Source organism: Triticum urartu, chromosome 6A (genome assembly GCF_056163025.1).
Source record: "Triticum urartu cultivar PI428250 chromosome 6A, HENAU_Tu73, whole genome shotgun sequence".
Taxonomy (NCBI): domain Eukaryota; kingdom Viridiplantae; phylum Streptophyta; class Magnoliopsida; order Poales; family Poaceae; genus Triticum; species Triticum urartu.
The window spans coordinates 29015134-29084036 of record NC_141878.1 but is presented as its reverse complement, the minus strand read 5'-3'; the positions used below and the strand labels follow the sequence as shown (position 1 = coordinate 29084036).

General features: G+C 45.5%; 5 protein-coding genes, 10 non-coding genes and 8 pseudogenes across 21 annotated transcripts; 5 read left to right on the top strand and 18 right to left on the bottom strand.

Moving 5' to 3' along the window:
• LOC147963495 (uncharacterized) overlaps positions 1-1784 on the top strand; it is a 1908-nt pseudogene extending 124 nt beyond the window's left edge.
• Positions 1785-7479: 5695 nt separating this feature from the next.
• LOC125514213 (transcription termination factor MTERF8, chloroplastic) lies at positions 7480-10873 on the bottom strand. 5 transcript variants are annotated; one of them, XM_048679498.2, is made up of 2 exons: positions 9523-10873; positions 7480-8726 (listed from the first exon to the last, which is right to left on the bottom strand). In XM_048679498.2, exon 1 carries the CDS (start codon positions 10757-10759, stop codon positions 9572-9574), a length of 1188 nt encoding a protein of 395 aa, XP_048535455.1. In that variant the 5' UTR covers positions 10760-10873; the 3' UTR covers positions 7480-8726; positions 9523-9571. The 5 variants fall into 5 exon arrangements, with proteins under 5 accessions (XP_048535455.1, XP_048535458.1, XP_087385021.1 ...); XM_048679501.2 differs by having other exon boundaries at positions 7480-8723; XM_087528895.1 differs by having other exon boundaries at positions 7480-7690.
• A 330-nt stretch (positions 10874-11203) lies between these two features.
• LOC125516072 (uncharacterized) lies at positions 11204-14124 on the top strand (annotated as a pseudogene). Its single transcript, XR_015609214.1, has 2 exons — positions 11204-12737; positions 12855-14124. The product of XR_015609214.1 is annotated as an uncharacterized LOC125516072 (transcript).
• Positions 14125-20043: 5919 nt separating this feature from the next.
• On the top strand, positions 20044-21693 carry LOC147963494 (uncharacterized; annotated as a pseudogene).
• A 61-nt stretch (positions 21694-21754) lies between these two features.
• Positions 21755-22801, top strand: LOC147963493 (uncharacterized). The gene has a single exon (XM_087529598.1). It carries the CDS (start codon positions 21755-21757, stop codon positions 22799-22801), a length of 1047 nt encoding a protein of 348 aa, XP_087385724.1.
• Positions 22802-27099: 4298 nt separating this feature from the next.
• On the bottom strand, positions 27100-28284 carry LOC147963492 (F-box/kelch-repeat protein SKIP4-like; annotated as a pseudogene).
• Positions 28285-30498: 2214 nt separating this feature from the next.
• Positions 30499-31257, bottom strand: LOC125516431 (F-box/kelch-repeat protein SKIP4-like; annotated as a pseudogene).
• Positions 31258-33323: 2066 nt separating this feature from the next.
• Positions 33324-34974, bottom strand: LOC125516430 (F-box/kelch-repeat protein SKIP4-like; annotated as a pseudogene).
• Positions 34975-35527: 553 nt separating this feature from the next.
• On the bottom strand, positions 35528-36890 carry LOC125516429 (F-box/kelch-repeat protein SKIP4-like; annotated as a pseudogene).
• A 3074-nt stretch (positions 36891-39964) lies between these two features.
• On the bottom strand, positions 39965-44474 carry LOC125513506 (F-box/kelch-repeat protein SKIP4). Of its 2 annotated transcripts, XM_048678635.2 has the most exons (3): positions 44324-44474; positions 40876-41370; positions 39965-40769 (listed from the first exon to the last, which is right to left on the bottom strand). In XM_048678635.2, the coding sequence occupies exons 2-3, from the start codon at positions 41367-41369 to the stop codon at positions 40172-40174; spliced, it is 1092 nt and encodes a 363-aa protein (XP_048534592.1). In that variant the 5' UTR covers position 41370; positions 44324-44474; the 3' UTR covers positions 39965-40171. The 2 variants fall into 2 exon arrangements, with proteins under 2 accessions (XP_048534592.1, XP_087385020.1); XM_087528894.1 differs by lacking the exon at positions 44324-44474 and having other exon boundaries at positions 40876-44278.
• On the bottom strand, positions 41647-41754 carry LOC125517722 (small nucleolar RNA Z118/Z121/Z120). The gene has a single exon (XR_007287765.1). It is a non-coding gene; the product is annotated as a small nucleolar RNA Z118/Z121/Z120 (small nucleolar RNA).
• LOC125517719 (small nucleolar RNA Z118/Z121/Z120) lies at positions 41910-42016 on the bottom strand. Its single transcript, XR_007287762.1, has one exon. It is a non-coding gene; the product is annotated as a small nucleolar RNA Z118/Z121/Z120 (small nucleolar RNA).
• Positions 42133-42235, bottom strand: LOC125517723 (small nucleolar RNA Z118/Z121/Z120). Its single transcript, XR_007287767.1, has one exon. It is a non-coding gene; the product is annotated as a small nucleolar RNA Z118/Z121/Z120 (small nucleolar RNA).
• On the bottom strand, positions 42464-42572 carry LOC125517714 (small nucleolar RNA Z118/Z121/Z120). Its single transcript, XR_007287756.1, has one exon. It is a non-coding gene; the product is annotated as a small nucleolar RNA Z118/Z121/Z120 (small nucleolar RNA).
• LOC125517721 (small nucleolar RNA Z118/Z121/Z120) lies at positions 42719-42826 on the bottom strand. The gene has a single exon (XR_007287764.1). It is a non-coding gene; the product is annotated as a small nucleolar RNA Z118/Z121/Z120 (small nucleolar RNA).
• On the bottom strand, positions 42939-43045 carry LOC125517720 (small nucleolar RNA Z118/Z121/Z120). The gene has a single exon (XR_007287763.1). It is a non-coding gene; the product is annotated as a small nucleolar RNA Z118/Z121/Z120 (small nucleolar RNA).
• On the bottom strand, positions 43193-43300 carry LOC125517713 (small nucleolar RNA Z118/Z121/Z120). Its single transcript, XR_007287755.1, has one exon. It is a non-coding gene; the product is annotated as a small nucleolar RNA Z118/Z121/Z120 (small nucleolar RNA).
• Positions 43382-43490, bottom strand: LOC125517718 (small nucleolar RNA Z118/Z121/Z120). Its single transcript, XR_007287761.1, has one exon. It is a non-coding gene; the product is annotated as a small nucleolar RNA Z118/Z121/Z120 (small nucleolar RNA).
• Positions 43589-43696, bottom strand: LOC125517717 (small nucleolar RNA Z118/Z121/Z120). The gene has a single exon (XR_007287759.1). It is a non-coding gene; the product is annotated as a small nucleolar RNA Z118/Z121/Z120 (small nucleolar RNA).
• LOC125517715 (small nucleolar RNA Z118/Z121/Z120) lies at positions 43791-43899 on the bottom strand. Its single transcript, XR_007287757.1, has one exon. It is a non-coding gene; the product is annotated as a small nucleolar RNA Z118/Z121/Z120 (small nucleolar RNA).
• On the bottom strand, positions 43987-44082 carry LOC125517724 (small nucleolar RNA Z118/Z121/Z120; annotated as a pseudogene).
• Positions 44475-44741: 267 nt separating the features above from the next.
• LOC125513505 (RNA-binding NOB1-like protein) lies at positions 44742-48140 on the top strand. Its single transcript, XM_048678634.2, has 5 exons — positions 44742-45149; positions 45748-46690; positions 46811-46979; positions 47479-47595; positions 47787-48140. Exons 1-5 carry the CDS (start codon positions 44765-44767, stop codon positions 47931-47933), a joined length of 1761 nt encoding a protein of 586 aa, XP_048534591.1. The 5' UTR covers positions 44742-44764; the 3' UTR covers positions 47934-48140.
• A 450-nt stretch (positions 48141-48590) lies between these two features.
• LOC125513507 (uncharacterized) lies at positions 48591-50632 on the bottom strand. Its single transcript, XM_048678636.2, has 3 exons — positions 50359-50632; positions 49723-49852; positions 48591-49519 (listed from the first exon to the last, which is right to left on the bottom strand). The coding sequence occupies exons 1-3, from the start codon at positions 50492-50494 to the stop codon at positions 48847-48849; spliced, it is 939 nt and encodes a 312-aa protein (XP_048534593.1). The 5' UTR covers positions 50495-50632; the 3' UTR covers positions 48591-48846.
• Between the last annotated feature and the right edge of the window lie 18271 nt (positions 50633-68903).

The window sequence follows — 68903 nt, the reverse complement described above, 5'->3', positions numbered from 1 at the left end:
CTTGTTAACGATGTGGGCTCCTAGGTCACTTTGTGATTGACTGTACAGAGGTGCTATGTGACATCTGCTTGAAGCCGGGACACTCATCTGACGATTGTCCGCTTCTAGTACCCACACCTGTCGTGAATATTTATGGTGTCTGCAACAATCAGCTTATGTTCTTTAGGACTTCTCGTACGATCTCGGTGACCCCCACATTGGAGAGCTCGAGATTTGGTCTGGTGAGGGTGACTAAAGGGACTTTGATAGTGGAATAGGTGTGTCAGCAGCTCAGACGGCTGGTGTATGAGTCCTTTCACTGGTCTCCTGTCAGGGTGGAGGATAAAGTCTACAGGGTTGAGTTTCCTAGGAGATAGGATCTCAATCATTTGCTTAAGTGTGGACTCAGTAGGGTGCCTGGGAGCACGTGTATCCTCGAGTTTGACGAGTGTGCAAAACCTGAGCCGACAGGAACACTGCTGGAGAAGGTTTGGGTCAGACTCACTGGTGTTCCGGAGACTTTGCTTAATGAATTTCTTATTGTTTCCAGGCTCGGGTCTTTGTTCGGTAAAACAGAGAAGGTTGATATGCCATATACCCGTATGCATGGAGTTGCTAGGATACTAGTTGGTGTGGTGAAGGCGGAATATGTTCCGGATTTTGTGCCATGGTCATATGATGGCGTGAGCTATGATTTGGATGTTGAGGTTGAGGAGACTCCTCTTGCAGATAGTAACATTGGGGACATGGATGTTGATACAACCAAGGATGGTGACGGAGACGGGAATGGTTACCAGGGAATGGACGGAAATCCCAAGGACCTATATAGGGAGAAGGCATCGACTAGTAAATCCTCGCAGTCGACTGAGTCGGGGACACACAAGGGGTCGGCCTCCTTGTCCACTCCAGCGGCCTCTCTAAGGTTTGGTTCTTTCCAGGCGGCATCCGCGCCTACTCGCTTGTGGAGCGATCGCGTGGAGATGGAGGATTCTGATGCTGGATTTCCTTTGGAGGTGGTTCAGGATCATCACAGACAGATGGTGGTTGAGGATGTACCGCAGCTGTCATCGTAGGAGAGGCGAGTCACTCCTGAGATGATAGACACCCCTCCTTCTCAGCTGGAGGGCGCCCGGTTCCCTGCGACTCCCCAGTCGCCTCTTGCGACTGGCTCGACACAGGTGGTGTCCACGCTGGTCAGTGATGCGGATCAGATTGGTACTGGTTCTGACGCCCTGGCTGATGCTTCACCGACGGTCCAGCCCAGGGTGTCGCCCATCGCTTGTGACTCATTCGGGCATACGGCAGGCGGCCATAGCCCGGCAGGAGTCACTTTGGAGGACGTGATCGCTTTTGGAGGTATTCCAGACCCTTTGTCTGGTGGCAAGCGCTTTAGCCACCGGATACAGGACCAGCCAGACGCGGATGACATACAGATGGGGCGGGCCATGAGGGCCGCCAAGCTTCGAGACACCGAAGTTCATACAGGTATGTCAGTTAATACCAGTTATTCAATTCTTCACTTTTCGAAAGACGATAATATTGATAAAGCCAACAACTTAGGGATTTCTCTTGGTAGTAATGAGAAAGAAACCACAAAATCAATTAATGACTTACTAGACCTAGAGACTGATAGAGGTGTGGATTTAATACGACATCTAGCAGCGGTAAAACCTATGAATGAGGCAGATATCAATGATCTGGGAGTAAATGGGCTTCAAAGTCTCTGTGAGGATTTAGTCCCCACGGAGGGCTTGGACGCCGAGGAGGAGGATATGGTTACAGAGGGGTATGTGGCCTCTTTGTAGCCAAAGGCCACTTTTGTCACCGATGTTCAACATGTTGAGGACATGAAGGATAAACCAAAAAAAACCTGGACAAGGAAGGCTTATCCTACATCGGCGATACGTCTGAGTGTGAGAGTCAAACAAAAGAAAAAATTCCATGATGAAATATGAAAGGGATATTCTGGAATAGCAGAGGTCTAGCAGACTTGGCTAAAAGGAGATTCCTTAGCGATACATCAGTAGAACAAAAATTAGATTTTATGGCTTTGATGGAGACGGGTAGAGATAATTTCACTCCTTAGTTTCTCAACACCTTTTCGGGGGGCGGGGGGGGGGGGGTGAATTTGACTGGCACTGTCTACCTCCAAGGGGGAAATCCGGAGGGATACTACTTGGGGTGAAGTGCGGAACTTTAGAAGTGCTAAATGTGCTCCATGGTGATTTTGCTCTCAAATTTCGTGTAAGGTCGAAAATTGACAGTTTTCGATGGGCTTTGGTGTCCGTATACAGTGCGGCACAACCAGAGCTTAAACCTGAATTCCTCGCGGATCTACTTCGAATCTGTGGGGATGAAAGGTTGCCCATTTTGGTTGGGGGAGAATTTAATATCATTAGAAGACAAGAGGAAAAATAATGACAACTTTGATGAGAGATGGTCATTCATGTTTAATATGGTAATTGAAAGCCTTGATTGGAGGGATATTGACCTCACTGGTAGGCAATTCACATGGGCCAATTCTTTGCATGTTCCTACTTACGAGAAATTGGACAAAGTTCTCTCTAGTGTCGAGTGGGAACAAAAATATCCACTGGTTACGGTTCAGGCCTTACAGAGGGCCATCTCTGACCACACCCCACTATTGGTTGATTCCGGGGAAGCGACCCATGTGGGAAACAAAAATACTTTCTTTTTCGAACTGGGATGGTTTGAGAGGGGAGGATTCATGGAGCTCATTGCGACTGAATGGTCCAGAGACATGGGAGGGTCTTCTAGTGTGGAGAGATGGCAAAACAAAATTAGACATGTCCGCCAGTTTTTGAGAGGCTGGGCCAAACATCAAAGTGGTTTATATAAAGTGGAAAAGGAAAGATTGATAAGAATTATTAATGAACTTGATGTGAAAGCAGAATCGATCTTTCTTAATACTTCTGAGAGAGATATTAAGAATGAGGGCGAGAAGAAGGTGCAAACCCTCATGAGAGAAGAGGAGATGAAATGGGCGCTTAGAGCAAAAGTGTCTAAAATCGTCCAAGGGGGTGATAATACACAATTCTTTCACATGATTGCTAATGGGAAGCATAGGAAGAAAAAGATAATGCAACTAGAACAAGACGAGGGTACAATTGTAGGACAAGAGAATCTAAAACTATACATTTCTGAATATTACAAGAAACTTTTCGGAGCACCCAAAGAAAGTTGTGTCTCTCTTGATGAGAATGTGACCGGGGACATACCACAACTCAATTTAGAAGAGAATGAGGTGTTGTCTGCCCCGTTCACTGAGAAAGAGGTGTTCGATGCCATAACACAAATGAAACATAATAAAGCGCCCGGGCCAGACAGGTTCCCAGCCGAATTCTATCAAAGATGTTGGCATATCATAAAGAGTGATCTCATGCCTATGTTCCATGATTTATTTGAAGGCCACCTAAATTTGTTCCACCTCAATTTTGGAACAATAACGTTGTTGCCAAAGAAGGTGGAAGCCATTCGCATTGAGCAGTTTAGACCAATTTGTCTTCTCAATGTAAGCTTTAAGATCTTTACAAAGGTTGGCACGAATAGGTTGACGCAGGTTGCACATTCGGTTATGCAACCCACTCAAACTGCTTTCATGCCAGGACGACAAATCCTAGAAGGGGTGATAGTCCTACATGAAACGTTACACGAAATCCACTCGAAGAAACTCGATGGGGTTGTATTCAAAGTGGATTTTGGAAAAGCGTATGATAAGGTCAAATGGCCCTCCCTACAGCAAGCCTTACGTATGAAGGGATTCAATGAAACCTAGAGGTCTCAAGTTGATTCATTCATACAGAAAGGCAGTGTCGGATAAAGGTCAATGATGGCACCGGTCATTATTTCCAGACTCGTAAGGGACTAAGACAGGGAGACTCCATGTCTCCTGTGCTGTTTAATATCGTAGCAGATATGTTGGCAATACTTATTAGTCGGGCCAAAGAGAGTGGCCAAGTAGGAGGTCTCGTTCCCCATCTTGTAGAGGGGGGGGGCGTCTCCGTCTTACAATATGCAGATGATACTATTATTTTCATGGAACACAATCTTGCAAAAGCTAGGAATATGAAGCTTATTTTATGCCTTTTCGAGCAATTGTCTGGGCTCAAAATCAATTTCAATAAAAGCGAACTGTTCTTCTTTGGGAGAGCTAAAGAAGAATAGGGTAATTACAGAAGCTTATTCAGTTGTGAAATGGGATCCCTGCCCTTTAGTTATCTAGGGATCCCAATTCACCATAGACGGTTAACGAACAAAGAATGGAAATGTATAAAAGATAGATTTGAAAAAAATGAGCTGCTGGAAGGGCAAGCTCATGTCTTACGGAGGAAGGCTGGTGTTGATTAACTCGGTTTTGACGAGTTTGCCAATGTTCCTCCTATCTTTCTTTGAAGTACCGGTAGGGGTACGGAAAAGATTGGACTTTTACAGATCCCGTTTCTTCTGGCAAAGCGACGAGGCCAAGAAGAAATATAGACTGGCTAGATGGGATATTATGTGTAGACCCAAAGACCAGGGCAGGTTAGGGATCGAGAATTTAGCGGTAAAGAATAGATGTTTGCTTAGCAAACGGTTATACAGATTATCGATGGAGACCGAAGGCATGTGGGTACAAATCTTGCAGAATAAATACCTGCATACTAAGACTTTGGCCCAGGTGAATGCAAGACCAACAGACTCACCCTTTTGAAAAGGGTTAATGAAGACAAAAGTAACTTTCTTCCAGCGGGTGAAGTTCTTAATTGGTAGTGGTACTTCTACTAGGTTCCGGGAGGACACTTGGTTAGGGGAGACGCCCCTGGCCTTACAATACCCCTCTATATATAATATTGTGCAATGTAAGGAAGATTATGTCGCCACAGTATTAAATTCAGTACCACTTAATATCCAATTTAGGAGATCTCTTGTAGGGGAACATTGGAATGCTTGGCTACACCTAGTACGTAGGTTGATGGATGTTCAACTTTCAGATCAGGCGGATACAATTAGTTGGAAATTAACCACGAATGGAGTATTCTCTGTCAAATCCATGTATTTGGACATAACTGATTCTGGGCCATTGTCGAGATCTTTGCACATATGGAAAATTAAAGTTCCACTCCGCATCAAGATCTTTATGTGGTTTGTCCACAAAGGAGTCATCTTGACCAAAGATAATCTGATGAAAAGGAATTGGGTCGGTCAATCTAGATGTTGTGTGATCAAAATGAGACAATTAAACACCTCTTTCTCGAATGTCCACTTGCAAAACTGTTATGGCGATCCATCCATATAGCTTTTAACGTTAATCCTCCAATGAGTATAAACACATTATTTGGGACGTGACTTAATGGAGTAGACATGCACACAGCTAAACATATTCGGATAGGGATATGTACATTATTATGGGCTATATGGAACACTCGAAATGATATGATTTTTAATGGGACAAAATTCACTAATTTTTTGCAGGTTATCTACAGAGCTACAGCCTGGATCCGTATGTGGTCGTTACTCACTCATGCGGACTACAGGGAGCTTATGGTTATTGGGTGTAGCCGATGGGAGACGGTTGCACGGGCTATCTTCAGCCGATTTGGATGGCGAGCTAATAATAGGCTAGGTGTGTAGGCATCGTAGCCTGTTTTTTATAGTCGGATGTGGCGCTTTCTCGCCGGGTGTGGCGTTTTACAGTTATGTTTATCTTTCTTGCTCAGATTTTGAGATTCCGTGGAACTTAAGACCTTGTTTTGATCTTAATAATATGACTGCATGCATCAATTGATGCAGAGGCCGGAGGTAAGCCTCATTTTCAAAAAAAAAAACCTAGTCACTGAACAAAGCACTAAGTATAAGGTTGGGACAAGTGTAAACTTTGAACATCCAGTAAGTCAAGTGTGTCCCTAAAAAAAGTAAGTCGAGTGTGGCAGCTTTGTTGTAGTAATTATGATCCTACAAATCAGAGGAGTTGTCACTTGCAACAACAAAAAACAGAGTAGTTACATTCTCAAAAAGAAGAGGAAAACAGAGGAGCTACAAATCAGTAACCGAAACACAATGGTGTCAACTGAACGAAAAGTTGCAAATTCATCTTGCGCTTCATGGTTCCTGTATCCATCAACTAAAACTCCTTCAGTTGTAATTTGACAGTGAACAAGACCAGTAGGAGGCTTAAACAAGATAAACCAAAGTGCAAATATGATTAGGACCTGTAACTATTTGCTCAACAGTTAAACTAATCCTTGAGTAAATTTTGTTTTACTAGCATGCTCTGTGTTTTTAGATCAAATTGTTCGTCTGCAAGAAAATTGAACATTGTCATCCCTGATATGCACACTGAATAACTCCTTCAAGCCAAATTTATTTTCCATGAACACTTTGTGAGATGACTAAAGCCATGCCAAGCGCTGAACATTATCCTCTGTAAAAGGCAGAAATACCATGTAACGGAACAAAGCTTCTGTCTGGGACCTGAGAGTTCTCTAGCTTATTTTATCATAATTATTTTTCTCTGAGAATTTCGATTTGCCTCTTTTGTACAGGTCCCAATTACTTCTCATGTCACTTTGGTGAGTTTTCCACTGTCATGCTCGCTTATATCTAATTCAAAAGATGGACAAATTCGAGATTTTACACAACATATGTCCAAATTCAAGTGAAGTGGTCAAACCTGATGTTCTCTGAACCCCGCCGGTGAGAAGAGCATTCTTGAATTAGTTAAGTGTATTCATAATTTTCCCTTACAAGAGCATTTGCAGTGCATACTTTCCAAAAATCAACAAAATATTATTTGTGGTTATAGTTATACCAAGAAATGCACTGCCATCACGCGACATTATCCCAGCAGATTCGGAACGAACGTTGGGACATGTGTAAACAATAGCCATGTTTGTTATTGTTCCACTTTGCAAACGTTGCTTTGTCCTTGTTTGTTGTTGCTTAAACCGTGGAAAGGCACCACAAAGAGTCAACAGTTCTTCAACAATTACATCACCTTTTGTTGGAATAAATGGCCACAACAACCGTCATGTGAAGTTTGGTGAAGGAATGATGTCTGGCACAGATACCATCTTCATTTGGCAACCTTCTATAGAGAACTACCTCACCTGTGTAGCAGAAACAGAGTTGGCTGCTAGAGGGAGAATGCATGACCAAGTGTGCGAGGAGAGCAAAAATGGTGAGAATGATGAGTGTATAGTGCAATTTCCCGGGGAATGAGAAGCATTGGGAATTTGATTGAAACGGCTGTGAAGCAAGTATCTCTGGAGTCCTCCTCTAGTCCTCGAGAGTTGCAGTCTGCATGTAGCCGACTCTACACTTCTGAGTTGGTGCAATTTAGTCCAGATAATGTCGTTTTAGTTGACTCACCAGAGTGATATGGTTGAATTGAGAAAGCTATCAGGGGCGTGTACAAGTCTGAAATATAGCCATGCTAGCTAGCCCATGCTAGCTAGGCACTGAACAAAGCACTGAGTATAATGTATAACGTTGGGACGAGTGTAAACTTTGAACATCTTGTAGGTCAAGTGTGTCAGCTTTATTATCGTAATAATGATCCTACTAACCAGAGGAGTTACATTCTCACAAAGAAGGGGAAAACAGAGGAGCTAGAAATCAGTAACAAAAACACAAAGATGTCAACTAAACGAAAAGTTGCAAATCCATCTCACGCTTGACGCTTCCTGGTTCCTGTATCCATCAACTCAAACTCCTTCAATTGTAATTTGACAGTGAACAAGGTCAGTAGGAGCTAAAACAAGACAAACCAAAGTGCAAATAGTCCTTGAGTAAAATTTGTTTTCTTAGCATGCTTTCTGTTTTTAGATCAAATTTTTCGTTTGCAAGAAAATTGAACTGTTGGTCTGCAAGAAATTTAAAACTGATGATTCGTAAGAAACTGAGCCAAGGAGTCACCTTCGGCCGGCGGACATTCACAGATAGTCTTAGAGCTCAAGCAAGAAAAGATGAGCAAGTATGTACTCCCTCTGTAAACTAATATAAGAGCGTTTAGATCACTAAAATAGTGATCTAAACACTCTTATATTAGTTTACGGAGGGAGTAGCACCTAGTGTACAGATGCCCTTATATGACACTGATATAATTCCATTGTTTTTTTTTAATTTGCCTTCTCATGTATCTGTGGGTTATATAGATTTGTAGAACATTGCAAGCTGGTTGGTTGGCTCCAGATCGGGCAGGTAGTGGTGTTTGGGGTACAGGAGAAATCCCTGCCGGTTCATCCGGCACCGACGCGGTGTCGCCTGCAGGTGCCGCCATCCTGCCAGGTCCTATAGCCTAAGTTTTGTTCTGGTGCAGAGGATGGCACTGTTCCATTTTCCAGTGACAAAACTGACTTCTCTCATTCCCAGGTGCGAAACAGAAGCCACGCGTATAATGATAAATCTGAACCTTTCAGGTCAGCTTTATAAAAGTAGACAGTTAGAACACGATTGCACCACCTGAAAAAATAAAAACGAGATTTGGTGTGTGTATATAGTAGCTAGGGCAGCAAGGCAGATTCATTTAAGACACTGATCTGCACTGTGCTGATCACACACTTCTGCCTCTTAAAATTCAAAATAGAACAGATATTGCAGGTTTTCAGAAAGGTGCATCCGCCAGAGAGCATCGCGGTGCACACTTTCAGAAATCAAAAGATATCATTTGCAGTTACAGTTATATCAAGAAACACAATGCCATCTTGCTCATAAATGCACGATGTGGCTCCTTTCTTTTTCCCGATCTTCTGTCCATTGAGGGCCTCAAAAGGTTAGATATTGTTGAATTAAAGCCTAATGCATCATTCCCAGACCAAAAAAAAATCTATATAAGCACGATACAGACACCGACCAACAATACTTACCAAAAACGTGAGTGCAAACGTTTTTTTAGCAAAAGATCCTAATTCTGCTCAACATAGGAAGCCATATTGCATTCACATTCCTAAATTTAATTTAAGTAAACCAACTTATCAGAAGCACTAATCTCATGAAATCAACATCGCATTCTGCTTAATATCGTCAGTGTAGGCAAATATGAAGTTTCACATAAATTCATAAGATAAAAGCAACAACTATTAAGTCAACCTTTTTTCATTCCGAGTTAACATAAATCTTTGCAGCCTATAGAGTTGCCGAATTAACATAATATTATTGGAGATAAGGACATAGTACAGAGCTATGGATATATTGAGTTGAATTTCTTGCACCCTACAGAGTTGCGGAATTGCTTTCCATTTATCATTGCAATCTTCATTCATCTCATAAAGGAGTATATCATCTAGCTTCAGGAATGCTAAGAAAAGAAGATGCAAGCAGAAGGCTTGCAGTCGTCTAAGGATTTACATATATATCACGCCCTTTTATATGTATGTTATCTCAGATTTGGATCAACCTCAGAGACACATGATGGCATTAACATATCAGGATTCAGAAATCAAATAATCAGTTTCATCACGAATTAGCAATGACCAAACAAGTATCTAACAGACATATAACGGCCAACAGCGGACAAACAACATCCACTAAGGCAGGAATTAGCACCTTACCACACGAAGAAGAATTTTGGTTGTGCCATACGCAGTCCCAATTTTCATAGCCCATTCTTTGTTCCTGTCAATGTGAATCCAGTGGGCACCTCCCCTCGGCAAGCTGTGGCATAGTACTCAGCGAGGTGCGGTGCAGCTTCCTTATGAGGGTATATATACGCCTCAAAGAATGCCTTATCGGTTGCCCTGAAGATTGGATAGTACTTGGGGACGCGCTTGAGCAATCCATTTGCCATTAGAAACATTATAACATCGTACCTGGGCCTGAGCCGGCCCTCCAGGCTAAGACAGAGCATTACCGGCAGACGAGCAATGTAGGCCGGTTCCAACCCCACCTCAGAGATAAGGAACTCGGACTTACGCAGGAGCATGTCCTTTGATCTCCTCAGCAACGATGGATACCCAGACAGAGCAATCCGCACCTCGGCATCGGACCACCTGAACGTGTTCTTCAGGTAGTCCAGTTTGGCGGCGATCTCCTCCTCGCTGAGGAACGCGACGGCCTGCAGCGCTTCCCTAAACATCCCAGAGCCGCGGGGCACGCCTACACCTTCGGCGCAGGCTGCCATCGCCCGGACGCGCTCGGGGTTGGTGGTCAGAAGCCTCGGCACATTGACGCACAGAGAGGCAATATGTCGAACATCTACCCCGCACTCCCGCAGGAACGCGACATTGGGCTGGACCACCGTCCCGATGCTGCAGGAGAGAAGGAGGGGGCTGACCTTGAGCACCCGGAGGAGCTTGTCGGAGGAGCCGAAGAGGTGGTGGTAGTAGCGCAGCTTGGCGACCACGGATTTGGTGCGGAAGCAGTAGTCGGTGAGCGAGGCGAGGCGCGCGATCTCGGAGTGTGACAGGCCGAGGCCGGTGAGCCCGGCGACGATGGGGGAGAGGGTACCCTCCACTTTGGCGCAGAGTAAACTGGGGTTCCTTGCCACGGCGGCGGCGACGTCGGCCCTGGAGAAGCCGAGCCCGGCGAGGAAGGCGAGGACGGCGTCGGGTTTGGTGGGGGAGTTGAGGTGGGAGAGTCTCGTGGACGCCTTGAGCGCTCGCGCTCGAGTGAGGCCGCAGGTGGCGACGAGGTAGTCTTGGACGGCGAAGCCGCCGGCGCCGGGGTTTGCAAGAATGGGGGGCGCCGCGGTTGAGAGGAGGCGGAGGGAGAAGAAAGGGGGTGTGGTGGAGGCGGAGGGAGAAGAGAGCTGCTGGGTGAGGATGCACTTCAGGAGGCGGAGCATGGTGCAGACGGCGGCGCCGGCGCCGGCGCCGGCGAGCGGCTTCCGGTGGGAACTGACAGAGGGGATCGCGGTATGTGGTGATTTCTACTCTATTTCGCTTCAGTTTAACAGAAGAAAGAAGTCCATTTTATCCGAAGAAGAAAATGGGTGGTTCGCATAACCCCATGACATTTCTTTTCGATTCGCTTAATTCCCTAATCTAATCAATCCCGTTCAAAAATCATCATTTTCATATTTAAAAATCTAAGAAAAACAATTGACATACCACGAAAATCCATGACATAACACGTTTGTATACTAAAAGGGTTAATTGGATAAATGCCACTCCAATTTGCAAACTTCGAAAAATGCCACTCCAATTCTTGGATACATCTGTCGATGCCACTCCGGCCTTTTGAGCTGGTTTTTTTAAGAAAAAACGCTGACGTATACGCCCTGTATTTTCCGTCGGACGGAAATGCCCCTGCATCCATCTGGTTAACACGCACCGGTCCAGCCCCGTGCCTATCGTCTTCCTCGCGTTCCTTTCTTCATTCCCCTCCTCTCTCCCAAGAACCCTAGCCGCCGCCGCCCTGCTCCCCCGCATCCCGAGCCTCCGCCCTGCTGCTCCACATCCGTCAACCGCGCCCTACTGCTCCACATCCCGGTGCCGCCGTCCTGCTGCTTCTCCCCCCGCCGGGCAGGAGCCCCAGCCGACGCCTTGCTGTTGAGCGCCCCACCACCAGCAAGCGAGCATGGCGGTGGCCATGCTGGAGGCCACTTGAATCGCGCATCCTCGAGTGCCACTGCCGAAGATTTGAAGTAACCCCGCAACAATGTCATCCCCGGCCCCGAATTCTCAGTAAGTTTGTAGAAAAAATGCTCAAGTTCCACCGATTTGTTGCATGTGTGTTTAGTTCTTCCCCAATTGTTGATGTTTGATTACCCATATGATTTTCATAGGTACAGTGGCAGCAATGCTTTTAATTTACAAATTGTTGTGGAGGCCTTTTTCTGTACAAGTCCTGATGGTAGGAAGATTTATGTGAAGGGAAGGAATTTGCTATGGACTGTAGTCGTAGAAAAGTTCAGCGTTGATGCATTAACACGCCAGCTAGCTTTAGAGTTGAACATTGGCACTAATCAATTGGTGTTAGTTTCATATTTTGACAAAGTGTTGGGTGAAAATGTCAGGCTGTTGCATGATGAGCAGCACTACTTGATGTTTGATATGTATGCAGCTGAGCTGAAAGTGCCACTTAGTGTGGTAGTGGTGGATGTAATTGGATCTAGTGTATTCAATGGTGGATCAAAAATTGCAGATTTTGTTCCTATTAGTGTTGTGCCTAATGATGATCCATTGGTCATGGGCACTCAAAATTATGCAAATATAATCCAGTCGAATGATGCACAAGCATACCTCCAGACCGACACTACTAATTGTCCAACAATGCCAACTCAGCCTGCACCGCCTCCTATAGTTGAGAGTGTCACATCAGAGGTTGGAAGTACAAGCCAGCCTAATGTGCCACATGCTGACCAACAACAAGAACTTCAAAATCCTTCCACTGATCCATTTGATAACGAGGAGGAGTATGTTGGAGTTGATGATGAACATCTAGTAGGTGTTAGCATTCCTGAACCTGCCGTAGTGCAAGCACTGGCTACAACACCTGATGAGAAAGCTGAAGATGAGGAGGCCGAAGATGATATGGATATCTCTGATGTTAAGCATCTTATCCAGCAGGAGGAAGAGGTTACTGACATGCCTATTCAGTACAATGTGGCCACTGATCCTTATAATGCTGACATTAAAGTGGGGGCTCTTTTTCCTGACATTGTAACCTTTAGAAAAGCAATAAGACATCATGCTGTGGTAAAAGACTTTGAGCTAGCTAAAGTAAGGACTGATTCTACTAGATTCATGGCTAATTGCTCATATCCTAGTTGCCCTTGGCGCATTCACGCATCGAGGTTGCGTGATCAACAAGTTGTCATGGTATGCTTACTCATGTTGTAATTATTTGTGCATTTTCTCACCTTTCTCTTATGACTATTATATCCTACATGTATCCTGTTTTTGTGTGTGCGAACTAATCATGGCATCTTTGTGCAGATAAAGAAGATTCCCTCTGAGCACAATTGCCCTACTACAAAGCTTGTAGACAGCAGAATGGCAACACAAGGTTGGGTTGCAGAGAAGCTTGTTGATTGGGTGAAGAAAAACCCAGGAGAGGGAGCAAAGGCAGCGAAAACTAAGTTGGAGGGCGACTTCAACTTCAAGCTGAAGTATTCCAAAGCTTGGGCAGGTATGAAGATAGCTCTGGAACAAATGCATGGTAAATATGAGGATAGTTTTCAATTGTTGTTCAATTGGAAAGCAGAGATAGAGAAGAGATGCCCTGGTAGTATTGTTGAGATTGATTTGGTCAAGGAAAAAGATAAGTACTATTTCAATAGTCTTTGTAGCTTTCAAACCCTGCATAGATGGTTTCTTAGCTGGATGTCGACCATACATAGGAGTAGATGCAACTGCACTGAATGGCAAATATGTTGGTCAATTAGCATCAGCGACCGGAGTTGATGGACACAACTGGTTGTATTATGTAGCATATGCCGTATTTGATTCAGAAACTACAGAAAACTGGGTATGGTTTATGCAGCAGCTGCGCAGGGCTGTAGGATGTCCACCAGGGCTAGTAATTTCCAGTGATGCTTGCAAGGGACTAGAAAATGCAGTTGACAAAGTATTCCCCGAGTGCGAATATAGGGAGTGTATGCGCCATTTATACCAAAATTTTATGAAAAAATTCCATGGTAAAGTGTACACAGACCATTTGTACCCAGCTGCTAGGGGATTCACAGAGCACAAGTTCAGATGGCATATGCAAAAGATATTTGAGGCTGATCCAAGTGCTATCGAGTACCTTGAGAAACACCACAATAGGATTTGGTATAGGTGTGCCTTTGGTGTGGATAGCAAGGTTGATTATCTCACTAACAACATTTCTGAAAGTTTTAACAAGCAGATCAAAGACTTGAAAGGGCTAAATTTGTGTGAGCTACTAGATAGGATTAGAGAGCTAATAATGGTGAAGTTCAATGTGAGGAGGCATGTTGGTAGGTATTTGGCCGGCATAATCTTGCCCGAGGTTCTCAAGAGGCTCAATGCACTTAGTAAAACAATTGGGCCCCATAAAGTGGCGTGGAATACCGAACATGAGGCAGAGATTACACTATATGATGTGAAAGCATATGACCAGAGGCACACTGTTGATCTAAAACAGAGAACATGCTCATGTCGGAAATTTCAAGTTTCTGGGCAGCCTTGCATTCATGCATTGACTTTCATTTGTTCAATGAGGGGCGCAAAGATTATGAATTAATGTGAGTAGGATAGAGCAAAAACCCGTTGCGATCAGAATTTATTCGCATTCAACCCCAGGAACAAACAACCTTTTCTTTCCACATGTTAAGAGTTAAAAGTCGATGTAAAACCATTTCACCAAAATACACAAGTCGATATACAACCAGAGGAAAAGAAAAATATCCACTGTTATTTCAGTTCACAGTACAAAGCAAACCCAGCTAGTAAGGATCTTCAGATGGTGATGACTCCACACTTCTCCGGCGGGAAGTCATGCTCCATCAGCGGGCCCATCGACGAGCACACCAGGAACCCCTCCACTCTAGTCGTCGTGTCCATGTCGACGATCACTGTGTTCAGCCCCCCGGTCGATCGCATAGATCTTCCTAGCGACGACGGTGTTGGCAAGATCTTCAACGGCGGCATCTTCATGGGAATGTGTGTGAGAAGGCACATCGAAAGACATTGCACCCATGGCGGCCGGAGGTGCACCCATGCCTCCCATGAGAGAAGCAAAACTCATGCCTCCCATGGCGGCCATAGTGTCGGAGGGTGCTCCAAAGCCACCCATGCCTCCCATGGCGGCCGGAGGTGCACCCATGCCTCCCATGGTGGCCGGATGTGCACCCATGCCTCCCATGGCTCCGAAGCCACCCATGCCTCCCATGGCGCCGAGGCCACCGCCACCCATTGCACGAACCAAGGCTCTTTTTTGGATCAAGACTTCTTGTTGGGCAAGATTGACATACTCTTTTTGCGCCGCATTGAGGTTAGATGTGTCCAAGAAGAATAAGTGCTTCTCCCATTCCAACAACTTAGCTCGCTCCTCGTTGCTCACTTTCCTCTCCTCCAAAGCCACCTTTCTCTCCTCGGCCGCCACCCTTCTCTCCTCGGCCGCCAACCTCCTCTCCTCGGCCACGGCATCTTGGTTCCTTACCATTTTCCTCACCTCATTGGCTTCGACCCTTGCCTTCACAATAGCTTCCATAGCATTTTTGAGCTCATCATCTCCTTTCCTCTTCTTCTTTTCGGGTTTGTCTTTCTTGCACCCATCCGGTCGTTTTGGCTTCGAGTATGAAACCGAGTTGGGAGTGGGGCTTCTCTTGCCGTCATCACTTGATGCATCATCCTCCTCCTCCTCATCATTCATCTCAATTGCTCGCTTCCGTTTGTTGCTCAAATGCAAATCCTCCAAACCATCACGCTTCTTCCATTTCTCATCATCCTTTAACACTTCATAGCAATGAGGCAAGGTAAAGACCCTGCCTTTCTTGATCTTCCCCTTCTTGGTTGTCCTTGTCTCTTCTTTGAATAAGTTTTGTGCAATGTTGTACTATAAGAAAAACAAAACAAGTTAGCACTTCGGTCACCAAAAACAAGTATGATGAACATATATGAGATGCCACTTACTCGATCATCCTCATTTGTGCCACTTGGGTTAATCTTGTCAACTACCTTTTGTACGGCCGCCCACTTTTGACAATCCGAGTTGATTGTCGACCATCGGGACCGAAGTGATCTCTCGGAGCGGTCAATTCCACTCAAGCTGTGAGCATCAAAGTGTTCTTTCATTCGCCCCCAATACGCGTCTCTACTTTGATCACCTCCAATGGATGGATCCCTCGACACTTGCAAATAAGTATGGCATAGTAACTTGTCATCGTTGGTTGAGTAATTGCTCGCTCTTCCTTTCGGCGCCTCGACAATTCCCTCACCCTCCTCGTCCACCTCAAACTCATGGTCTTCGAAATGGATGTCATTGGTTTGAGACCAATGCGAATTGTTGGACCCAATACCCATAGTGGACATGTTTTGCCCTTTCGTGGTGCCGGAGCCGTCCGTCGCCTTGTTTTTCTTCGCGGATGTTTTGCCCTTCTTCGTCCGCGCCGCATTGGGGACCTTCTTCGACGGTGCGGCGGCGGCACGGGACGGCGCCGGCGCGACGCCACCCGGCGTCGTGGTCATCCGCGGCGGCAAGAAGAGGCTGCGCGCGAGGCCGACGCTCGGCGAAGCTCCGGCGGTGGCGACGCCAGCGCTTCCCGCGCTAGGATTTCCGGCGGCGGCGGCAGCTGCGGCGGCGGCGGGGGGGTCGCGGCTGTACAGCGGGGTGAGCGGGGCGCCGGTGTGCGCGTCCATGGGTGGGTGGCAGGGCGCCGGCGCCGGCGCGCGCGGGGCGTAGGACGAGGAGAGGAGAGAGTGCGGCGCGAGCGCTCGAGTGTGCCGCGCGCTGTAGTTGGCGCTCGAAATACGCCGCGCGGGTAAATGTTTTCAACCGTGCGCCCAACCCGTTATAGCGCGCGCGCCGTTTTTGTGCGCCCGCTGGAGCGACCCGCCACGTTGCGCTAGCGCTAAAACGGCCTAATTTACAGCGCGGCGCTAGTTTAGCGCGGCTGTTGGAGATGCTCTAAGGCTCTAAATCGAGGAAGGCCAACCAGATCGGCAGCCGTAGGTCGAGCCTACTTGCTGCGCCGCCGCACGCAGTGTCGCCTTGCTGGTTGAGGTCAGGGTGAGCGCCAACGTTGGTAACCGTCGCGTCGTCCGAGAGCTTCCACGACATACATTGGTAGCCAAGTAGCGCCGCCTTGCTGGCTATAGTCAGGGTCACCGCCAACGTCGGCAACCGTCGTGTTGTTCGAGAGCTTCCGCGGCATACAGTTGTAGCCAAGCAGTGCCGCCTCACCAACCGTGGTCACCACAGCACACCGAGCTGCTGAGGTAGGCTAGCAGCGCGAGCACCCCGCGAAGGAGACAGTCGCGACGTCCGGGAGCTTCCACAGCAGGCGGAGGTCGGGGCTTCGGCTCGTGCAGGTCATCGCCGTGGTTTGGTCGAGGCTGGGAGAGGTGAGATGGTACTCGGCCTAGGCTGTGCTGTGGTCATCTGGAGACATTTTAGACATTTCACGGCGGGCCCATCTTGTCAGGGGCAAATCATCAAAGTTTTGGCAAAGGTGTGGCAAAAAATCAGTGTCAATGAAAACAAGGGCAAATCATCAAAGTGCAAAGAAAGCCGTGGCAAATCATCAAATTCCCCTGCAAGAACGGGGGGCGCCGCGGATGAGAGGAGGCGGAGGGAGAAAAAAGGGGGTATGGTGGAGGCGGAGGGAGAAGAGAGCTGTTGGGTGAGGATGCACTTCAGGAGGCGGAGCATGGTGCAGACGGCGGCGGCGGCGCCGGCGCCGGGCGAGCGGAGAAACTTCCGGTGAGAACTGACAGAGGGGATCGCGGTCTGTGGTGATTTCTACTCTATTTCACATAACCCCATGACATTTCTTTTCGATTCGCTTAATTCCCTAATCTAATCAATCCCGTTCAAAAATCATCATTTTCATATTTAAAAATCTAAGAAAAACAATTGACATACCACGAGAATCCATGACATAACACGTTTGTATACTAAAATCACCTTTAGTTTGTCTCACCTTCTATAAATAACTACCTTACTTTTAGCAATATCATGTTTAGTTTCTGGAGGGAGAATGCACAATCAAGTGTGTGGGGGAGGGCAACAACGATAAGCACGCTGAGTGTCACCAACGAATAGTGCATTTTCCCATAGAATCATGTTTAGAGCATCTCCTGCCGTTGGCCCCCAGGGGCGCCTAAAATCGCCCCTTGGGGGTGAGCCGGTGCAAAACATCGGCCTGGGGACGAATTGGTCCCCAGCCGCCGTCCCCAGGACCGTCCCCAGGCACGTTAAAAAAATTAAAAAATATAGCAAAGTTCAAAGTTCGGCGAAGTTCGGCATATATTACATTTAAAAAGCGGGTTTTTATTACATAATATATATAATTAAAAAAAGAACTAGCTAAAAGCGGAGTAGTCGCCGTCGTCGCCGCCGTCGTCGTCATCGTCTGGCTTCTCCTCCTTGACGCGGCCGTCCCTAGTGGACCCCTGACCGGTGTCGCCTATGCGGGCTGGTGGCGGTGGCGCGGTGGCGTCGTCGCTGTCCTCGATGATGACGATTCCTCCTTCGTCGCGGCCCCGGCGGCGCTGCGCGAATCGCCGCAGGACGGCGCACTGGCGCTCCCTCGCCATCTTCAGGGAGTCCACACGCGCCCATTCTAGGGCCGCGTCGTCGTCGAGCTCGACGTCGCCGCCGTGCTCCGTCTTCACCGCGGGGAGGCCCGGCTCCGTCTTCACCGGCGCCAGGCCCGGCTGCGTCTTGGGCTTGATGAAGCGCGGAGGAGCCGACGAGGGGGCGCGCCGGCCGCCCTCATTGATGACGATGTCGGCGCTGCGAGTGCGCCGGCCAAGCGGCGTCCCCGCCGCGGGCTCGGCCTTGACGCCGAGCAGCGCCGGAGTGCCGGACGAGTGTGAGGAAGAGCAGGAGGAGGACGAAGAAGAGGAGGCGCCGAACCTCCTGGGCAACCATTGCCCGTCGCGTTGGCGGTGAGCCGTGGCCGTGGCGGCCACCCTCGCTGGGGGGTATGCCAACGGCGGGTCGTTGCCGCCCTCGAGGTAAGTCAGAACGCCCTCGAGGGTGCGGTCGGGGACACCCCACCACAGGCGGCGTCCGTCGCTGTTCTTCGGTCCGGCCACCACCGGCGCGCCGTTGGTGGAAGCCAGCATCTGGTGATGCCGGCGCTGAAAGTACGCTGTCCACACCGCTATGTTGTCGGCGGCGTACTCGGGGAGGGCGAGCTGGGTGTCGGTGAGGGAGGCGCGCACGACGTCGACCTCGTCGGCGAAGTAGCCTGGTTTCGCCACGGCATCGGGCAACGGGGGAATGGGCACTCCCCCGTTGCTGAGTCTCCACCCCGTTGGCCCAGCGCGCATGTCCGGCGGCGCCGGGATGTTCGCCTGGAACAGGAGCCAAAACTCCTGTTCGCGGAGCGAGCGGCGGCCGAAGCCGTTGGCCGCGGCCTCATCTCCGGGGAATCGCTTGGCCATCGGGAGAGGGAGGGAGGGGGGAGGGCTCGGCAGCGGCGCTCGGGAGAGGGAGGGCTCGGCGGCGACGCTCGGGAGAGATAGACGGCGGGGTTGGGCTGGTGTGGCTGGTGTGGCCAGAGGCGAGGGAGGCCACCGGCTTATATAGCGGCGCCGCCCCGTGTGTACGCGTGCGAGGCAGGGGAGGCGTCGGCGCGCCACCCCGTGACGCGCCGCCAGTGAGGAATCAATGATAAGGCTGACCGGCGGCAGCCTTGCCATCGATTCCCCGCAGGAAACCAAGGCGTTTGGGGATAAAGACGTGCGGTGTCGCTGACGCGTCGGGCCCGCGGCTCTTCCGCGCCAAAACCGTTCGCCCCGGCGCCCCCCAGCGCGCCGGGTTCGGCCTGGGTCCGCCGGCGCTAAATTCGGCCTAGGCCGGCGAAAATCGGACTCCTGAGGGCGCGACTGGACCAATTTTTATACGCCGGCGCGAAAAAAACGCTTGGGGAGGCCTTTCTAGGGGCGCGGCTGGAGATACTCTTAGTTTCTGGAGGGAGAATGCATGATCAAGTGTGTGGGGAGGGCAACAATGATGAGCACGCTGAGTGTCACCAGCGAAGAGTGCAATTTCCCATAGAATGAGTTGCGTTGGGAATTTGATTGACAATCCGAGTATCCTTGGAGTCCTCTTTTAGCGCTATCCTGATTACTCCAGACTGGCGGGATGAAAGTGAGCAAGCCACATAAGCGTCTTGGGCATTACTTCATCAAAGATGCTTACCGTGAGTGTTACCTCGCCTCGAACAGCGGTTCGGCTCTTCCAGTGTGCTTAGTCGTGGTGATAATATGTTTGTCAACTGTTGCAACATTCACCTTTACTATCATGTGGGGGGGGGGGGGGAATCCATTATATCCACCGATTGATGACATTGTTTCTGTTTTCAATATTGGAGAACCAGGCGAAAAGTGTATGAATTAATGTGAGTAGGATAGAGCAAAAACCTGTTACGATCAGAATTTATTCACATTCAACCCTAGGAACAAACAACCTTTTATGTGAGACGCCAGGAAAAAAAAGCTCCCGCGATCGCCTGGCGATCTGGCGGCGACGGAGATAGATAAAGGGGAGTGATGGAGACGGGGAATCCGGCGGAGGCCCCGGCGGCTCGTGACCCCAACGGGAGGGGGCGGGCAACAACGGCGTCCCAGGCGGAGTCAACGGAGCCTCGCGTCCCCAAGAGGGCGGAGATTTCCGTCGGGGGCCCGGTGGGCAATCTGGATTGGGAAGAAATCAAGGCCACGTCAAGGCGGATCCTCCGGCAATCTCTAAACCGGAAAAGGTGCTGGAAGCGGATGAAGAGGAGGGCGGAGGAGATGATGGGCATGAACCCAGAGAGGAGCCCCACTGATCTGGTGGGGAGTGTGAAAGCCGGCGGCTACAACGGCGACAAATCGGAGGTACTTCCATATAATAGGGACCTTGTTTCTCAGGATTTGATCCTGTTTGGGGCAGGGGGTCCGATTTTGGATGCTACTAGTATGGAAACTAGTGTGATTGCGTTTGGATTACAGAGAGATTCTTTCTCTGAGAGATATAAAAGAGAAAGAGAGAAATCAGGGGATGAATGTTATCTGTACATTAAAGGAAAAAAGAGAAATTAGTGCCTCTTTATTTTGGAAACTGCCCATTTATGATCTTTTAATTTTTGATAAATGCACAATTCTCATCATGCTGGTGGCGAATTTGGGTGAGGGGAGGAACTATATCTACAGCAGAGAGGGGGGTCTCGAGTCATCAGCTCTCCATACACAACAAGTTCTTCTGTTTTCCTGTGTGAATTTCTTCCCTATACGAGTTGTTTTAGTGAGTAAGGGAGAGATAGCTATGGAGAGAAAGGGGAGGCAGAGAGGGAGGTGGGTCAGGGATCGGGGAGTGTGCCGGCGACCATGGGGAGCGGTTCTCTGACTACTTCACCTGGGGGCGAAAAGATGCAGGTGTCCAGGCAGCCTTGTGGGGATGGCTCACCGCTGGTCATCGATATGGAGGCCGCCAGGAGGGCTGTGAGGGGTTTCTTGGTGGTGGGGCGATTTCTGTCGCCTTTCCAAGTTCACCCGCAGGTCCTTGTTGATGACCTTCGTGCTTCGTCGGCTTGGAGGCTGCAAGGCGAGGTCACCGTCCAGGAGGTGGACAGCGACGACGGGAGGTTCATCCTGAACTTCTCTGCCGACGTGGATAGACGCTTTGTGTTGAAAGCCCAGCCGTGGCACCATAAGCGTGATGGGATCGTCTTCGCCGAGTTCGACGGCAAGGGTAACCCGGTGGAGGTGGATCTTGGAACCATGGCTATTTGGGCCCAGGTTCGTGACCTACCATTTGAGCTTAAAATTGAAGATGTGGGTTCATCTCTAGGGGACCAAATCGGGGAGGTGATAACCGTCTCACACCAGAATCACATGATAGTAGAGAAGTATTTGCATGTTCGTGTGAAAGTCCCGCTACACGAGCCAATTAAGAGTAGAGTAGAATTCACTCCTCTAGGCAGCAAAGAAAAACTTTACTATGATGTTCGTTATGAAAAGTTGCCGTCATATTGTGAATGTTGTGGGCTTGTAGGCCATATGTCGGAAAGGTTCTGTAGGATTCCTAAAGAGAGTAGAGTAGCTGTTTTTGCAAAAAAAACCTCAGTGTAGAGGCCTACTGGAAGGGAAATACAGCTAGTAGAAGAGCTCTTGTGTACTCGGGCTATAGTAGAAAAAACATCTCAAAGGCTACTGAAGGTATGGTGGTCAAAGTCACCAAAGCTGTGAGTGATCTCACTGTGAAAGAGAAAGATGCTGCATCGTCTATCCTGGCGACTGGAGGTCCAGTCCAGGGAGACCACTTGCTCGGCCAGGAGGGCCGAGGGCAAGTACCTTCTCTGCCAGTGCCCGTAGGAGCTGCCTCGGGTCAGGTGGACCTGGAGCGCGGGCCACTCGAGCGCGCTAGCCTTGGCCAGGAGGGCCAAGAAATGGCGGCTAGAAGGGCGCCCACCAAGGGGGCACTGCAGGTCGGCCAGGAGGGTCGTCTCTCTGTAGCGTCCCAGAATGCATCACCATACACCCCTGCACCCCCTACTAGCGAAGGCCAGGAGGGCCAAGCGCTAGTGGGGGGAGCGGCTCCCACCACGGTTGTTGTACCTGACCAGGCAGGCCAGGACATGTTGCATCAGGGGAATAGTACTTCCCCCATCAGGTCTGTTGCGGCTATGGCTGCATACCAGCCTAACCCGGCCGGCCAGGAGAGTAGGGAGGCTCTGCAATGGGGTGATCAACTCCTTTTTCGCCCGGGGGTGCTGGAGGCGCTGTCGGGGGCTGTCGCTGCAAGACTTGCTACAAAAGAACTCCATGCAGAAAAGGGCAAAAATACCACTGACACCCCTATTTACACTTTCAATGCTACAAAGAACTCCATGCAGGGAAAGACAAAAGAAAAGGGCAGAAAAGGAAAGAAGGGAGGAGGAGTTGGGAGTTCAGAGGGAGCACGCAAGAACATTATAGGTAAAAAAAGAAGCCTCTATGAAGCTCCAGCAACTGGTAGTGAGCTAGATTTCTCTTTTGAGAAAACCATGGATAGCTATGAGCGTATTCTGTATGGGGACATAAATGTTTCTTCTAAGCGTGTATGTATGGGTAGAGTGGAAGCTGTGAGAGATGGGAATGGGGTGGTTACACACGTATCAAAAGAAGTTGAGGAGAAAGAAGAGGCTCCGGGGCAGCAGAGAAGGGAGTCGGTTGGAGATAATGGCGCATCGGCGGCCTCCGAAGAGGAGGTACGCCGGGCCAAATGAGAATCATCGGATGGAACTGCCGTGGGATGCTCTCTCCCACGGCGGTTCGCGAGCTCTTGGATCTACAGGAGCGTACCAAAGCAGAGCTAATTTTCCTTTCAGAATCTCACTTAAATAAATGTAAAGCCGATGAGCTTCGTCGAGTTTTAAATTTCGATTCAATGTTTGTAGTTGGGAGCGATGGCCGGGCGGGTGGTCTTGTCTTGTTTTATCAGAATATGAATAAAGTTGAGTTGAACTATGTGTCAAATAATTTTATTGATGTTGTTTTCATGAATGGGAATTCTGTACAGTGGCGTTTAACAGGCTTTTATGGGCACCCCAACTGGAGTGACCGTGCTTTGTCATGGGATGATATTCGAAATTTGTATAAGAAGGGCGATCACCCATGGGTAGTTTTAGGAGATTTTAATGAAATTTTGTTATCATCTGAGAAAGAGGGAGGGAATGTGAGACCAAATGTGATGATGAGAGATTTTCGAAATTGTTTGGGAGATTGTGGACTAGCAGATATGGGACGTATGGGTGACTTATTTACATGGAGGAGGGGCGAAATCAGGGAAAGACTAGATCGAGCGGTCTGTAATGTGGATTGGGCAAATAAATTCCCTCGAGCGGCGGTTATAAACGAAGAACATGTACACTCAGACCATCGCCCTATTATTTTAGGCACGGAATATTTTGACGATAATATTTTTGACCGCTCAAAAAGTCGAAGAAAACATTTTGAAGCTCGATGGCTGAAAGAAGAGACGGTTGCGGAAGTTGTACGTACAGCTTGGGAAAAAGCGAAGATGTTAGGCATAGGGCCGTCTCTCGCTGATCGTACAAGAGCGGTACATGCAGATTTGCACACTTGGGATCGTGATATCCTTAAGGGTCCGAAAAAAAGAATCAACAAACTAAAAAAAGATTTAGAAAAATTACGGAGAGGGCCTGTGAATGCTAACTCTCTTGCACGTCAAAAGGAGACTATTGTATTGATTGAAAATTTATTGGAACAAGAGGAGATACACTGGCTACAACGGGGTCGAGCAAACTGGTTATTGCATGGTGATCGCAATACTTCTTTTTTCCATAACGCTGCAACAGCTAGAAAGAAGAGAAATTAGATAAAAAAATTGCTTGACGATAATGGGGTTTGGGTAAAAGACACAGAGATGAAGAATCATATTCTAGGGTATTTTTCTAACCTGTTTACTTCAGAAGTTAATCAACCAAACCATGAGGTCCTCTCCCTTGTAAAAAGAAAAGTAACGAATGAGATGAATAGGGCTCTCCTTGCCCCCTACACGGCCGAAGAGGTTAGGAAGGCACTTTTTGACATTGGTGATTTAAAGGCGCCGGGGCCAGTTGGCCTTCACGCCATTTTTTATAAGAGATTTTGGGCTATGTTAGGGGATGATTTGACTGAAGAGGTTCTCCAAGGGGTGAATACATGTACTATACCTGATGGTTGGAATGATACTACAATAGTAATGATCCCAAAAGTTAACTCCCCGGAAAAGGTAACTCAATTTAGACCAATCAGCTTGTGCAATGTGGTGTATAAGGTCATTTCAAAGATGATTGCTGCTCGTTTGAAGACAATCCTCCCAGATATTATTAGCCCTACCCAAAGTGCTTTTGTGCCTGGAAGAATGATTACAGATAACATCTTAGTGGCTTATGAATGTTTCCACAAAATAAAAAATAAAAGGACCGGTAAAGAGGGCCTGTGTGCAATCAAACTGGACATGCACAAAGCATATGACCGAGTGGAGTGGCCTTTTTTAAAGGAAATCATGTTGAGACTAGGCTTTCAGCAGGATTGGGTGAATTTAATTATGCAATGTGTGTCATCGGTGGAATATCGGGTTCGTTTTAACACGGAAGAAACAGAGAGCTTCAAACCATCTAGAGGACTGAGGCAGGGGGACCCTCTCTCCCCATATTTATTTTTGTTATGTACGGAAGGCCTAACTGCACTCTTAGCTAATGCAGAGGAGAATAGAAGTATTTCCGGAATTAAAGTTAGCAGAGATGCCCCATCTATTTCAAATCTCCTATTCGCAGATGATTCATTAATCCTGATGCAAGCTAATTCCATGAACGCGGAGGCGCTGAAAGCAGTTTTGGATGCTTATTGTGCTGCATCGGGGCAAATGGTGAGTGTTGAAAAATCTAGTATATTTTTTAGTCCCAACACGAAAGTGGAAGATAAGGCGCATATATGTACTATTCTGAACATTATGACTGAAGCTCTCAATGACAAATATTTGGGTCTGCCTTCAAATGTGGGTATGGACAAAAGTGATTGTTTCCAATTCTTAATAGATCGAATTGTTATGAAAATCAGTGGTTGGAAGGAAAAGTTACTATCAACAGGAGGAAAAGAAATCCTTCTCAAATCGGTTGTGCAAGCTATCCCAACTTATGCAATGTCCGTCTTTAAAATTTCTAAAAAGATTTGTAAAGGAATCATTGACGCGATGTCGCATTTTTGGTGGGGTGACGAAGACAATCAGAAGAGAATGCATTGGATGGCATGGTGGAAGATGTGTGTACCTAAAGACCAAGGAGGAATGGGTTTTCGAGACATACATTGTTTCAATCTGGCCTTGTTAGCCAAACAAGCGTGGCGCCTGCTTGATAACCCTGATTCCCTGTGTGCCACCATTTTGAGAGCTAAATATTTTCCAGATGGAGATTTAATGAATGCGGGTCTGAAAAAAGGATCCTCTTTCACTTGGCAAAGCATTATGGCCGGAGTGGATTCTCTCAAAAAAGGTTATATTTGGAGAGTTGGTAATGGACAGAATATTGATATCTGGAGAGATGCATGGATCCCGAATGGGGCAAATAGGAAAATTATCACTCCTAGAAGAGGGCAGATTCTAACAAAAGTTGCTGATCTTATAGATCCAATCAACAATTGCTGGGATGAAGATTTGGTAAGACAAACATTGTGGCCAATTGATGTCCAGAGGGTGCTTATGATCCCCCTCCCCACGTATGACATGTCGGATTTCATAGCTTGAAGTTTTACAAAGAATGGACTATTCACGGTTCGTTCTGCTTATCTGGAGGAATGGAAAACGCAAAATGGGAGGAAATTGCAACACTCAGATGGCATGGGAGGAATAAATGTCAATACTATTTGGAGCAAGATTTGGAAATTATGTTATCCAGCAAAAGTGAAGATTTTTATTTGGCGTACCTTACATGGAACCCTCCCGTGTCGTGTTACATTTGCTAATAGACATATGAAAATTTCGCCCACCTGCCCATCATGTTCGAACGGGCATGAAGATGCTAAACACTTATTATTTTTATGTCAAAAGGCAAAAGAGGTGTGGGAGAAACTGGGACTGCACGAAGCCATTAAAAAAGCCTGTGCGGTCGATCATGCGGGAGAGGCAGTACTTGAATTTCTACTTTTTATGCCAGAACATGAGCTATCTACAGTGGGCATACAGAATGTTCGCGAACTGATCGCTGTAACAGCCTGGTATTTATGGTGGGAAAGACGTTCGCTAGTCCATCAGAGAAAGACCCAAGATACATACCAAATTTCGATGGGAGCCCGTGCTATAACAATGAACTATGTTATTGCCCAATCCTCCAAGGCAACAAATAAAATAGAGGGATGGACGAGACCCCCTCTAGGTTTTGTGAAATTAAATGTCGATGCTTTGTTCGATTAAGACATGCTTAGAGGCACAGCGGGAGCTGTACTTAGAGATGATAAAGGAAGATTTATTGTTGAAGGGAATTGGAAGATGGATTGGTGTGCAGATGTTTTAACAATAGAAGCCATGGCACTGCGTTTTGGGTTATTACTTGCACAAAAGGCGGGAGGCAACCGACTTGTTGTTAACTCCGACAATATGGAAGTAATTGACACGATGAAGAATGGAGGACATACAGCGGGAGCGGCGGCAGCTGTTTTTGATGATTGTTATTTTATGGCTTGTGATTTTCTGTTAGTTAGATTTGAACATTGTAATAGGAAGGCAAATAAAGTAGCTCATGATATTGCTAGAGTAGCTAAATTTTCTGAAACAAGGGATTGGTTTGAGGAACCTATGAACGATATTGTAAATTTTCTTGTAGATGATGTAACCATTATTACTAATAAATAAAGAGGATGTTTTATTTCAAAAAAAACAACCTTTTATTTCCACATGTTAATAGTTAAAAGTCGATGTAAAATCATTTCACCAAAATACACAAGTCGATATACAACCAGATGAAAAGAAAAATGTCCACTATTATTTCAGTTCACAGTACAAAGCAAACCCAGCCAGTAAGGATCTTTAGATGATGATGCCCCAACACTTCTTCGGCGGGAAGTCATGCTCCATCGGCAGGCCCGTCGACAAGCACACTAGGAACACCTCCACCCTAGTCATCGTGTCCATGTCGATGATCACTGTGTTCAGCCCCCGGCCGATCACATAGATCTTCCTGCCGACGATGACGAGCTTGCAGGACGACAGCCTGTCGACCATCACCCACTCCTTGGTCTCATTCAGTCACATCATCAGCTTGGTGCGGAGGGACTGGTAAGGCATGTAGAGCGGCCTCTCGACAATGATCGTTGGGCCAGACCAGCACAGGACAATCTCATTGTGCTTGCCCCTCCAGGACTGGTCGACAGGGTCGTATAATCCTGCAAAGTACAGCTTGTTCTAGGACGCCTTGTGGATGGTCACCAACTCATCATCCAATGCCACGAATTTGAAGATGTCAGGGGTGAGCATCGGGTTCTTGTGGGAGCACCAGGAGTCTGTGGATTTGTTGCATTGTAAAAATCCTACGAACTACTATGATCAACGTTGAATGTCTCTCCTTCTTGTTCAGGGAATAGGGTTGGGCGATGTCGGCCCGCCGAAAGTCCATGGACACGTCCGTGGACATTTGTAAGAGTCTCTTTGCTGAACGTTCTGGGAGATTCCCTTAGTACTAGCTTAAGGTCCATTTAAAGCACATGTGTTCAGAACTTTACTAGTGTTCACTCTATATGAGCTGTCGACCTTGGATTCTAGATGTAACTATTGGCTATAAAAGGAGTACATCTTTATCTAAAAGAAAGGAACTTTATCGAGCAACTATAAATGTTTGTAATGGAGCACGTAGATTGTTATAGTGGCTTGTGCTTCGATAGAGTAAGAGAAATTGACCACTGAGATGAGGCTCACTTGCACGTAGATTGTTATAGTGGCAGTGTTTTGTTCGTTCTTGAACATCTGCCAAATGTGGCATGCGAGATCTAGACCTTTTTTTACCCTTCCAATCTGAGCATGCGAAGCATCAGGAAGACAAGCGGTGCTGGAAACAATAATAGCCGCTGATGGTTTTCTTCCCGCTCAAGTATGAGCACGAAGACTAAAACTACTGCGAATCTCTCAACTCGTTAACGAAGTGCCCGATTGCCTTCCAGTAGCCACCAAGTTGCCGAGACAAACGCAATGTACCACTGTGATTGCCATCCTGTACATGGTTGTACCAATTGGCAAACTAGTACGCACGGATTGCGTTCAGGGCAAGTTAGACAGCTTTAGCTGAAGCAAACTGACGAGCAACCAAGCAGGTTTCGATGCAGATTAAAAGTGCATATTAGAAGTAATCCCTTCAATCAAGAATGGCAATATAGTCATTTTGAATCAAATTAATCTATTCGATACACTTGATCTTCAGGCTGACGATGGTATTTTTTAAGCAACTTTAAGATTCGCGTAAACTTTTTGGGTTGTGTATCGAAGCAAAACTCAGTTGTTTCAGTAGTTTCAGGGATCTTTCGCATAAAAGTTTTTGGATTGGAACAAAACTTTGCAAGTAATTTTTATACAATAAAACAAAATTTCTGAAGCCAAGAACTACCGGAGGGGGGCACCTGGGTTGGCACAACCCATCAGGGCGTGCCTGCACCCCCCCTCCAGGCACGCCCAGGTGGGTTGAAACCAATGCTATAAAATCATATTTTTTCAGAAAAAATTAGGAAGGAAGAATTATCTTGTTTCGCAATACGGAGCCACTGTCACCTCCTGTTCTTCATCGGGAGGCCAGATCTGGAGTCCGTTTGGGGCTCCGGAGGAGGGATCTTCTGTCTTCGTCATCACCAACCCTCCTCCATCGCCAATTCCATGATGCTCTCCATCGGGAGTGAGTAATTCCTTCGTAGGCTCACTGATCGGTGAGGAGTTGGATGAGATTCATCATGTAATCGAGTTAGTTTTATTAGGGCTTGAACCCCAGTATCCACTATGTTCTAAGATTAATATTGCTATGACTTTGCTACGCTTAATGCTTGACACTTTGGGCCAGGATGCCATGACTTCATATCTGAACCGTTTATGTTATCACCATTATATCCATGTTCTAGATCCGACCTTGCAAGTTATAGTCACCTATTACGTGTTATGATCTGGAAACCCCGGAGTGACAAATAGTCAGGACACTTTCCGGTGATGACCGTAGTTTGAGGAGTTCATGTATTCACCATGTGTTAATGCTTTGTTCCGGTTCTTTATTAACAGGAGGCCTTAATATCCCTTATTTTCCAATAGGACCTTGCTGTCACGGGAGGGTAGGACAAAAGATGTCATGCAAATTCTTTTCATAAGCATGTATGAGTATTTACGAAATACATGCCTACATTATATTTATGAACTGGAGCTAGTGCCGCATCGCCCTAAGTTATATGATGAATATCATCTAACAAATTGGCAATCCAATGCCTACAATTTTCCTACATATTGTTCTTACTAAGTTACTACTACTGTTGTTACTATTATCACTGCTACAAAACTATTTCCATCACCAATCCTGTTGGGTGATTTCTACTCTATTTCGCATAACCCCATGACATTTCTTTTCGATTCGCTTAATTCCCTAATCTAATCAATCCCGTTCAAAAATCATCATTTTCATATTTGAAAATCCAAGAAAAACAATTGACATACCACGAGAATCCATGACATAACACGTCTGTATACTAAAATCGCCTTTAGTTTGTCTCACCTTCTATAGATAACTACCTTACTTTTAGCAGTATCATGTTTAGTTTCTGGAGGGAGAATGCACGATCAAGTGTGTGGGGGAGGGCAACAACGATGAGCACGCTGAGTGTCACCAGCGAAGAGTGCAATTTCCCATAGAATGAGTTGCGTTGGGAATTTGATTGAAACTTGGACAATCCGAGTATCCTTGGAGTCCTCTTTTAGCGCTATCCTGATTACTCTAGACTGGCGGGATGGAACTGAGCAAGCCACATGAGTGTCTTGGGCATTACTTCATCAAAGATGCTTACCCTGAGTGTTACCTCGCCTCCAAGAGTGGTTCGGCTCTTCCAGTGTGCTCGGTTGTGGTGATAATATGTTTGTCAACTGTTGCAACATTCACCTTTACTACCATGTGGGGGAAATCCATTATATCCACTGATTGATGACATTGTTTCAGTTTTCAACAGGAGAACCAGGCGAAAAGTGTATGAATTAATGTGAGTAGGATAGAGCAAAAACCCGTTACGATCAGAATTTATTCGCATTCAACCCCAGGAACAAACAACCTTTTCTTTCCACATGTTAAGAGTTAAAAGTCGATGTAAAACCATTTCACCAAAATACACAAGTCGATATACAACCAGAGGAAAAGAAAAATATCCACTATTATTTCAGTTCACAGTACAAAGCAAACCCAACTAGTAAGGATCTTCAGATGGTGATGACCCCACACTTCTCCGGCGGGAAGTCATGCTCCATCGGCGGGCCCGTCGGCGAGCACACCAGGAGCCCCTCCACCCTAGTCGCCGTGTCCATGTAGACGATCACTGTGTTCAGCCCCCTGGCCAATCGCATAGATCTTCCTGCCGCCGATGACGAGCTCGCAGGGCGGGTGCGTGAGCTTGTTCGACAGCCTATCGACCATCACCCACTCCTTGGTCTCATTCAGTCACATCATCAGCTTGGTGTCGAGGGACTGGTAAGGCTTGTAGAGCGGCCTCTCAACAATGACCGTTGGGCCAGACCAGCACAGGACAATCTAATTGTCCTTGCCCCTCCAGGACTGGTCGACAGGGTCATATAATCCTGCAAAGTACAGCTTGTTCCAAGACGCCTTGTGGATGGTCACCAACTCATCATCCAACACCACGAATTTGAAGATGTTAGGGGTGAGCATCGGGTTCTTGTGGGAGCACCAGGAGTATGTGGCTTTGTTGTGGATGTCCCCAGAACTAGGTGACTTGTCTGTCAGTTCGAGTCCTTCAGTAACATAAATCTTGTCATTCAGAGCTGCCAATACAACCCATGAGGATGTTTCGTTGGTTGAAGCTTGGTTAGCCAAGATTATGGACCCTATATGTGGAATGAAGCTTAAGGGAAACAAGTACTAGGAAAAGATTCACAAGCACTACCATGAACATAAAAAATATGTGGAGTCGAACCCTATCCATGCCACCCACATTGAGGCATCTCTCCAACATAGATGGTCCACCATTCAAGACAACGTAAACAAGTATGTCTGTGGCTATTCCTCTGTGCTTGTCAGGAATCAAAGTGGGGGTTGGAGTCACTAGTCTTCGTTTTGTCATCATTTGCATTGCTAGCTTTGTTTGTTGCATTCTCATGAGTAATTCTTGTTTGATAGATGGGGTTGGCGGCCACTTCGTACAAACAAATCGAGAAGAAGCCATTCACTTTTAAGCTATTGTTGGTTGAAATTGAATGGTAAACTGAACTAGCAACAACTTGTCGATGATCTCAAGAACAACAACAACAACAAGAGGTTGAAGAGAGACGGTGGCTCAAGCTCCCAACAATCAATTGGATTGGATGACGAAGAGTAAGAAGTTGTAGGAGAGGTTGCAACTTTCTCGGGATACATAGGATTCGAGGATAATGTTAGTCGACGCAAACCTCTTGGATCCACAAGGCAAGAAGTGGCCCGAGGTGAGAAGAAGGCGATCAACCTGTGTAGCTAGTACGAGGGGGTGAGATCGGCCACGGCAGTCGTGGATGTGACCCAGATGGCGATTGTCAAGTGACTCATCATGTTGGCTAGACGCGGCCCGGACATTGAGTTTCATTTTGACATGTTTGAATTGTTTGAATTGTGGTTCATTTTACTTTGTTGCATTGTCGAATTGGTGATGAATTTGTGTTATATGATTGGCGTGCGTGGATTTGCATGGATTTTGAGGGTTTGGGTATGAGGAGTATGGTTGTTCGGTAGGACTTTTGAGGGGCCATCTGATGCTGTTCGGAGTCGTGCCCAGGCGCGTCTGCAGATGTTTAGGGGGCGGATTTGCATAGTCCGGTTGTAGATGCTCTTATGAACAGGGTTTGGTAGCACATATATTTTATTTCTGTACCATGATAGAAATCAAGTAATACTATTTTTTTTTCTTTACATACTTCTAACTTTTTTATAATATATACAATAGGATATTCTCCTACCTTCTAATAGAAAAACAAGAGTTTTATTTCCATGTTGTTCCACTTCGCAATCGTTGCTTTGTCCTTGTTTGTTGCAATATTCAGTTTTGGGTTGCTTAAACTGTAGATTGGCACCACAAAGCGTCAATAGTTCTTCAACACTTGCATCACATGTTGTGGGAATAAATTTCACAAGGGGTAGAAATGAATGTCCACAACAACCGCCATGTAAATTTTGGTGAAGGAAATTTGCCTGGGCCACACATCATGTCCATTTGCTGACCTTCTATAAATAACTACTACTTGTATAGCAGAATCACATTTAGTTGCTAGAGGGAGAAAGCATGACCAAGTGTATGAGGAGGGCAACAATGATGATCATGATGAGTGTGTCACCAGTCAGATAGTGCAATTTCCCACGGAATGAGATGCATTGGGAATTTGATTGGAACTTTGACAAACCAAGTATCCTTGGAGTCCTCTTTTAGCGTTACCGTGATTATTCACCGGAGTGGCACGATGGAATTGAGCAAGCCACAGGAGTGTATTTAGCATTACTTCCTCAAAGATTCTTACGTGAGTGTTACCTCGCCTCCACCAGTGATGCTTCTCTTACTATTAGCGCATGTATATGTCACGTTGGGCATGTCCCACATATTGTTGTAACCATCCTAGTTTCTACATTGTAGCCCATGCCTGCGTGCCTAGATTGTAGGGTTGGCGCATATATGTGTAAAGGTCCTGTAACTCAGTCAATACATAGTGAATCTTCCTGTTCAACTCTTCCAGTGTGCCTGGATGGTGAAATATATTTGTGAACTGTTGCAACATTCAGCTTTACTATCATGAGCCGGGGGGGGGGGGGGGGGGGGGGGGATCCATTCCTATACACCGAATGATGACATTGTTTCAGTTACGATCAGAATACATGTTATGGTCAGAATTTATTTACATTCAAATCGAGGAATAAATGATCTTTTTTCAACATGTTAACACTTAAAAGTCGATGTACAACCATCTCACCAAAATACAAGTCAATATACAGCCATAAGAAAAGAAAATATTTCAATTCACGGTACAAGCAACCCAGCTAGTGGCAGTCTTCAGATGGTGATGACCCTGCATTTCTCGAGCAAGAAGTCATGCTCCATCAGTAGGCCCGTCGATGAGGACACAAGGAACCCGTCCACCCTGGCCACCATGTCCATGTCGATGGTCACTATGCTCAGCCCGCGGCCGACCACGTAGATCTTCCTGCTGACAGCCACGAGCTCACAGGGTGGGCGCGGCTTGTCCAATAGCCTGCCAACCATCACCAACTCCTTAGTCTCATTCAGCTATATCATCAGCTGGGTGCCGAGGGACTGATCAAGCATGCAGAGCATCCGGTCCACAACGACCGTCGGGCCAGACCGGCATAGGGCAATCTCATTCTCCTTGCCCCTCCAGGACTGGTCAACAAGGTGGTATATACCCGGGAAGTACATCCTATTCCAGCACGCCTTGTGGGTGGTCACCAGCTCATCACGAATGCCACGAATTTGACGATGTCAGGGGTGAGCATCGGGTTCTTGTGGGACACTAACAGTCTGTGGCTTTGTCATAGATGTCCCAAGAATTGTGTGATTTGTACATTAATCAAATCTCACCCGTAACATAAATCTTGTCATTCAAAGCTACTTGTCATCGAGACCAACCTGCATAGAGAGTATGAGGGCGCGAGAGCGGCCACGGCTATCACAGGCGTGACCCATATGGCGACAATCGAGTGATTCATCATGTTGGCCGGACGCTGAATTTCATTTTGGCATGCTTTAGTAGTTGAATTGTGGTTCGCCTTGCTTTGTTGCATTGTTGAATTGGTGATGAATTTGTGTTATATGATTGACGTGCATGGATCTGCATGAATTTGAGGATTTTGATGTGAGTGTGATTCGTCGGTAAGACTTTTGAGGGGGCGTCCAACGTTGTCCAGAGTCTTGCCCGGGCGGCTCTGCGGATGTTTAGGGGGCGGATTTGTGTAGTCCGGCTGTAGATGCTCCTACAAACATGGTTAGCACATACATTTTATTTCTGTACTGCGATGGAAATCAAGCGATACTTTAAGTTTTTCTTTACATACTTATAACTTTTTAATAATATACAATAGGATATTCTCCTACTTTTTCATAAAAAATAAGAGTTGTATTTCTCTGTTGTTCCACTTCGCAATCGTTGCTTTGTCCCTGTTTGTTGCAATATTCAGTTTTGGGTTGCTTAAACCGTAGATGATCACCACAAAGCGTCCAAAGTTCTTGAACAATTACATCACCTACTGTTGGAATAAATGGCCACAACAATTGACATGTGAATTTTGATGAAGGAGCGATGTCTGGGCCACACACCAAGCCCATGCGCTGACCTTCTATAAATAACTACTACTACCTCCGTTCCAAAGTACATGACGTTTTGGTATGCTAGTTTAGCCTACTAAAACATCATTTATTTTGGAATGGAGGTAGTACTATCTTACTTGTATGTAAGAATCACATTTAGTTGCTAGAGGGAGAAAGAATGAAGTGTGTGAGGAGGGCAACAATGATGAGCATGATGAGTGTCAAAAGTCAAATAGTGCAATTTCCCGGGGAATGAGATGGGTTGGGAATTTGATTGGAACTTTGACAAACCTAGCATCTCTGGAGTCCTATTCTTCTAAAGTTACCATGATTACTCACCAGAGTGGTGCCATGGAAATGAGCAAGCCAAAGGGGGCATCTTGGACGTTACTTCCTTAAGATGCTTACCGTGATTGTTCTTCTCACCTCCACCAGTTGTTCCGCTCTATCCTGTTTCTTCCAATGGCTTCCAGTGTGCCCGGCTGTGGTGGGCATATGGAGCCCTACCTATTGCTAGGCAAGTTGTGTTTGTCAACTGTTGTAACTTCCAGCAATTACTCTTTTGTGGGGGGGGGGGGGGGGGGGGGGGGGAGGGGGGACAATCCATACCACACCCACTTAATGTTGACATTGTTTCAGTTTTCACCTCGACGTGTCGAGGACAGGGCAAAAAATGTAGACATAGCGAAAACCTGTTACGATCAGAACTTATTCACATTCAAAAACTACAAACAAAAATAACCAACAACCGAGGGACTGGTCGAAGAATAAACAACCTGAGCTTTCCTTCCCTCATGTTTAAAGTTAAAAATCAATCAATGTACATCCATGTCACCAAAATACACAAGTCGATATACAGCGAGAAGAAAAGTAAAATGTCCACTATTATTTTATTAGTTTGCAGTACAAGCAACCAAGGTAGTAAGTGGTCTTCAAATGGTAAAGACCCTACATTTCTCATGTGGGAAGTCATGCTCCATCAGCAGATCCGTCTACGAGGACACAAGGAACCTGTCACCCTAGCTGTCGTGTCCATGGCGATACTGTGCTCAGCCCCGGGCCGATCGCATAGATCTTCCAGCCAATGGCCACAAGCTCACAAGGCGGGCGTGTGAGCTTGTCCGACAGTCTGCCAACCATCACCCACTCCTTGGTCTTGTTCAACACATCATCAGCTTGGTGTCGAGAGACTGGTCGATCATGTAGAGCGTTCCATCAACAACGACCATCGAGCCAGGCCAGCATAGGGCAATCCCATTCTCTTTGCCCCTCCAATACTGGCCGACCGGGTCATATATACCCGTAAAGTACATTTTGTTCTAGGACGCCTTGTGGATTATCACCAGCTCATTATCCAATGCCACGAATTTGACAATGTCAGGGGTGAGCATCAGGTTCTTGTGGGAGCACCAAGAGTATGTGGCTTTGTCATAGATGTCCTAAGAATTAGGTGATTTGTGTGTTAATCCAATCCCATCGTAACATAAATCATGTCATTCAAAGCTTCTTATCATTCAGATCAACCTGCATAGGGAGTACGAGGGGGCGAGAGCGGCCACAGCAGTCGCGGGCATGACCCAGATAGCGACTGTCGAGTGATCCAGCATCTTGGCCGGACAACGCACACACGTTAAATTTCATTTTGGCATGTTTGAATTGTTTTTCATTTTGTTTTGAGGATCAAAGCAATCACCGCTGTCATACAACAAGCTTGCAATCACAGAACATAATATCGCTAAGCTCAGGCGGGAGAGCCGCCAGCAAGAAGAAATCGTCTTGACTTGTTGCCATGGCAGCGAGCATGTGTGCCAACATGTTCTGATCCCTTCTCACCTAACCAAACTGAACAGACCTGGACAAGCTTAGTGAAGCACGAATATCAGCAATAATAGGCAGTCCAGTTCCACCTGCACAACGGCGTTAAAGTATTTCAAAAGCTTTTGTACATGCGACGCCCCATTGAAAAGAATTTCCCAGTGTGCCAAAGCCTCCGCTTCCTCCATAGAAGAGCAGGGACCGATGCGACGCCCCATTGAGAAGAAGGGGCGGCCACTGCACCGGCAGCACTCGCCCCTGAGGTTGCATCAAACGCATCATCCGAATTCAATTTACCACTCCCGCCAGGTGGGAGATTCCAGTTTGCAACAGCAGGCGGGCGCGTGGACACGCGACGATCCCCAAATAGATTACTGCAGCAGCTACTTTTCTCGTTTTCCGTTCGCACCTGGGCATGGCTGATTTCCTCCATATACCTGACCAAGAACGACACTGAACCCGAGATCGATTCTTCGCCATCGCTGTGTTATATGTTGTCTCGAAGAAACCATGCTCTCCATAGGAGGAGCAGAATTTTTGCAATCGTTTATTCATCACATATGCTGAGGAGTACTTGAAATCAATATTTCCCAGTGTGCCAAAAGGCCTTCCCTTTTCGGAAATGTTCCGCTGCGCTCGCATAGCTTGTGGGAGGCTTTGCTTTTTGTACATGAGACCACCACATGGTACTCATTTTCTTCGGCACTTCCACAAATGTCACAAATACGAATTGCGGTTTATTTTCTTTTGTTGCATTGTTGAATAGATGAATTTGTGCTATATGATTGAAGTGCATGGATTTGCATGAATTTGGGGGTTTTGATATGAGGAGTGTGGTTGTTCGGTAAGCCTTCTGAAGGGTCGTCCGACACTGTCCGGAGTGGTGCGCGGGCGCGTCTGTGGATGTTTAGGGGGCGGATTTCGATAGTCCAGTTGTAGATGTTCTTACAAACAGGGTTGGGTAGAACATATATTTTATTTCTTTACCGCAATGGAAATCAAGCAATACTAGTACGTTTTCTTTACAAATTTTTTTTAATAATATATAGTAGGATATTCTCCTACTTTCTCATAAAAACAAAGTTTATTTCTCGGTTGTTTCAATTCGCAATCGTTACTTTGGCCTTGTTTGTTGCAATACTTTTGGGTTGCTTAAACCGTAGATGGGCACCACAAAGCGTCAACAGTTCTTGAGCAATTGCATCACCAACAATTGTCACAAGGCGGTAGAAATAAATGGCCACAACAAGTCTGGGCCATCCACTATGTCCATTCACTGACCTTCTATAAATAACTACTCCCTTCATTTCTGGCACCACAAAGCGTCAACAGTTCTTGAGCAATTGCATCACCAACAATTGTCACAAGGCGGTAGAAATAAATGGCCACAACAAGTCTGGGCCATCCACTATGTCCATTCACTGACCTTCTATAAATAACTACTCCCTTCATTTCTGGCACCACAAAGCGTCAACAGTTCTTGAGCAATTGCATCACCAACAATTGTCACAAGGCGGTAGAAATAAATGGCCACAACAAGTCTGGGCCATCCACTATGTCCATTCACTGACCTTCTATAAATAACTACTCCCTTCATTTCTGGCACCACAAAGCGTCAACAGTTCTTGAGCAATTGCATCACCAACAATTGTCACAAGGCGGTAGAAATAAATGGCCACAACAAGTCTGGGCCATCCACTATGTCCATTCACTGACCTTCTATAAATAACTACTCCCTTCATTTCTGGCACCACAAAGCGTCAACAGTTCTTGAGCAATTGCATCACCAACAATTGTCACAAGGCGGTAGAAATAAATGGCCACAACAAGTCTGGGCCATCCACTATGTCCATTCACTGACCTTCTATAAATAACTACTCCCTTCATTTCTGGCACCACAAAGCGTCAACAGTTCTTGAGCAATTGCATCACCAACAATTGTCACAAGGCGGTAGAAATAAATGGCCACAACAAGTCTGGGCCATCCACTATGTCCATTCACTGACCTTCTATAAATAACTACTCCCTTCATTTCTGGCACCACAAAGCGTCAACAGTTCTTGAGCAATTGCATCACCAACAATTGTCACAAGGCGGTAGAAATAAATGGCCACAACAAGTCTGGGCCATCCACTATGTCCATTCACTGACCTTCTATAAATAACTACTCCCTTCATTTCTGGCACCACAAAGCGTCAACAGTTCTTGAGCAATTGCATCACCAACAATTGTCACAAGGCGGTAGAAATAAATGGCCACAACAAGTCTGGGCCATCCACTATGTCCATTCACTGACCTTCTATAAATAACTACTCCCTTCATTTCTGGCACCACAAAGCGTCAACAGTTCTTGAGCAATTGCATCACCAACAATTGTCACAAGGCGGTAGAAATAAATGGCCACAACAAGTCTGGGCCATCCACTATGTCCATTCACTGACCTTCTATAAATAACTACTCCCTTCATTTCTGGCACCACAAAGCGTCAACAGTTCTTGAGCAATTGCATCACCAACAATTGTCACAAGGCGGTAGAAATAAATGGCCACAACAAGTCTGGGCCATCCACTATGTCCATTCACTGACCTTCTATAAATAACTACTCCCTTCATTTCTGGCACCACAAAGCGTCAACAGTTCTTGAGCAATTGCATCACCAACAATTGTCACAAGGCGGTAGAAATAAATGGCCACAACAAGTCTGGGCCATCCACTATGTCCATTCACTGACCTTCTATAAATAACTACTCCCTTCATTTCTGGCACCACAAAGCGTCAACAGTTCTTGAGCAATTGCATCACCAACAATTGTCACAAGGCGGTAGAAATAAATGGCCACAACAAGTCTGGGCCATCCACTATGTCCATTCACTGACCTTCTATAAATAACTACTCCCTTCATTTCTGGCACCACAAAGCGTCAACAGTTCTTGAGCAATTGCATCACCAACAATTGTCACAAGGCGGTAGAAATAAATGGCCACAACAAGTCTGGGCCATCCACTATGTCCATTCACTGACCTTCTATAAATAACTACTCCCTTCATTTCTGGCACCACAAAGCGTCAACAGTTCTTGAGCAATTGCATCACCAACAATTGTCACAAGGCGGTAGAAATAAATGGCCACAACAAGTCTGGGCCATCCACTATGTCCATTCACTGACCTTCTATAAATAACTACTCCCTTCATTTCTGAATATAAGACCTTTTAGAGATCCCACTATAGACTACATACGAAACAAAATGAGTATAAATACATCTATATATATCACTAATAGTCCATAGTCGAATCTGTCTTATAATCTCTAGAAGGTCTTACACTACCTTACTTGTATAACAGAATCACGATTAGTTGCCGAAGGGTCACGTGAGGGCAACAATGAGCATGATAGTGTTATACAGCTCAAATAGTGCAATTTCCCGGGGAATGAAATGCGTTGGGAATTTTTTTAGAACTTTGATGAACATTGGTTCTCTGGCACTGTGCCGGGCCATGATGGGTAGTGAAGCTACAACATTCAGTTTTACTCTCATGCTGGGGGGGATCCATACTGAAACAGACAGGGCGCACACCTGGACTTGTCCACATTGTTTCAGTTTTACAATCAGAATTTATTCACACTCATGTTAACAGTTAAAAGTCAATCGATGTACAGCCATCCCACCAAAATACAAAAGTCGATATACAGCCACAAGAAAAGCCAAAACGTCCAGAGTTATTTCAGTTCACGGCACAAGCAACCCAGCAGGTGGCGGTCTTCAGATGGTGATGACACTGCACTTCTCCGGCGAGAAGTCATGCTCCATCAGCGGCCCGGTTGACGAGGAGACCAGGAACCCGTCCACCCTGGCTGCCATGTCCATGTCGATGGTCACCGTGCTCAGCCCCTTGCCAATCACATAGATCTTCCTGCCGATGGCCACAAGCTCGCAGGGTGGGCGTGTAAGCTTGTCCGACAGCCTGCCGACCATCACCCACTCCTTGGTCTCGTTAATCCACATCATCAGCTTGGTGCCGAGGGACTGGTCGAGCATGTAGAGCGTCCCATCAACGACGACCGTCGGGCCAGACCAGCACAGGGCAATCTCATTTTCCTTGCCCCTCCAGGACTGGTCGACCGGGTCGTATATACCCGCGAAGTACATCCTGTTCCAGGACGCCTTGTGAATGGTCACCAGCTCATCATCGAGTGCCACAAATTTGACAATGTCAGGAGTGAGCATCGGGTTCTTGTGCGAGAACCAAGAGTCCGTGGCTTTGTCGTAGATGTCCCAAGAATTAGGTGACTTGTCTGTCAGTCCGAGTCCTCCAGTAACATAAATCTTGTCATTCAGAGCTGCCGTTACAAAGAAGCACCTGAAATCAAAACAGCAGGACATAAGTGGATCACCCATAGTAACTAGGAAACTAGGCCACATATGCAATGGGGAAAACAAAGAGAGAACAGAAGCTGATGGAGTACCTAGCAGTAGGCATTGGTGCAGCTTTGCTCCAGTGATTTGAAGCAGCATCATAACAATACACTTCATCAGTAGCATCCTTTAGCCAACTACAACCACCCATGAGAAATAACCTCCTGTCCAAGGACTCTATGGAAACGCCTTCCCGCCCTGAGCATGGAGGTTCCATGACTTGGATGACTTTCAAGCACCGGGTCGTAGGGTCAGGAACAAGAACATAGCATTTGAAGCCTGTACCCCTACAGATCACATATATCCAGGACTCATCCAAGTTGTTCCTCTTGCGGTAAGAGTGCCACTCTTCACTACATAACAATGCCTTCCATCCCCTCGAGACACATCTAAGAGCATTGTGATACTGGCGAGGAACCCTTGCCAGGCAAAGAAGAGCGATCTCGTCCGGAAGACCATGTAGAAGTGGAGTCTGGAGCTCAGCAGATTCCATCTTCCTACAGAATAGCTTCTGGTAATCACCACTTTCAAGGTGATGGTTCATCCTAGTAACACAGAATAAAGCAGGTGAGAAAGGGACAGCTGTTCGAATTGAAGCCATAAAACATAACTAAAGCAAACGGAGTTGGACAAAGTGCTGAAAACCCATTTGGTGGAATTCAACTCAATCAAGGATATGGACAAAATAAGATACATGGACAACACATAAATCAAGAGGTGGTGAGCTTTTCCAGAAACACACAATTTTCCAATGGCACTAGTGTTACTGACAAACCTTGTTACCACAAATATTATAATCATTGTTTCATTCTTAATAGGCACATTTTCTCAGAAAATTTAATCAGTTTAGGATTTATAATCAGGTAGTGTAACTTCTTAAAGAGACACCTTTCTCAGATACCGTCCTTGTGATCTCATCATAGCAAACAAGCAGAAATAAAAGGAAACTAAAAGGAATTATGTGTTAACTTCTGTAATAGTGATTCTTAAATGGGTGGACAGCACCACACTAAAACAGTGAATACAATGGATCCCTAGTATTTTCAAGCAACAAAATATTAGTTGCAACAATTGTTTACGCGCATCGTTGCTCAGAAAATTTGATCAGTTTTGGAGGTATAATCAAGGAAAGAGGACTTTATAAAGTACACCTTTCTCAGATACCGTCCTTTGATCTCATCACAGCAAAGAAGCACAAAAACTGGGAAACAAAACAGATACTCTAATGGGACTACTAACAAGCAGAATATATTGTTCTTTAAGCTGACACATGTGCAAATGACAAAAGGCTGTTGTGGTCTGAAATCCATTTGCTGAGAAAATTTGATCAGTTCAGAATGTATAATCAATGAAGGAGCACTTTTTAAGAGACACCTTTCTCAGATACCGTCCTTGTGATCACAGCAAAATTTTAGTTCTTCTATAATTCAATTACAGCACTTTGCACTGAATATTTTATCAGTTTAGGATGCTTAATCACTGATTGAAGAGCCAAAACATTGTAAGGATGACAAAGCAAACACCAAATGAGGGCAAGGTGAGATATTATTTAATGTATACCAAACATCGAAAAAACATGTAATTCTGCCTAAAATGCAAGAAGAGCATGTGGATTGCCATTGAATTCAGGTTTGCCATTGTTTGCTCAGAATGTATGATCAGTTTAGGATGTGTAATCAATGAAGGAGGACTTTTTCAAGAGCCACCCTTACTCAGATACCGTCCTTGTGATTCGTCACAGCAAACAAAGAAGCAGACGAAGGTTACATAACCCATGAACCTAGCAAATCAAATGGATTTACATTTCAAGCAGGATATGCGCTTCAAATGAAGAAGGCATTGTAAAGACACACTTTAGTGATTGTGGATCACTTGTCAATTCATGTTTTCAGATGCCTGCTCAGAATATATGATCAGTTTAGGATGTGTAATCAAGGAAGGTGGCCTTTTTCAAGAGCCAAATTACTCAGATACCGTCCTTGCGATTCATCACAGCAAACATGCAAGCACAAAATAGCTATGAAAACTAGTCATACTCATGCTACCATTGAACACAGCGAAGTACATGCTTTCCATTTCAAATGCAAGAGAACAAAAAAGAAACATGGAAGGGTGTTTGCTCAGAAATTAAGATCAGTTTAGGTTGTATAATCAAGGAAGGAGGGCCTTTTCAAGAGCCACCTTACTCAGATACCGTCCTTGCGATTCATCACAGCAACAAAAAAAAGCTAGTCACACTTATGCACCACCCGATGAAACCAGTGAAGTAGATGGTTTACATTTCAAACAAGAAAGGTTGCACGACAAAAGAAACAAAGACATTGTAAAGCGACCAACTGGTTCGAATGTCCAATTCAGATTCGAATATGTTTGCTCAGAATATATGATCAGTTTAGGGTGTATAATCAAGGAAGGTGGCCTTTTTCAAGAGCCAGCTTGCTCAGATACCGTCCTTGTGATTCATCATAGCAAACAATTAAGTTCACACAAGCATATGTTTAATATTTCAATGAAAAAGAAGAAAAACAAAATGAAGTGATGAGAACCATGGGAGTGCGTTTGCTCAGAATTTATGATCAGTTAAGGGTGTGTAATCAAGGAAGAAGGCCCTTTTTCAAGAGCCACCTCGCTCAGATACCGTCCTTGTGATTCATCACAGCAAACAATTAAGTTCACACAACATGTCTTGTAAGCATATGTTTAATATTTCAATGCAAAAGAACAAAAACAAAACAAAGTGATGGGAACCATGGAATGGATGTGCGTTTGCTCAGAATTTATGATCAGTTAAGGGTGTGTAATCAAGGAAGGGGGCCCTTTTCAAGAGCAACCTTGCTCAGATACCGTCCTTGCGATTCGTCACAGCAAACAAAAACCAAACATATCAGCAAAGCATATGTCTCACATTCCGATGCAAGAAAAACCAAAAACAAAACACTACGATTGGAACCATGGAATGGATGTGCGTTTGCTCAGAATTTATGATCAGTTTAGGGTGTGTAATCAAGGAAGGTGGCCCTTTTCCAAGAGCCGCCTCGCTCAGATACCGTCCTTGTGATTCATCACAGCAAACAAATCAAGACAACACAAGATATAAGTGGAGTGTACGCTGCACATTTCAGTGCATGGAAGCAAAGAAACGCTCTGAAGGAAGGGTGTTGTGCTTGCTCAGATATTAGTCTCAGATTGGGTATAATCACGCCGCGGGAGGACCCGTCGCTCATATACCGTCCTAGCGGAATCATCACGGCAAAACAACCGCCAGCCTCGAGGGGCAGACGAACCAGGGCCAATCCAGAAATGGAGAACGGTCACTGCTCCTGCTACTGCTACTCAACGTCAACCAGGCCCAGATCGGGCGAACGAACGAACCCTACCAGCGAAGCACCCTACCGCGCGAGAGATCCCCAGTCTATCTGATCCACCAACGATCTACACTAAGCAAACTAGCAGGCGTACATCGACTGGAATACCATCGGAGGGGGGAACCAATCGCACCTTGTGGGGGTGCGTGCGTGCCCATCGGATCTGACGGGACTCGGGGTGGGCGCTACCGGCGGCGAGAGGCTGGGGAGGCGGGGAACACCTAGATCTGGCGCGGGGGAGGGGGTGGGGGGTGGCGGCGGGTGGGCGGGCTGGGCTGGGCTAGGGTTTGCTGGCGGCCATGGATGCGGAGAGGGGAGGGGATGGCTCCGTCTGCCGGCCGTTATATCGTGGGTGGAGATGGATGTTATCCGGACAGGACCCTCATTTTCCAACTATTCGCACCGTCTAACCTGATCTGCGCCATTCAGGGAGAAGTGTGGAATTAAGCACTGTTGTGTGGGGTTGAGCGTAAAACCGGCAGCTTATTTAGCGGCAAAATAGAAGGGGGCAAAGGGAAAATCGGAACCCCAAAACCCTAGCGCGCCGCCGCCCCCCCCCCCTCCCTCCTCGGCGATGGAAGAAGCGTGGCCGGCCCTCGGCCCGGCGGCCGGCGACGCGGCCTTCCCGCCCCCGCCACCGCCCGGCGCAGCGCTCGGGGGCCCCGTGGCGTGGGGCGCGGCCGCGACGGCGCGGCGGGAGGCGGTGGCCAAGGAGTCGCCCGCGCAGGCGGTGAGCCGGATCGTGTCCAGCTGCGCCAACTCGAGCGGCCTGGCCGTGGCCGTCGTCGACGCCAACGCCGTCATCTCGGGCGGCGCCGCGCTGGCCTCCGCCGCGGGGCGGCTCGTCACCGTGCCCGAGGTGCTCGAGGAGGTCCGCGACGCCGCCGCGCGCCGGAGGCTCGCGCTCCTCCCCACCCCCGTCGAGACCGTCGAGCCCGCGCCCGAGTTCGTCAAGAAAGGTCCACTGTCTAGCCCGCACAGAGCTTCATTCATACTGACACTTTCATTTGCTGATAGAGCTAAAACTGCAGTTTCATGGACTAAAAAGTTCATTTTTCGTCATCGAATTATTTACCAGGTTATTATAGGTAGTTTATGTTGCACGATGTACAGGATGATGGTTTGCGTGACTGGGTTGGTTTTGATCTTTTTATCTTACTTGTCATTAGCAGAAATTGGGCATCAAGTAGTGTTTATTCAGTGTTTTGTTGTTTGGAGTGACCTTGAGTATGCAACAGGGTGCTGTTTAAAAGGATGGTGGATATCATGCTGTCCATAGATTATTTGGGAGTCGACATTACTTGCTGTTTGGCTAGAATTTGGTAGTTGTTATAGTTTGTTTTCCCACTGCAACATGTTGACATTTGGTAGCATGTAGCCTGGAAGTTACTTCTGTTCGATAGAAGTAGCATTTTACTGTCAAATTATCTTGGGTTGTCCATAGTCTTGAAGTTACTTCTGTAGAATAGAATTACCATGCCTCTGTAAAAATTTCTCTTGCCTAAGAACCACATATTCATAGGCGAGACTAACTTTGTATATCATCATTGCTTGCAGTTGTCAAGTTTGCCAGGGAAACAGGAGATCTCCAGACACTTTCAGATGTTGATATGAAGATTATCGCTCTAGCATACATGTTGGAGGCTGAGGTCCATGGGACCAGCCATTTGCGGGAGCAGCCACCTCCACTTCACGTGGTCAGCGTCCGGACCTTGCAAGAGGCACCACTGCCAGGCTGGGGCTCTAATGTGCCTAACCTAGCAGAGTGGGAAGCATTGGATAAGATGTCTGAGGCAGGCGGGAATCTTAATTCTCGGATACTCCCACTGAAGGATCTTGAGAACCAAGAAATCCCTACAAGCGAGACCAACAGTATTTCTGAGACACAAGGTGGTGAAGAGTTTCAGCCTTCAAAGAAAGATGCATGTATTCCTTGGGAAGATGATGAGAACAATGAAGGTTGGTTGCCTGCTGTTGGCCGCACCACGCACAGAAAATATTTGCGGAGGAAAGCGAGGCGCGATGCCCTCAAGGCATCTGAACAAGGTTTTGAGACAAGTTCTGTTGCTCCATCAGTCGATGAAGATAACTTGTCTGAAAATGGTTTGGATTCAGTGGATAGCCCTTCTGTTGTTCCAGAGAAAACAAGGTCAAATACTGACAGCTTGGAATTTCCGGAAGAGAATGAACCCAAAATTGTTGGAGATCAACTAGCTAATGGGGAGAATGGGGTAGGCAATACTGGTACTGTTGAGGGCAGAAATGATACTGATGCATGCACTGAACAATTGGATAATTTGGATATAAAAAGTGAGACAGAGGAAGGTGTGAGTGCATCTTTTGTCGATGATGAGAGCAGTGAGCAGAGTTGGGCCCTGAGGTCCTTATCTGAATCTACTGTAGCGTGTGTTACTAGTGACTATGCCATGCAAAACGTTATCCTCCAGATTGGTCTCCGTCTCTTGGCACCAGGTGGCATGCAAATACGGCAGTTGCACAGGTATATGAATTTTACATTTTCGCATCTCTTTTACCACTCTACAGCCATTTAGATTCTATACTATGTATAGAAGCTTGCACACTGTTATCTGTCTCTCATGTGTTGGTGCTGATTGGCCAGGTGGGTTCTGAGGTGTCATGCTTGCTACAAGGTGACACAAGAGATTGGAAAAATATTCTGTCCAAAGTGTGGCAATGGTGGCACCTTGCGAAAGGTTTCAGTAACAGTTGGTGAAAATGGGATCACTATGGCTTCACGGCGCCCGCGTGTTACTCTCCGAGGCACAAAAGTGAGTCTGGTTAACTACACACTTAATGCTCTCTTTTTTCTATTCCCTAGACCTTTTGTTCTGTCACTTCTGTGATTAAGTGTGTGAGCTCTGGTTAATTGTTCCCTCTTCCCTGTATGTTCCACTGTTCTCCAAGAAATTAAAATAATTACACATGTGATAAGTTTATCATAGAACATCTGCATATTTCTTTCCATGACGTTCAGTGAAGAATTGTGCTCTTTAGAATCAATGCTGATGAATACCCAGAACTCTGCCAGGAGCTTTTCAACAGTTCCATATGCACGCCTTGATATTTGTTAGAGACATCTGATCTCTCTTTGGTGAAGCAGACTGTAAATATCTTGCAGTGATGATTTTCCATGTGTGCCTTCATGTTCATTTCATGTCTTTTTCTGGATACTTTGGTTAAAACTTTTCCCTGCGCCTAACCTTTGCTTTGGTTGATTCATGTAGTGACATTGATGATGTTGTTTTTAATTGCCTGTTTACTTTGCAGTTTTCCCTTCCAATGCCCCAAGGTGGAAGAGATGCCGTCATTAAGAATCCCATTTTACGTGAAGACCAACTTCCCCAGAAGGTTCTGCATCCTAAATCGAAGAAGTCAAGCAAGCTGGTCAGTACCCCTGCTAGTTTTTACACCATCGTGTTGACAAGGACACATAATTTTGAGATGTTAATTCCATAAACACCCATAAGTTAGTTTTATATACTATCATGGCGTCTCTGTTCCCTCTTCTACTGGCACAGAGTATATCAGTTAGTTCTTAGAGGAACAACTCTCATAACCATTGCTGTTTGCTACAGGGGGATGATTTCTTGGGCGCTGAGGACATATTCACGCACAGCGGCGAGAAGAAGGTGGAGCTGAAACCTCCAGTAAGGAAGGCGCTCGCAATGTTCAGCGGGAAACGGAATCCGAACGACAACCACTTTTCTCGCAAGAAGAACTAAGTTCCTGTTTGCCCTTTTGTTCCTTTGTCATCCATGTCATTGTAGTAACACATTATATGTAACGAGAAAATCAGAGTGCTATCTATATACCTTTCTCCTTTGGCGAGAATATCTACTAGAGTTAAGCATGTAAGGTTACACAGTTTTGCAACATATGTGTAAGGTTTACTTTAGAATGAACATCTATGAGATGTTGGTGTTTTATTACTGCCTTTTCTGTATCAACTCCACTGAGTTCAAGTCCATATTATTTGAATGCAAGAACTCTTGGAGCAGCACTGAGCTGTGCATGATTTAATTCCTGTTTGTTGCAGGCCACAATTTGCCAAACGTATACTGATGGTGGAAAGGCACAGTTTGAAATTTCAAAAGAATTTAGGAGTAGGAAATTTCAGTTGACTTCTTTTTGCTAGCTGTATTTCTTAGAAAATTTCCAACTGACCTTGGCTTTTTAAAAGTTTTATCTTTGCTTTTAGGAAGCACTCGGGCATAATTCAATCTCATAATTAAGATGGCAAGACATTACAATCATACATTTTCTCCACTCACATGGATAGATAAAGTGTAGTTCAACATCATAACTTGTTAAAATTTACCCCCGGGACGAATATTTGCTAAAATTTACCAAATCTATTACAACTGAGCTCACATTTGCACTTTACACGATACAAATCGATACGGCTTTTTATTGCGGGGAAAACAACAACGAAAGAATTATGTCCAACCTAAGGGGGAATTCCCTCTAATTAACATGATCACATTTAAACTTTTCCTTACAGAAGAAGAATCAAATTAATCAAGCAGTATACCCACCTCTTTCCATTTTTCATACACAACATGAACACAAAGAACAAATTTTGTTTATCACACATGCACAGGGGTCACGGCATCATCAGAATTTTAGCTCTGAGCTTCAGAAGAGCAGATCGTCGTTCGTCGTGCTGAACCCCCCGTAGATGTCGCCCATGTTGAGCAGGTCGAAGTAGCCGCCTCCGGCGACCATGCCGCCAGCACTGGCATGAGCGCCCGCCACGGTGACCGCGCTCTGGTGGTGGTGGTGTTCCTGCTGTTGGTGGTGCTGGTGCGGGTGCTGCAGCGCGGCGTAGCTGCTGCCGCTCATCTGGTCCCCGACGAAGGCGCCGTGCGACGGCGTGACGTTGCCGGAGCTGGCCGTGGAGGCCGGCCAGTGTGCGGACATGGAGTAGCTCTCCGGCCCCGGCGCCGCCGCCGCCGCGGTCGGCATCCAGTCGGCGAAGACGTAGTTCCTGGCCTGCTGCTGGTGGTGCTGCTCGTGCTGATGGTCGACGAATGGCTCGGTGGCCGAGATGGCGCCGCTGCTGCTGATGTTGGCGTCGTGGTCGTGGGTCGACGTCGCCGTGCTGCCGCCGCCGCCGCCGCCGCTGGTCATGATGAGCTCGGTGGTGGCGCTCATGGACGTGAGCAGCTCCGGCGAGGCGTTCTTGCTGGCCGGGTTGGAGCTGGAGTTGGAGCCCAGCTGCATCACCCGCTTCTTGAGGTACGAGTTCCAGTAGTTCTTCACCTCGTTGTCCGTCCTCCCCGGCAGATGCATCGCGATCTGCGACCACCTGACCAAAGAACAGAGATCTCAGACCATCAGCGCCATGGAAAACCAAGTCTGAATTGTGTCATCTTTTCGCCGCGAAACATGCCGCTTTCGAAGGGGTTTTGATTTCAAAATTCAGTTGATTTTTGTTTGTGTAGTCGAAATTTTGGTTTTTGTTTTGTATTGTTCTCAAGTTTTCGAGATGTTTAGGTGAGGATTCCTTACTTGTTGCCCAACTTGGCTTGGAGGTTGATGACAACGTCCTCCTCTTCCTGAGAGAACATCCCGCGCTTCAACCCGGGCCGCAGGTAGTTGATCCAACGCAGCCGGCAGCTCTTGCCATTCCTCTGCAGACCTGCGAGTTACCAAACAAACACACAGAGCACAACAAATTCAGGCATAATTCAAGTAAAAACGAAGTGTTTCAGAGATACTGGCAACTAGCTCAAATTGCCACATCACATTTTGTGCTAGAATTTTGAGTTCTTGACTGACATGGGGACTATGTTCAAGCTTGGATCATGTGAAGGTCAAACAGATTTCTAGGCAATTAGCTCTTTATAGGTGCATTGGTGCTAAATAGCAGAGTATATTGAAATTTTTTTTAAATATGTCAAGACTAGAGCTGGATCATGGATGTAAGGTTCCAAGTAGAACTCCAAGATAAATACAAACAAAACCATTGAAAACGATGCAGGTTGATCAAATTATTGCTAAAATGCTACTGGACTAGTAGACTATGATTCACAATCAGCCATAAGCTGTTTCTGCAAGCATTGGCATGGAGCAATTTCCATGCATGAAAGGGGAAAGAAGTAGCAACTAATCACTCCTACATTCAGAGACAGAGAGGGAGCTCACCAGCTTTTGCAGGAACAGCACTCCAGCAGCCGAGGCCGTGCTTGAGGATGTAGTCCCTCAGCCTCTGGTCCTCCTCAGGAGACCACAGCCCCTTCCTGTAGTTCATCTTGGGCTTGTCGCAGGACCGGCAGCCCATCGACCGCGGCCTCCTCCTCTCTCCCTCCTGTGATATACCCCCTAAACTCCTCTTCTGCCTCCAAAGAGAAGGTGAGCTGTTGCAGCAGCAGAGGTAGTGGCAGCACTAGGACTTCTTCCCCCAGGCTCCATGTGCACCCTGTGATTTAAAGGGCTGCTGCATTTCGCTGCCCGGCTTAGTTTAATCCTGTGGAATTGAGTTGGTAATGGCTGCACATGGTTCAGATCATGAGCTTGGAGGCTTGGTCAGAGGATGTCACCTCCTTCCTCAAAGATTCTCGAGGGTTATTCACTCGGTTTTGGCCTCGGGCTAATGATTGTGTGGATGGAAGGATGCTCGCTGGCACTCGGAACACATTTTGTTCTCGAGTCAGTAACTGGGATGTTTCTCTAATCGGCGATTATTTATATGATAGGTCACTTGGATCATCAACAGTTTGTTTATTTTCTTCTGAGTTTTACTGAACTTAAAATTCAGAGAGCATTCTGAGATAAACGCGAGCGCTGATAATCCGAGAATGTGCCGCCCTCTTCGGATGATCAAATTTGTGTAGTAAGAAAACACTGTTATCCAATAATCGGCGCGATGAAGGTCAGACTTTGTGCACCAATGATACGGGTGGAGCATTGACATGAGCTGTTCTTGCAATGAAACGGGCTCTTGGATTAATCATCAATGACAAGGCCTCTTCCAAATGTCAATCATTACGAAGGCCAGGAAGAGACAGAACAGTCAGGATCCAGAAGGATTTGCACTGCAAGTATCAAGAAGAGATGAAATGCATCCATAAACAAGGACCTTTCTGACACAGGTTAGCCATGATGAGGGACTTGGGTACCAACCATAATTTTTTCTTTCACATTCACCAAGTTCTGGAACAAACTGAGTTGGCACAATGGCACCACTGGTAATTAATATTCATAGAGGCGAATCGACCTGCCTATTTCGTGTGCTCGTTTACGAAGAGTACAAGTGTTCACCAGCTGTCTGTCGGTGAATGGCACTCCATATGGCATATGGTTAGTAGGACTGAGATTATATGCTAAGCTGCAGAGTGGCTACCTGCTTCAGTTTGGCAGCTCACATCACCATGCATGTCTCGAGACTTTGTCCTTTGTGCACACCAGTTGTTTTCAGGAAATCTTAGTGTGGGTGTGACTCTAACCCCCTTTTTCTTTATCTCTGCTCAAGCTCCTCACCCATGAAAAACAAAGACTCTGTCTATAGTGACAGATGAACAGAAAGACAAGTTTTGGCTCATGCACAACAACCTAAAGTCTTCATTCAAGTTTGGAAGTTGTCAATGTCCTTCTGCCTCTTGACATCATTCCCTGCATGAATCCACAAAGGTTTCTGTTCTGCAGAACATACAACCATTTGGTTTGCGCGATAACCGCTTTGCTTTGGGACTCGTGCAAAGTCTTCGGATTCAGAATTTTACAGTGTCTTGCTGATTCTCTGCATGAGCCCACAAGGTTTCTGTTTTGCAGAACATCCATCCATTTGGTTCTTCTCGACATGGGAACCAAAAAGAAAGAGCATGATCTAGCATGTACGCAGCATACTATTTGCCAAGACACACATATCAGCAAAGTTTCTGATCTGTAAATTTCCTTGACTAGAGGGGTGATTATTGACTAATCATACGCCATGAGGTCCTATCTTTCTCTTCGCCGCATTTTAATACGCGGCAATGACCTACAAAACGGGGCGGCTCCATGTGAGCTCAAGGTCACCCTAATCTCATCAGCACCAAACAAGGGGATTTGCTGATGCTGGTGAGAACAAAAAGAAGAAAGAAAGAATCAAAGCCTAGAGATTTCTCCCTCTTTGAAATTAGCCGACACCTATAAAACTAGAAGAAAACCTAATTGACTTGGGCACAGTTGCATGTGGACAAACACCTAATCTCCATACAAACTCAGCATCTTGCACAATACATTATGCACCACCGGTTAAACTAATGCGCATTTCTTCTCAAAGGGAAGGATGGGAGGAATCTTCTGTCCCCAGTGAGAACTGAGAACAGCTCCCTGACTTGCAAGAGGAGGACTTTCCTGCCCTTATCACATCTTCTAGATTAATAGGATGGTTTTTTAAAATATTTAAATTTGAAAATGTTTTCGGCGAATGATTAAAGAATGGGGATGTGCAAAATATGCTGCTGATTAAATAAGTGAGCCAAGAACATGCAGCAGGAAAGGGGAGGGGGCTTCTGATTTGTTGATGTACTGGCAATGATGGGATGCAAGTCAATGCTTTGGTCCAGAGATTAATCCACAGATCAGACAGGCAAGATGGCCTAATTGTATACACAAGCACAGCTCACCCATCATGCATAGGTTATTTAATTAGTTAAATCCACTGCAAGTTGTGTCAGTATATCTTTGCAGGATTAAGTAGAAGAAGAGGGGAGCTGGAAAAAAAAAATGGGCCAGCCTGCTAAGCATGCACATTAAAGAAATTCAAGGAGTTCCTGAGGATTTAGAGATGATGTTGATTTCCTTGGTTATTACTACTGCTAACAAGTACACTTTGTCTCTGCGACAGATAGAAAATTAAGGTTGTGCCATGTTTAAGCATGTATGTGACACTGTACACACACTGGCAAAGAATAAGATTATCCTATGGATGGAAGTACATTATCATGAGTTCATGACAGTTAATGCCATGTAATGAGATTAGTGGCTTAAGTGGAGGAGAAGAGGGGATCCATGAGCACACTGCTACCACTTAACCCGACCTAGATCATATAAATCGAGTTTACTTAAAAGCTTTATGAGTCTAAATGAGAGATAAGCTATTTGTTTAGATTATAATGGTTTTTGCGTCATCCTTGACGTATCTCTTTAAGGTCCATGCTTAGCAATGAATAATGGTCACTACATCACAGCACATACATAAATGGGCTAACAAACGGAGCCCACTAAGATCTAATCATGATTATTAATGGTTGACAAAGTGGATCAGTAATAAGCAAGTTGATTAGGCCCATGTAAACAAAACCCGTTTTTTTTTTGTTTAGGGGGAGGGGGGACAGGAGCAAAGGACAACATTTCAAACAGTCTCGTCAAGCTTGGTTCAAACAAAAAACAGATAAACAAATTGACAACCTTCATTCCAAATACCCGACAACATTTCAAACAACACAAGACATCAACCTTGTAGCAATATCAGGCATATATACAGATCATTGTTAAACATCAAGATTAAACGTACACGATTAGGTTATTTGAACTTGATGCTTGTATTTATTAGTGTAACTCTCTTCTTTAACTCTCCTTTAATATCTCCATGTATCTCTCTTTCTCTCAACGTACTATGCACAATTGTAACAATCAAATGTATGCATTTATGGGATAAGCCCCATCCTATGAATATATAACATGTGGGCTCTCCACCAGGAGAGTTGAGACGCTTTACCCATCTTGACATGGTATACAAAGCCTCCTTCTTCCATCACATCTAGCAGACCCCTCACCACTGCAACCTTCATCTTTCACCTTGAGCTGCCATGTCCTCCTCCACCCAAGTCTCTTCCCTTGGCCTCAATTACACCACATCCGAGCCTCTCAGCCGAACCAACTATGTCCTCTAGAAAGCCCAAGCTCGCTCTCAAATCATGGGGGCTGAGCTATATGGGTACATCGATCAATCTACACCCGAACCTACCAAGACCATCGTGACCAAGAACTCCGATGGGAAAGAAGAGATTGTTTCCAACCCCACCTACAACTCGTGGCTCGTCCAGGACCAGCATATCATGGCCTATCTCCTTTGGAACCTCTCCAAGGAAGTTCTCGTTCAGGTTGCATCCCTAGAAAACTCCCACACGATCTAGTCAGCACTTGCTAACATTTTTGCCGCCCAATCCCGCTCCCGCACCAACAATTGCCGCATCGCCCTCTCAAATGCCAAAAGGCTCACAGAGTGTGCAAGTACTTACTTCGGTCATATGTGAGCCCTCTCTTGTGAGCTCATTGCAGCTGGCAAACCCATCAAGGACGAGGAGCTTCTCTCCTTCATCATCGGGGGACTTGATATGGATTATCAGCCCCTCATCTCGGCGCTGGATGTCTGTGTGGAGCCCCTGACCATGGATGATCTCTTCGGCATGGTCTCGAATTTTGACCAACGAGTCGAGATGTTAAGGAACGGGGGCAGGTGGCTTCGAATCCTATGCCAATCTCGCTGCTCGAGGCCATAGCGGGTATCCCAAGGGCTACTGCAATGGTGGTGGTCGCGACAGCGACTATGGTGGTAACAACAACGGTAACAACTACAACACCGGCAACAACAGCAATTACAACTCCGGTGGCGGCGGCGTTGGTCCGTGGCGGCGGCCACTACCACAACAACAACTACTACTACTACTCCGGGAATAACCGACGCCCCTCCTACAACAAAAATAGGGGTCGTCCATTTCAAGGTTATGATGAGTATGGAAATAAATGTCAAATTTGCAAAAAATATAACCACATTGCAAAGGATTGTGATTGGTGCTATGCCGAGAACAATTCCCAACGCAGGAAAGTTGCAGCAGATGCAGATACATCTTATGGAGTTGATGCCAATTGGTACGCTGACTCTGGAGCCACAAATCACATCACTAATGAGCTTGAAAAGGTGATCATGCACGAGAAATACCGTGGCCATGATCAAGTCCACAACACAAACGGTGAAGGTATTAAGATAGACCATGTTGGTCATGCAATTGTCAATACCCCTCATTGCAATATTCATCTTAGAAATATCTTACATGTCCCACAAACTGACAAAAATCTTGTTTCTGTTCATCGTATTGCCATAGATAACAAAGTTTTTCTTGAGTTTCACCCCTACTTCTTTTTGATTCGTGATCAGGCCACAAGGAAAATTCTCTACCGTGGCAGATGTGTGCATGGGCTCTACCCTTTGATTCCTCAGTTTAGAAGCTTCAATAAACAAGTGTGTGGTGTCATCAAAATTTCATCGAAACGGTGGAATGCACGATTAGGACATCCTTCTTTTGTTATTGTTCAACAAGTGCTTAGAAATGATCAGCTCCCATGTGTTGGTGAGCGTAGTCTTGAAACTATTTGTGATTCTTGTCAGAAAGCGAAAGCTCATCAATTACAATATCTTGTTTCCACTAGGATTTCTACCAAACGATTGGAACTTGTTTTTCTTGATGTATGGGGTCCAGATCCTTCTTCCGTTGGTAGACATACTTACTATGTTAGTTTCATAGATGACTACAATAAATTCACTTGGATCTATCTTCTTAAAAAACGTTATGACGTTTTTCAAGTTTTTCATAATTTTCAAGCACTTGTTGAATGCCAATTTGACACTAAATTCCTTGCTGTCCAATCTGATTGGGGTGGTGAATACGAGAAGTTAAATTCGTTTTTCCAAAAGTTGGATGTTTTGCATCATGTTTCATGCCCTCACGCCCACAAACAAAATGGGTCTGCCGAGTGCAAACATAGCCATATAATTGAGGTAGGACTTGCTTTCCTAGAAGATACCTCCATGCCTCTCAAATTTTGGGATGAGGCATTTCTTAGTGCAGTTCATCTCATCAATATGCTACTAGTCATGTCATCAACAATGAAACACCCATGCAATGACTCCTTCACACTCGACCAAACCATAACTCTCTTCGTGTCTTTGGATGTGCTTGTTGGCCTAACCTTCGCCCCTACAATACTCCCAAATTCATGTTTCGCTCAAAACAATGTGTTTTGGGTTATAGTGCACAACACAAAGGTTGCTTATACGGTTGTACCGCCGGAATAACAGTGGATGTTTTTCTTTTCTTTTCTTCTGGCTGTATACCTGACTTCTGTATTTTGGTGAGATGACTTTTAATAATTTTAAGATAAGGAAAGAAAAGCACAGGTTGTTTAATCCTCATCGAGTACTTGTTGTAAGAGTAGGAGGTTTTCACCCTCTCCTGTTCAAACCTGGCATGAATGCATACCATGGACATGTCCACCTGTTTGCAAAAGTTAGGTCATTTATCCATAGTACTAAAAAAAACATCAGTTGAGAGGAGCGTGCGAGACTAGGCCACACAGATATGTAGCTTTTCTTAATTTATTTTTTCTAGTATTTGCAATTTCTGTCATTATCAATCAACATGAACATTTCTTGTGTCCTAATCATTTATTGAAATTTTTAAACAATTTTACAATTTCAAATTGTGTAGGTAAATTTTATGAACTTGAACACTTTTTTCAAAATTATTTACAAATTCCAATAATTTATAAAAAAATTTGAACACAAATTGCAAACCATGTACTTTTAAAAATTTATCATTTTTTAAATGCAAACATTTCTTAAACTTGAGAATAATTTTTCTGAAAACACGAACATTTTTTGAAATTCTAGAATTTGTTTTTAAGCTATAAAAAATAGTTGAAGACAAGAACAATTTTTGGTATTCAAAATAATATTTCAAATGTTTGAACAGGTTTCAACGAAATAGTAAAGTTCAAAAATGTGAAAAATAAATTAATGAATTGAAAAGAGTGCGTCAATTTTTTGTAAATGTTCATGGATTTTAAAAAACCAAATATTTTAAAGAGAAGTTCACTAAAAAAAATTTGCAAAAAAGCTTGAGAAATTGAAAAAGATTTAGAAAATTTGAGAATTATTTCACGAATTAGATATTTTAAATTTTTAAAAAAGTTCATGCATTCAATAAAAGAATTAAAAGGAAAACAAAAGATTCCCAGAATAAGACAAATCGAAACCCGGTTTAAAAAAAAAGAACAAACCTTGGGTTGGAGTTCGAATCTCCCGTGGCGCACATGTTTTGAAGACTAAAAAGAAAGAGAAAAAAAAGTTGTGGATGCCAAATAGGGTTTTCTATATCACATATGCCGGAACGTGTACAAGCGGTACGTCAAGCCGGACGCTACATCCTTTTTTCTTCTCTAATTGTTTGAAGTGTTTTTTTTATGCGAGCCCCAAACAAGCGGGAGGGCACAACCTCGTTTGTTTTCACGCTGTTGTTTTCATTTTTTACTTTCATTTATGCATCCAAATATTCTAAATAAATATATTAGAAGAACATTTTAGAATAAACATTTTAAAAAATTGTTAACCAAGCATTAGAAATATGTGAAATGTGTAAAAAATGTTTCTCATGTATACAAAAAATGTATAATGTGTATGAAAAAAGTTGGACATGTTCTTATAAAGTTTAATCCAAGCAATTAAAAAAATTAAGCAAGTATTTCAAAAATGTTGATCAAATATTTGAAAAATGTTAAGTGTGTGTAGAAATTATGTTGACCACGTATTAAAAAAATATTAAACTTGTATTTTAAAACATTAATCCAAGCATTTGAGGAAAAATCTGAAACAAGTATTTCAATAATGTTAATCAAGCATTTGAAAAATATTAAACGTGTATAGAAAAAATGTTGAACATGTATTGATAAAATGTTAAAATTGTATTCCAAAAATGTTTATCAAGCATATGAAATATGTTAAATGTGTATTGAAATAATGGTGATGATATATTAAAATAAATTAATCTTGTATTTAGAAATGTTAATCAAGCATTTGAAAATATGAAATGTGTACAGAAAAATATTGACTATGTATTAAAAAAATGTTAATCTTGTATTTAAAAATGATGAAATATGTATTGGAAAAATGCAGATATATACAAAAATTATGTATGAAAAAACAGTGAAACCTGAGAAAAACACAAAAATCGATAAAAAATAAAAATTGAGAAAGAACCAAACAAAACTGAAGAAGTAAAGAAAAAAGACCGATGGAATTTAGAAACAAACAAAGAAAACGAAGGAAAAATAAGTGAAATAAAAAAACCGAGTAAAAACAGAGAAATCCGGTGAAAATGCATTGAAAAAACCCGGAAAATCAGTGGAATAACCGGCACTTTTCCCTTTAATTGGCCGTGCCCTACTGTTTTATCACAACTTCTACAGTGAGCTAGTGGTTTGTGGCATGACCCTTCATCCTGGAGACCCGTGTTCATTTATTTAGAGGGTTGTACCAATGCGGAAGATCAGCAAACGGACATGGTGTGTGGCCAGACCTCTTTCCTTCTCCAAACTTCACATGACAATTGTTGTAGCCATTTATTTCTTCCCCTAGTGACCTTTATTCTCCGATAGAAGGTGATGTAATTGTTGAAGAACTATTGACACTGTGGTACCCATCCACAATTAAAGCAGCCCAAAGCTGAATGCTGCAACAAACAAGGACGAATCGTGGATTGCAAAGTGGAACAACAATAAACATGGCTATAGTTTACACGTGCACCAATGTTCAAAGTTTTGAGCCTGTTGAACTAATGCCGCGTGATGGCAGTGCGCTTTGTGACGCCCTCGATTCAATCGTACACTAATCATACACGCAAATGTGTACGATCAAGATCAAGAACTCACGGGAAGATATCACAGCACAACTCTAGACACAAATTAAAATAATACAAGCTTTATATTACAAGTCAGGGCCTCGAGGGCTCGAATACATAAGCTCGAAAACACAAGAGTCAGCGGAAGCAACAATATCTGAGTACAGACATGAGTTAAACAAGATTGCCTTAAAAAGGCTAGCACAAAAGCAACAATGATCGAAAAGGCAAGGCCTCCTGCCTGGGAGCCTCCTTGTTGGGGAACGTAGCATAAATTCAAAATTTTCCTACGTGTCACCAAGATCTATCTATGGAGTCATCTAGCAACGAGGGAGGAGTGGATCTACATACCCTTGTAGATCGCGCGCGGAAGCGTTCAAGAGAACGGGGTTGATGGAGTCGTACTCGTCGTGATTCAAATCACCGATGATCCTAGTGCCGAACGGACGGCACCTCCGCGTTCAACACACGTACGGAACGGAGACGTCTCCCATGCCTTGATCCAGCAAGGAGGAGGGAGAGGTTGATGAAGATCCAGCAGCACGACGACGTGGTGGAAGTAGCGGGATTCCAACAGGGCTTCGCTAAGTGCTGCGGGAGGAGGAAGATGTGTCACGGGAGGGGAAGGGAGGCGCCAGGCCTTAGATTGGTTTGCTCCTCCTTTTTCCCCACTATATATAGGGCCAAGGGAGAGGGGGAGGCGCAGCCCTTGCCCCTTCCTCCAAGGAAGGGTGCGGCCAAGGGTGGGGAGGAGTCCATCCTCCCCAAGGCACCTCGGAGGTGCCTTCCCCCTTTAGGACTCTCCCCTTTTTCTCTTCTCTTGGCGCATGGGCCTCTTGGGGCTGGTGCCCTTGGCCCATATAGGCCAAGGCACACCCCCCTACAGCCCATGTGGCCCCCCGAGGCAGGTGGCCCCACCCGGTGGACCCCCGGGACCCTTCTGGTGGTCCCGGTACAATACCGATGACCCCGAAACTTGTCCCGATGGCCGAAATAGCACTTCCTATATATAATTCTTTACCTCCGGACCATTCCGGAACTCCTCGTGACGTCCGGGATCTCATCCGGGACTCCAAACAACATTCGGGTTACCGCATACTAATATCTCTACAACCCTAGCGTCACCGAACCTTAAGTGTGTAGACCCTACGGGTTCGGGAGACATGCAGACATGACCGAGACGTTCTCCGGTCAATAACCAACATCGGGATCTGGATACCCATGATGGCTCCCACATGTTCCACGATGATCTCATCGGATGAACCACGATGTCAAGGACTTAATCAATCCCGTATTCAATTCCCTTTCTCTATCGGTATGTTACTTGCCCGAGATTCGATCGTCGGTATCCAATACCTTGTTCAATCTCGTTACCGGCAAGTCTCTTTACTCGTTCCGTAACACATCATCCCGTGATCAACTCCTTGGTCACATTGCGCATATGATGATGTCCTACCGAGTGGGCCCAGAGATACCTCTCCGCTTACACGGAGTGACAAATCCCAGTCTCGATTCGTGCCAACCCAACAGACACTTTCGGAGATACCTGTAATGCACCTTTATAGTCACCCAGTTACGTTGTGACGTTTGATACACCCAAAGCACTCCTACGGTATCCGGGAGTTGCACAATCTCATGGTCTAAGGAAATGATACTTGACATTAGAAAAGCTTTAGCATACGAACTGTACGATCTTTGTGCTAGGCTTAGGATTGGGTCTTGTCCATCACATCATTCTCCTAATGATGTGATCCCGTTATCAACGACATCCAATGTCCATGGTTAGGAAACCGTAACCATCTATTGATCAACGAGCTAGTCAACTAGAGGCTTACTAGGGACATATTATGGTTTATGTATTCACACGTGTATTACGATTTCCGGATAATACAGTTATAGCATGAATAAAGACAATTATCATGAACAATGAAATATAATAATAACTAATTTATTATTGCCTCTAGGGCATATTTCCAACAGTCTCCCACTTGCACTAGAGTCAATAATCTAGTTCACATCGCCATGTGATTAACATTCACAGGTCACATCGCCATGTGACTAACACCCAAGAGTTTACTAGAGTCAGTAGTCTAGCTCACATCACTATGTGATTAACACTCAATGAGTTTTAGGTTTGATCATGTTGCTTGTGAGAGAGGTTTTAGTCAACGGGTCCGAACCTTTCAGATCCGTGTGTGCTTTACAAATCTCTATGACATCTCCTAGATGCAGCTATCACGCTCTATTTGGAGCTATTCCAAATAACTGTTCTACTTGGAGCTATTCTAAATTGTTGCTCCATTATATGCATCCGGTATCTCTACTCAGAGCTATCCGGATAGGTGTTAAGCTTGCATCGACGTAACCCTTTACGACGAACTCTTTTTACCACCTCCATAACCGAGAAACTTCCTTAGTCCACTAGTTACTAAGGATAACTTTGACCGCCGTCCTGTGATCCATTCATGGATCACTCTTGTACCCCTTGACTGACTCATGGCAAGGCACACTTCAGGTGCGGTACACAGCATAGCATACTGTAGAGCCTACGTCTTAAGCATAGGAGACGACCTTCGTCTTTTCTCTCTATTCTGCCGTGGTCGAGCTTTAAGTCTTAACTTCATACCTTACAACTCAGGCAAGAACTCCTTCTTTGACTGATCCATCTTGAACACCTTCAAGATCACGTCAAGGCATGTGCTCATTTGAAAGTACTATCAAGCGTTTTGATCTATCCTTATAGATATTGATGCTCAATGCTCAAGTAGCTTAATCCAGTTTTTCCATTGAAAACACTTTCCAAATAACCCTATATGCTTTCCAGAAATTCTACATCATTTCTGATCAACAATATGTAAAAACATATACTTATCAGAAATTCTATAGTGCTCCCACTCACTTCTTTGGAAATACAAGTTTCTCACAAACTTTGTATAAACCCAAAATCTTTGATCATCTCATCAAAGCATACATTCCAACTCCGAGATGCTTACTCCAGTCCTCAGAAGGATTGCTGGAGCTTTGCATACTTATTAGCATCTTTCGGGATTGACAAAACCTTCCGGTTGTATCACATACAACCTTTCCTCAAGAAAATCGTCGAGGAAACAATGTTTTGACATCCTATCTGCAAGATTTCATAAATAATGCAGTAATCGCTAATATAATTCTAACAGACTCTTAGCATCGCTACGAGTGAGAAAATCTCACCGTAGTCAACTCCTTGAACTTGTCAGAAAACATCTTAACGACAAGTCGAGCTTTCTTAATGGTGACATTTACCATCATTGTCCGTCTTCCTTCTAAAATCCATCTGCACTCAACAGCCTTATGACCATCGAGCTGTTCTGTCAAAGTCTACACTTTGTTTTCATACATGGATCCTCTCTCGGATTATATGGCCTCAAGCCATTTATCGGAATCCAGGCCCACCATCGCTTCTCCATAGCTCGTAGGTTCATTGTTGTCTAGCAACATGACTTCCAAGACAGGATTACGTACCACTCTGAAGTAGTACGCATCCTTGTCATCCTACGAGGTTTGGGAGTGACTTGATCCGAAGTTTCATGATCACTATCATAAGCTTCCACTTCAATTGGTGTAGGTGCCACAGGAACAACTTCCTGTGCCCTGCCACACACTAGTTGAAGAGACGGTTCAATAACCTCATCAAGTCTCCACCATCCTCCCACTCAATTCTTTCGAGAGAAACTTTTCCTCGAGAAAGGACCCGATTCTAGAAACAATCATTTATTGCTTTCGGATCTGAGACAGGAGGTATACCCAACTGTTTTGGGTTGTCCTATGAAGATGCATTTATCCGCTTTGGGTTCGAGCTTATCTACCTGAAACCTTTTTCACATAAGCGTCGCAGCCCCAAACTTTCAAGAAATGACAGCTTAGGTTTCTCTAAACCATAGTTCATACGGTGTCATATCATCGGAATTACGTGGTGCCCTATTTAAAGTGAATGTGGTTGTCTCTAATGCCTAACCCATAAACTATTGTGGCAATTTGATAAGAGACATCATGGTATGCATCATATCCAATAGGGTGCAGTTATGATGTTCGGACACACCATCACACTATGGTGTTCCAGGCTGTATCAGTTGTGAAACAATTTCCACAATGTCTTAATTCTGTGCCAAACTCGTAATTCAGATATTCATCTCTATGATCATATCATAGATCTTTTATCCTCTTGTCACGACGATCTTTCAACTTCACACTGAAATTACTTGAACCTTTCAATAATTCAGACTAGTGATTCATCAAGTAAATATACTCAACATCTACTCAAATCATCTGTGAAGTAAAACATAACGATATCCACTACATGCCTCAGCACTCATTGGATTGCACACATCAAAAATGTATTACTTCCAACAAGTTGCTTTCTTGTTCCATTTTACTGAAAAACGAGGCTTTCAGTCATCCTGCCCATGTGGTATGATTTGCATGTCTCAAGTGATTCAAAATCAAGCGAGTACAAAACGGTCCATTTGCATGGAGTTTCTTCATGCATATATACCAATAGACATGGTTCGCATGTCCCAAACTTTTCAAAAACGAGTGAGCCCAAAGATCCATCAACATGGAGCTTCTTCATGCGTTTTATACCGATATGACTTACGTGGCAGTGCCACAAGTAGGTGGTACTATCATTACTATCTTTTGGCATGAACATGTGTATCACTACGATCGAGATTCAATAAACCATTCATTTTAGGTGCAAGACCATTGAAGGTATTATTCAAATAAACAGAGTAACCATTATTCTCCTTAAATGAATAACCGTATTGCGATAGACATAATCCAATCATGTCTATGCTCAACGCAAACACCAATCTCGATGGTAGAGGGAGCGTGCGACGCTTGATCATATCAACATTGGAAACACTTCCAACACATATCGTCAGCTCACCTTTAGCTAGTCTCCGTTTATTCCGTAGCTTTTATTTCGAGTTACTAACACTTAGCAACCGAACCGGTATCTAATACCCTGGTGCTACTAGGAGTACTAGTAAAGTACACATCAACACAATGTATATCCAATATACTTCTATCGACCTTGCCAGCCTTCTAATCTACCAAGTATCTAGGGTAATTCTGCTCCAGTGGCTGTTCCCTTTATTACAGAAGCACTTAGTCTCGGGTTTGGGTTCAACCTTGGGTTTCTTCACTAGAGCAGCAGCTGAATTGCCGTTTCATGAAGTATCCCTTCTTGCCCTTGCCCTTCTTGAAACTAGTGGTTTCACTAACCATCAACAATTGATGCTCCTTCTTGATTTCTACTTTTGTGGTGTCAAACATCACGAACATCTCAAGGATCATCATATATGTCCCTGATATATTATAGTTCATCACGAAGCTCTAGCAGCTTGGTGGTAATGACTTCGGAGAAACATCACTATCTTATCTGGAAGATCAACTCCCACTTGATTCAAATGATTGTTGTACTCAGACAATCCGAGCACAAGCTCAACAATTGAGCTTTTCTCCTTAGTTTGCTGGTTAAGAAAATCGTCGGAGGTCTTATACCTCTTGACGTGGGCACGAGCCTGAAATTCCAATTTCAGCCCTCAAAACATCTCATATGTTTCGCGACGTTTCAAAAACGTCTTTGGTGCCTCAACTCTAAACCGTTTAACTAAACTATCATGTAGTTATCAAAATGTGTATGTCAGATGTTCGCAACATCCACAGACAACATTCGAGGTTCAGCACACTGAGCGGTGCATTAAGGACATAAGCCTTCTATGAAGCAATGTGGACAATCCTCAGTTTACGGACCTAGTCCGCATAATTGCTACTATCAACTTTCAACTAATTTTTCTCTAGGAACATATCCAAACAGTAGAACTATAGCGTGAGCTACGACATAATTTGCAAAAATCCTTTTGACTATGTTCAGAATAATTAAGTTCATCTTATGAACTCCCACTCAGATAGACATCCCTCTAGTCATCTAAGTGATTACATGATCCGAGTGAACTAGGCCGTGTCCGATCAACACGTGAGACGGACTAGTCAACGTCGGTGAACATCTTCATGTTGATCGTATCTTCTATACGACTCATGCTCGACCTTTCGGTCTCTGTGTTCCGAGGCCATGTCTTCACATGCTAGGCTCGTCAAGTTAACCCTAAGTGTTTTTGCATGTGTAAAACTTCTTACACCCGTTGTATGTGAACGAAAGAATCTATCACACCCGATTAACACGTGATGCTTCGAAACGACGAACTGTAGCAACGGTGCACAGTTAGGGGAGAACACTTCTTGAAATTTTAATGAGGGATCATCTTATTTACTACCGTCGTTCTAAGCAAATAAGATGTATAAACATGATAAACATCACATGCAATCAAATAGTGACATGATATGGCCAATATCATATAGCTCCTTTGATCTTCATCTTGGGGCTCCATGATCATCTTGTCACCGGCATACTCATCGACATGTAAGTTGTGATTCCTTTGACAAGAACATGATCAATCTCATACATCACATATATCATTCATCACATCCTTTTGGCCATATCACATCACATAGCATACCCTGCAAAAACAAGTTAGACGTCCTCTAATTGTTGTTTGCATGTTTTACGTGGCTGCTATGGGTTTCTAGCAAGAACGTTTCTTACCTACGCAAAACCACAACGTGATATGCCAATTGCTATTTACCCTTCATAAGGACCCTTTTCATCGAATCCGATCCGACTAAAGTAGGAGAGACAGACACCCGCTAGCCACCTTATGCAACTAGTGCATGTTTGTCGGTGGAACCGGTCTCACGTAAGAGTACGTGTAAGGTTGATCCGGGCCGCTTCATCCCACGATGCCGCCGAATCAAGATAAGACTAGTAACGGCAAGCATATTGAACAAAATCAACGCCCACAACTACTTTGTGTTCTACTCGTGCATAGAATCTACACAATAGACCTAGCTCATGATGCCACTGTTGGGGAACGTAGCATAAATTCAAAATTTTCCTACGTGTCACCAAGATCTATCTATGGAGTCATCTAGCAACGAGGGAGGAGTGGATCTACATACCCTTGTAGATCGCGCGCGGAAGCGTTCAAGAGAACGGGGTTGATGGAGTCGTACTCGTCGTGATTCAAATCACCGATGATCCTAGTGCCGAACGGACGGCACCTCCGCGTTCAACACACGTACGGAACGGAGACGTCTCCCATGCCTTGATCCAGCAAGGAGGAGGGAGAGGTTGATGAAGATCCAGCAGCACGACGGCGTGGTGGAAGTAGCGGGATTCCAACAGGGCTTCGCTAAGCGCTGCGGGAGGAGGAAGATGTGTCACGGGAGGGGAAGGGAGGCGCCAGGTCTTAGATTGGTTTGCTCCTCCTTTTTCCCCACTATATATAGGGCCAAGGGAGAGGGGGAGGCGCAGCCCTTGCCCCTTCCTCCAAGGAAGGGTGCGGCCAAGGGTGGGGAGGAGTCCATCCTCCCCAAGGCACCTCGGAGGTGCCTTCCCCCTTTAGGACTCTCCCCTTTTTCTCTTCTCTTGGCGCATGGGCCTCTTGGGGCTGGTGCCCTTGGCCCATATATGCCAAGGCACACCCCCTACAGCCCATGTGGCCCCCCGGGGCAGGTGGCCCCACCCGGTGGACCCTCGGGACCCTTCTGGTGGTCCCGGTACAATACCGATGACCCCGAAACTTGTCCCGATGGCCGAAATAGCACTTCCTATATATAATTCTTTACCTCCGGACCATTCCGGAACTCCTCGTGACGTCCGGGATCTCATCCGGGACTCCGAACAACATTCGGGTTACCGCATAATAATATCTCTACAACCCTAGCGTCACTGAACCTTAAGTGTGTAGACCCTACGGGTTCGGGAGACATGCAGACATGACCGAGACGTTCTCCGGTCAATAACCAACAGCGGGATCTGGATACCCATGATGGCTCCCACATGTTCCACGATGATCTCATCGGATGAACCACGATGTCAAGGACTTAATCAATCCCGTATTCAATTCCCTTTGTCTATCGGTATGTTACTTGCCCGAGATTCGATCGTCGGTATCCAATACCTTGTTCAATCTCGTTACCGGCAAGTCTCTTTACTCGTTCCGTAACACATCATCCCGTGATCAACTCCTTGGTCACATTGCGCATATGATGATGTCCTACCGAGTGGGCCCAGAGATACCTCTCCGCTTACACGGAGTGACAAATCCCAGTCTCGATTCGTGCCAACCTAATAGACACTTTCGGAGATACCTGTAATGCACCTTTATAGTCACCCAGTTACGTTGTGACGTTTGATACACCCAAAGCACTCCTACGGTATCCGGGAGTTGCACAATCTCATGGTCTAAGGAAATGATACTTGACATTAGAAAAGCTTTAGCATACGAACTGTACGATCTTTGTGCTAGGCTTAGGATTGGGTCTTGTCCATCACATCATTCTCCTAATGATGTGATCCCGTTATCAACGACATCCAATGTCCATGGTTAGGAAACCGTAACCATCTATTGATCAACGAGCTAGTCAACTAGAGGCTTACTAGGGACATATTATGGTCTATGTATTCACACGTGTATTATGATTTCCGGATAATACAGTTATAGCATGAATAAAGACAATTATCATGAACAATGAAATATAATAATAACTAATTTATTATTGCCTCTAGGGCATATTTCCAACACTCCTAACTACTCCTAGTCGTCTGCAGTCTTCACGTAGTAGTAGGCATCCTCCGGGTAGTAGTAGTCATCAGTGGCGTCGTCTGGCTCCTAGGATCCGTCATCTGGTCGCAACAATCGGGTATGAGGGAAAAAGAAGTAGCAAAGCAACCGTGAGTACTCATCCAAAGTACTCGCAAGAATTACATCAGATCTAATCTAAGTATGCATCTGTATCAAAGGAAAGGGGGTTGTATCTGTGGACTAAACTGCAGAATGCCAGAAGGGAAGGGGAAAGCCTAGCCTATCGAAGACTAGCATCTTCTGGAAACCACCATCTTGCAGCAACATGAGGGAGTAGAGTAGCATAAAGTAAAGTAGTAGAAGTGTTATCAACCTCGGCCAGAGATCCTTTCTCGACTCCCTGCGAGAAAGCAATCCCAGAGCCATACTATCCAGTTATCATCACAATCCAATTCTCATCACCATCCGTTTCTCATCACAAGTATCCAGTTCTAGTTGTATCGCTCGGGATACAACTCCAAGTGTCCGTTACCGTAGGACAGGCTATCGATAGATGTTTTCTTCCCTGCAGGGATGCACCAACTTACCCACCACGCTCGATTAACTCCGGCCGGACACACTTTCCTGGGTCATGCCCGGCCTCGGCCAAACAATATGCCGCAACCCGACCTAGGCTTAATAGAGAGGCCAGCACGCCGGACTAAACCTATGCCCCCAGGTCATGGGCCATCTCCCCAGGAACTCCTGCACGTTGCGTACACGGCCGGTGAGCAGACCTAGCTACCTCCTTCAACAAGGCAGGAGCTTACGCAGTCCAACCTGGCGCGCGCGCTCAGTCGCTGACGTCTATTAAGCTTCGGCTGATGTATACGACGCAGAACGCCCATACTATGCCCACATGATGGTTAGTGCTATCAGGCCAGAGGCCCTCGGATCAAATATCCAAATCGTAGTGGATTAGGAACGCGCGGTAACGAGCAGAGACTCACGGTCGATGTGACCCCGTCGCCCCGTCTCGAGTACTTGCAGCAAGGGCTAAGAATGCCCGGCCACGCCTCGTAAGTATCTCGCGGGCACCTTCCAGGTCAACCCAACTCCACATCACTCGCAATTAAGCTCGCGCGGGTACCACTTAGGGTCGACCCATCTTTAGTAACATGGTTCAGTGCAAAGTCATAGTAACTGTGTTTCTAACACCAAGGGGAAAACCCGAGGAATCACCCCCGGTGAATTCCACTCGATGTGTCATCAAGGTGAACGTAAGAGGATCCACCCTCGAGGTTCATGTTTGATGGGTTGCACGACAGAGCCGTAACGGAAGTGGTTAAGGAGGAAATCACCCTCG

Bases quoted from the DNA above. Each gene is read 5' to 3' on its own strand.
- LOC125514213 (XM_048679498.2), bottom strand. From the start codon at position 10,759: ATGCTCCGCCTCCTGAAGTGCATCCTCACCCAGCAGCTCTCTTCTCCC.
- LOC147963493 (XM_087529598.1), top strand. From the start codon at position 21,755: ATGGTGGTCAAAGTCACCAAAGCTGTGAGTGATCTCACTGTGAAAGAG.
- LOC125513506 (XM_087528894.1), bottom strand. From the start codon at position 41,426: ATGGCTTCAATTCGAACAGCTGTCCCTTTCTCACCTGCTTTATTCTGT. The intron at 40,770-40,875 runs GTACTCCATCAG...TTTTGATTTCAG, and splicing joins GCACCAATGCCTACTGCTAG to GTGCTTCTTTGTAACGGCAG.
- LOC125513505 (XM_048678634.2), top strand. From the start codon at position 44,765: ATGGAAGAAGCGTGGCCGGCCCTCGGCCCGGCGGCCGGCGACGCGGCC. The intron at 45,150-45,747 runs GTCCACTGTCTA...CATTGCTTGCAG, and splicing joins GCCCGAGTTCGTCAAGAAAG to TTGTCAAGTTTGCCAGGGAA. The intron at 46,691-46,810 runs GTATATGAATTT...CTGATTGGCCAG, and splicing joins CAAATACGGCAGTTGCACAG to GTGGGTTCTGAGGTGTCATG.
- LOC125513507 (XM_048678636.2), bottom strand. From the start codon at position 50,494: ATGGGCTGCCGGTCCTGCGACAAGCCCAAGATGAACTACAGGAAGGGG. The intron at 49,853-50,358 runs GTGAGCTCCCTC...GGTAACTCGCAG, and splicing joins TGCTGTTCCTGCAAAAGCTG to GTCTGCAGAGGAATGGCAAG. The intron at 49,520-49,722 runs GTAAGGAATCCT...TTCTTTGGTCAG, and splicing joins CAAGCCAAGTTGGGCAACAA to GTGGTCGCAGATCGCGATGC.